This window comes from Scyliorhinus torazame, unplaced genomic scaffold, assembly GCF_047496885.1.
Source record: "Scyliorhinus torazame isolate Kashiwa2021f unplaced genomic scaffold, sScyTor2.1 scaffold_718, whole genome shotgun sequence".
In the NCBI taxonomy this organism is placed as follows: Eukaryota; Metazoa; Chordata; class Chondrichthyes; order Carcharhiniformes; family Scyliorhinidae; genus Scyliorhinus; species Scyliorhinus torazame.
The window spans coordinates 34,367-106,455 of NW_027308445.1; the positions used below are offsets into that span (position 1 = coordinate 34,367).

The window sequence follows — 72,089 nt, forward strand, 5'->3', positions numbered from 1 at the left end:
CCTGTAGATGTAGTGGATCCTGTAGATGCAGTATATATGTGGTCTTCTGGAAGGTGTTTGAAAAGGTGCCACACAGAACGTTAATACACGAGGTTAGATCTCACTGGGTTAGAAGTAATTAGCTTGGATAGAAGTCTGGCTGACGGACAGAAGACAGAGTCGGGATAAATGGATCTTCTCTATATTAATGACTTATATTCCAAGTGTGGCCTAACTAAGGTTCTATGCAGTTGCAGTATGATTTGCCAATTTTTATACTCTATGCACCAGCTGATGAAGGAAAGCATGCCGTATGCCACCTTGACTACCTTCTCCAGCTGCATTGCCACTTCCATGACCTATGGGCCTGTACACCCAGAACCCTCTGCCTGTTAATACTCTTAAGGGTTCTGCATTTCCTATACATTTCCCATCTGTATTAGACCTTCAAAAATGCATTACCTCACATTTATCAGATTAAACTCCATCTGCCATCTCTCCGCTCAAGTCTCCAACCAATCTATATCCTGCTGTATTTTCTGGTACCTTATTAAGTGCCTTTTAGAAATCCAAATACACCATATCTACAAGTTCTTCTTTATCCATCTTGCTTTTTACTTCCTCAAAGAACTCTAGTTAAACACTATTTCCATTTTTAGAAAACTATGTTGGCTCTGCCTCCTTGCATTATGATTTTCTAAGTGCCCTGTTAGAACCTCCTTAATAATAGATACTAGCATTTTCCCTATGACAGATTAGAATGATCTGATTTATTTCTTTTTACCCCCTTCCCCTTCCTCAACACATAAACATACATACAGTTTATATGACCTAGTACAGATAAAGGTAGAATTTTAATACTCATTGCTATAGTTCTCAGCAACATAATACTAAATATGATAGGCAGAGTAACTTAGTTTTTTTGCCATGCAGGTGGTGGATTGTTTTAAGCTAATTGAATTGAACTTGATTCAATTATTTGGAGAATTTGCTGATGAGGTTGGTTTGACTTCAGAGCTCAATTTGGCATTTCTACCATAACGGGCAGTGTTTCATTCTATTCTCCTTGCCGATGAAATTGTGCAGCTTCTGACGTCTATGTCCAAGTTGAATGATCAAGTCACAGCACTTGTGTTGTTAGATCAGTCATGGCCACATTCATTCATAGTCTGATCCAGGTGATCACATTCGCATGCTGGGCTGTCCTTGAAATTCCATTTGTGGCAAAGGTGTGATGTTCATGCATGGAGAGTGCAAATCAAGTGTAGGCCATTGTTTTCAAGAGCGGTCGAACCCTGGAGGCTCCTCTTGTTGGAAGACTCGCCAGATCTTTGGTGGTATTGATGTCAACCCAAAGGTTACACCATTTGTAATTTTTGACTAAACCTGCATCGCTCAAAGCATTCACAGAACTCTCAATGTTTGAATGATTTGAGTCTATTTATTCTATTGGACTGTTTTAATAAATACAATTGTGAAAGATGACGTACTCGGGGAGTCCTTTACAATTATAGCTTTTGTCCTTGATGAGATATTAAGCAATCACATGGCAATGGCAAGGAAAGAAGAATTTTATGTTTTATATGGTATCGTTCATGGCTTCAGGATGCCCCAAAACATGCCAGCTTTTGAAGTGTCACCATTGTTGTAGTATAAGTAAGTGTGTCATGGGAGTGTCCCTTTAAGAAATGTTTTTGTCTCATTACGTTGCTTCAGTGATGTCATTGTGTGGGTGGAGCTGGGCTGTGGCTCTGGGAGTTGGTTTTACTTTAGCTTTGGTTTGGGGCTGTTTTGATGGCTCCACATTGTTTTGCTTTCACTTTTCACACTTGGCTGCTGTACTCAGAAAGAGAAGTATCTTGGCCTGTCTTCCATCTTCATTTTAAAAGCTGTTTCCAGATTATTTGATAACTTAGAAGTGATAACTGTTTTCTGGACAGAATTCAAACCTGCTGTTTTGGAAAGGAAACAAGAGTATCCATACCAGGTTTTGAGTGCTGTGTGTTGGGCAACACCTTTAAAAAGGGGGTTCTGGTTTATGGGATCTTGTTATTAAATTGGAACAGTTATGAAGGGTTATACATAGATTACTGTAGCTGTGTGGGGTATTTATTTTGGTAGTTGATAAAAATGCTTACTGTGTGTGTCTATAAAAATGTTAAATAAATTTGTAGAATAAAGCTTGGTTTTGATTAAAAGTGCTTAAGGCCTCTGTTGAATAACACCTGAAAGGCAGGTCCTTGTACTCCTCGTAACCAAAATCGATTAAACTGTTGTAGGTCAGGTGAACTCCATGATATACTTTGGCATTTTCTAAACCCTGGCCCATAACAAATGCAACTAAATTTTGCACAGCAATGTTGCATAAACAGTGTTAAGAGATCACAGCATCTTTTTTCAGTGATGTTACTTGAAGGATGAAGATTGGTCAGAACGCCTTCTCTCATTCTCGTTGAGTAGTGCAAAGGGATCTTATACCTACACTTGAGAATGTAAAGGAAAGGTTCTATTTATCTTTTCACTCAAAAGACAGCAAGGTTTTTATTCTTTTGTGGGATGTGGTTGTCACTGATGAGGCTGGCATTTGTTGCCTATCCGTAATTGCCCTTGAACTGAATGACTTGATGGCCATTTCAGAGGGCAGTTAAGAGTCAACCACATACTGTGAATCTGGAGTCACATGTAGGCCAGGTAAGGATGGAGGACATTAGTGAAACGGGTAGGTTCTTGTGACTATCAATAGTTTCATGGTCACTATTACTGAGACTAACTTTCAATTCCAAATTTTTTTATTAATTGAATTTGAATCCCAACAGCTACCGTGGTAGGATTTGAACTCCTATCCCAGATTACTAGTCCAGTAACATTACCACTATGCCATAGTCTTCCCTGGTTGTGCCTACTCGGTGATTTTAATTTTGATGTTGTCCATTTCATAGAAAATGGTGTGCCTGTGCCTATGGTCAGTTAGTGGGAGCACAAGGAAATTTATACAAATCAACCATTAAAATCCACAACTTTGACATGTCGGTAGTTTCTGGGTCTGCTGTGCACTTTTGAGGCTCTCGCACACCATTTCTGATTCCATGTTAAGATCAGGGCCCATTCCCCATTCTGACCACAATGGAAATGGCTTTCCTCTCTATATCTTTGCCCTTGATTTGTAATTGTGAACACTGCAATCAGATTGAATCTTAAATTTCTGTAGGTCATTTTTTTAAAAAGCTCCAGTTTCTCTGGCCTCTCATTATACCCCTGTTTCTTGGCATCTTCTGTATCCACTCTGTGCTTTGACCTCCTTCCTAAAGGGCTACAATATTCGACATGATATTTCAGTCTAATTATCGATTTGTAACAGGTTAGCATTATCTCTTTGTTTTTGATACATGTTATGCCATCTATAAATATTTGCAAATCCAAATACCCTCCTGCACTAAGTGCTGATAACACAAATGGCTGTTATGGGAGATGGCCATTGTTACTTAAATACAATTTGAGGAGTTAGTGGATGGTGTTCCGCTGAGCCTAGTACTAGCACACTTTACTGAAGTTTTAGTCTGCATCTAATTTATTCTATACGCGGCTTGCTGACACTGAACATGAATGAGAAAATTCATATTCTGATCAGCCCCAATTCGCCTTCCAGCTATGAATTCCTCCCCTTCTCCTCCTGACCCCCCCAAAAAAAAAATTAGGCTTATTAACTGTTTAGTTAATACTTACACATGATAACAGGAAAGTACTTTTCCCCTCTTTGCAAGTGTCTCCCAGATTTTAATCATCCAAATCTATTTTCCCCGCCTTTTTAGATGGAAATATGAATGTGATCGCATTTATTGACTGAGAATTCCCTGTTGCCATGACAACTAGCCATTGCAATCACCTTCCGGAGGTCCTTCCAGACTGTACTAGCTTGATACCATTAGTAAAAACAGTGGAGGATTCTGCTGATGTCGTGAATGGGCAGCCACAATATGTCATGCAAGTTTCAGCTAAAGACGGGCACCTGCTATCAACAGCAGTGGTTAGGACACTGAACGCACACAGGTACGATAAATTTTCTATCTGATAATTGTCAGCAATGCAAAGGAAAAATATATTTTGAACCCTGATGTAAATTTTCTAGCATGAATTGTGTTATTTGGTCAGGTTACTTAATGACCTTGTACTTTGGAAACAAACATTGAATTTTTCCAGACAGCCAACCGACATTGTCCCTCCTGTGTAATAAGACTGTTTACCTTAGACCAGGGTGGGACCTATTCATGTGATACTCCACATTTCAACGCTTTTCCCACTTAAGGGGCCGATGAGCAAATTTCAGAAAAATAGGTTTGGTACAGCATTAAACATTAATTTAAGAGCAAATTTCAGAAAAATAGGTTTGGCACAGCATTAAACATGAATTTTTGAAAAAAACAATCAATATCAGAAATTGATCATTTTTTAAAAAGTAATAAATATTACTATTTTAAAAGTGCCAAGCAGCAGAGCTAATCAGTAAAACCGTTTTTGCTTAATAAGCAAAGCTAGAAAGACAGACTAAGCCCCAAGTCCTGGTCACCAGGGAAGGGGTGGGGGACACTGCTGAGCTAAGGATTTAGGTTTAACGAACACTATTCATGCATCCCCTCTGACACACACCTCGTGCTGGCCTTGATGTAAATCATAGGAAAGTGGGGGTCAGAAGTGAGTTGCTTTTCATCCTGGGTTTTCCTTCTCTCCTAGTCTGCTTTGTGGATAGCTTTTTGGAGAGGGAGGAGGGGTAGGGTTTGTGTCCGGCCTGCTTCCCAGTCTGCATGTCTTGACACTCTCTCATTAGCTGTCATGCTCGCTCACACACTGCCACATGGGAGGTTTGCAGATTTTACTGCTAAGAAGGAATTCAGGGTGGCTGTAGAAGAGCCAAGATGCGCTTCCTCAAACACTATGTCTGAAACTCCAGCTGCCTCAGGCAGGGGGCTGGGCAGGGCGCTGGTGCTGTGACTGCTGTTCCTCATGGCACTGCCATTTTGACCCCTGTGCACCTTTAGGGAGCCAGCATCTGTGCGGCGGGCGAGAGAAGGAGTAGGTGATTCTATCCTGGTGCAAAACTTAACATTGTAAACTGTGAAATGGGGACGAAGACAAGTTGGTGGAATGGGTGGGCAGGTGGCCGATGAAGTTTAAAGCAGAGAGAAATGTGAGGTGATTAAGTTTGGTCGGAAAAACAAGAGAGATGCAACTCTAAAGGAATGAAGGTGCAGAGGGACCTGGGTGAATATCATCTTTCTTCATTTTAAAATGGCAGGGCAGGTTGAAAATGCAGTTAGTCTTTGTTAATAGGAGCATAGTGTTAGAGCAAAGAGGTTATGTTTCTTTAAGCTACTAGTTTAACCTCAGCTGGCGTATTATGTCCAGTTCTGGGCACTGTACTTTCGGACGGGTGTGAAGGCATTGGTGAGAATGCAGAAAGGATTCACAAGAATGATTCCAGGGATGAAGAACTTCAGTTCAGATTGGAGAAGTCAGGACTGTTTTCCTTGTAGAAAAGAAGGCTAAAAGGTGATCTGATAGAGATATTGAAAATCATGAGTTCTGGACAGAGTAGATAGGGAGAAACTGTTCCCACTTGTGAAAGATTCAAGAACGAGAGGGCAGAGATTGAAAGTAATTTGCAAGATAAGCAAAACTGATGTGAGAACTTTCACACAGCGAGTAGTTAAGGTCTGGAATGCACTGCCTGAGAGTGTGGTGGAGGCAGATTTAATCCAGGCATTCAAAAGGGAATTAGAATGTTATTTGAAAACTAAATGTGCAAAGTGATTGGGCGAGGGTAGGAGAATGCCGCCAAACTCATTCAGAGGCGATGTATACATATGGATTTAATAGCCTCTTCCTGTACTGCAACAGTCACGTGATTGTGATATTAATATGATTAGTTTTTGCTGTCTCACATGGGGTTGAATTTGGAATTGATGAATCTCTTACTTTTGCAGCACTCTCCTTGACCGACCTATGTGCAGGATCTGCCATGAATGCAGCAACCAAGAAGACCTGCTATCCCCCTGTGAATGTACAGGAACCCTAGGAACTATTCATAGAAGTTGCCTAGAGCACTGGCTTTCTTCTTCAAACACCAGTTACTGTGAACTCTGCCATTTCAAGTTTTCAGTGGAGCGTAAACCTAGACCATTAATAGAGGTCAGTAAGTCATGCATGTTCACAAATAATGTGTTCCAAAAATAGTTCAGGATGTGCATCAATCAATTTACTTTTTTTTTAAACAGTGTAGGTATAGTTGTGCAAATTTGAGGCTGCAAAGAAGTGTTTGTTCAAAATCAACCAGCCATAGAGTTGCTTTCAAGGAGGAGCTGATCTGTTTGGTCCAAGGCATTTTTTAGCGTGCAACTGGGGAAGCTGAATTCCTTACTAAACTGGTGCTATATCTGATAATGAATTTGGGGACCTGAAATGGACAATATTTCCTGCTCCGTATCAACATTTAGTAATGATGGGCGGCACGGTAGAGCAGTGGTTCGATCCTGGCCCCGGATCACTGTCCGTGTGGCGTTTGCACATTCTCCCAGTGTCTGCGTGGGCCATAACCCAAAAAGACGTGCAGGGGAAGGTGGATTGACCATGCCAAATTGCCCCTTAATTGGGGGGGAAAAAATTGGATACCCTAATTTTATTTTTAAAAACCATTCATTAATGAGCACACATTTCGGAACTTTAAAAAATTTGTTTTCTGATTAATGTGGTTACTTAATAAGGAGAAATCCCTCTAATTGCTCTCGATTCCAAATTTCTTCGAGTACTCTGCCTTTTGGGTGACCTTAATTTCTGTTCCAATAATCACAAAGAAATAATACCACATTAAAGGTTCAACAGGTGTCAATATCCGTGAGATGTGAGCTTGAAGTTGCAAATTTCACACTTTCCTATATGAAGTTTCATTTACTTTGCTTCCTATGTAGCAATAAGTATTTATATTATTGTCTAGTTCTAACCTTTAAACCAACATATACATTTTAGTTCTCAAAATTCTCTGTCATCCTCAATTATCTGCCATCCTCAAAATTGTGCTCTTTTATCACATTGGGAATGTCCCACTGTCTCTCTGAAACAAAGATCTGTTGATTAAATAAAGAAAGCTGGTCTGACATTGTTCTTTCAATGCAAGTATTAAATAAAGTCCCAATCATCTATTACCAGGGGATTTCTGAGCTGAGATTGCCAATCAGAAAAGAGACTTGAAAATGTTTACTAATACAGACTACACATGGAGCACATCATGCACCATCCAGCCTTGCTTTCCTCTGCCAATACTGCTCACTGCCCCAGGATCAGCAAAAAAAACTGCTTGGTTTCTTTACTGTACTACAAATTATCTCCTTAAACCCTCTCTCTCCTCCAACAGTTATGAAGAGTTCATTTCTTTCCTTATCACTAGGATTTAGGTCATCTGTTCAGCTACCTCTGCTATGTACCTGCCCTTCCAGCCAATCGCCTATTATTTTTAACATCTTCCCTCCTACCTCCTACCATCCAAATTCTGTTGTCAGATATTTTCACCCACACCCTCATCACCGCTCCCTGCTCAAAAAAAAAACATTCTATACCCTTCTCCTCATCTTCTAAACTCATCTTCAACCTTTATTTCTTTTCAAATTCTTGAAAGTGTTGCCACCTCCAATTTACTTGCACAATCCTACCTGCCACAGCATTAAAAAGATCCTGATCAAACTTTGGTGAAATGTATTCTGTGATGATTCCACTTCCTTCATACCAACCTCTCTGCAGAATGACAGTCAAAAGCACCATCCTCTGTTGCCTATCTCCCTCACTTGACTCTACTTTTACTTACCCAGTCATAGCAAGAGAATCCCATAATTAACTTCCTCGTTACTTCAGGAGTTACAAATGATCATTTGTGGCCCTGTCCTTTTCTTTATCTACGTGATTCCCTTTGTCCATATCAATCAAAACCGTGGGATGAGGTTCCATGCTGACAGCATGCAGCTTCCCGTACCAGCCTCCCCGAACAGACGCCGGAATGTGGCGACTAGGGGCTTTTCACAGTAACTTCATTTGAAGCCTACTTGTGACAATAAACGATTTTAGTTTTTTTTAGTTGTACCTGTCCACAACCTTGTAATGATATGTATATAGTCAGGTTAGTGAAGGGTTAATAATTACATCTATGTGTAAATCAAACACCAGAGGATGTTACTAATTCTCTGTATTTAAGACAGCCTCTCAGGGAATTCTGGGAGAAGCTGAGAAGAACATGGAGAGAGCAGACGATGTTATTTAGAGATAGACAACACTTGGCCAAGTCGTAGTGTAGTTAGTAGTTAGATAGAATATTGAATACTGTAATACAGATTCAATATCATTTATTATCATCCATAGCTCAGTAGAGTGTTGAACTTCATTTAATTAGTAGTGTAATAATAAATTAGTTTTGTTTCAATCTGTTGATTGGTATATTCTTTGTCAACATGACATCGGGTCATTCTGGAAGAAAAGACAAAGAATACCACATATTACCACCAGTCGTGGTAATATAACACACCTCTTGACTTCTTCACTGCCTTTATGTTGTCAGGCTGCTTGTCCAATACCCATACCTGAATGAACTGCAAGTTCCTCCAGTTCAACACAAGTAAACCCTTGCCACTAATTCCGTTCCTCATCCCAGTCTCTGATTCGGATAGCCTATTTGAAGTCTGAATCTATAAACTTTGCTACCATAAATACCATAATCTTCAACCTTGTAACATTGCCTATTTCAGCCCACATTCATAGTAGACTGTTCACTATTCAGTGAAGTCCAAGATGTAAGTGACTTTGTTGTCTTCTATGAGACTGCTCATGTTCAATGTGAGGTCAGCATGGTCATGCACAGAACTGGTAATTCATGTTGAGGAAACTTCTGCAACTGTCATCTCTGACCTTCCTAGTATCTCTGCTGCTCCTAGTGTGTGCCAGGTGCTGGCTGAAACATAGCCTCCATTTTGGTAGCACTTGAACGTTTGTTCTCCATAACCCCTTTCATCTTGTAGGCAGCATAGACCAAGTTATCTGCATAGAGAAGCTTTCTGATTACGGATTCTATGACTTTGAAGGTACACAGTCTAGAGAGAAGCAAGATGTTCCTTGAATAGAACCTAATGTTGATACCTGGAGGCATGTCTCAGGTGGTTTCCTTAAGTACTGCAACAAAGAAGAGATTGAAGAGTTGGGGAGACAACACACCCTTGCTTTAAGCTGATGGTTAACACGGAGGTTATCTTTACAGGCAGAAACATTTCACCATACACAGGATTTTGACATTGTTTGGATATTCTAGCTTGAAGAGCAAATACCATGGGCGGGATTCTCCACTCGTGCGCCGAAGTGCCCACGTGAACGCCGTCGAGGTTCACGACGGCGCGAAACGGCCCCTACCCCGACCGATTCAGGCCCCGACAATGGGCTAGGATCGGGGCCGCGTCACCTACAGGCGCCAGGCCTTGTCGCCGCGTAAAGGCGGCGCCGCTGCATAGATGACGCGGCCGGCGCCGCATAACTGGCGTCACACGCGCATGTGTGGTGCCATCCTCTGAGTCCGCCTCGCAAGAAGATTGCGGACGGATCTTGCGGGGCCGCGGAAGGAAGGAGGTCCTCCTTCAGAGAGGAAGGCCCGACGATCGGTGGGCATCGATCGCGGGCCATGCCACATTTGAGGTACCCCCCGCAGGCCGCCCCCCCAGTGTTCGCACACTGTTCCCGACGGCAGCGACCAGGTGTGGGCGGCGCCGGGGGGAACCCGTTGTTTTGGCCTGGCCGCTCGGCCCATCCGGGCCTGAGAATAGTGGGGGTGCCGGAGAATCGCCATTTTGGGTGTCTCCGGCAATTCTCCAGCCTGCGGCCCGCGGAATTCGATGGGGCCATTCCTGCCGCTTGGGAGAATCGCGGGAGGCCGTCGGACCGGCGTCCCGGGAAATTTTGGCGGCCCAGACGATTCTCCCAACCGGCGCGGGAGTGGAGAATCTCGCCCCATCGGTCAACCCTTTCAAAAACTTTAGTTAGGTTTATGAATAATATATAGATCCTGATGTTGCTCCCTGTACTTTTGTTGTAGTTATTTTGCTGTCAACACCAGATTGGTTGCCCCACGGTTAGCTCTAAAGCCATCGTGATTCTGGGAGATCATCATCTATGAGACTGCCTAATAGATGGTTTTATAGGAGCCTTGTGATTGAGAGAAGACCTATTCCTTGATAGTTGCTGCATAGATCTTTAGATCCTTTCCATTCCCAGATGCTGATGCTGTTGAGATTTTTTGAGGTTCTGTGGAAAAATGTTCTTATCCCTAATGCTATTAAAGGCATTGTAAATTTGTTAATCTCTGTTCTATTGCCCTTCAAAATCTCTGCTGGAACTTCATCTGGACCAGTAATTTTGCTTTGTTGGTTGGTTTTGATGGTCTTTATCACCTCTTCAATGGAAGGAGGAAGAGACTGGTTTTCTTTCTCCAGCAACTGTTTAATTTGATGCAGCAAAACAGCTGAGATGTGAGAGTTGATGATCTCAGCAAAATATTTACCCCACCTTTCCAGCTGCCTTGTCAGTGTTTAGTTCCTTTCCATTACCTGTTCGGATAGGAGCAAAAGTCGTAGTGGGTCAAATAAAGTCTTCAACACATCGTAAAAACATGCATCATACCTCTAAGCTGGATGATATAGCTCAGCAGTTTTTGCATTCCAACAGTTATCCTGCATTTCTCTTGAAGCACACTCAAGCTTGTGTTTACCATTTTTATAAACGTGATGCTTAATGTTGATCCAACCCCTAGAAGAGTTCCATCTACGAGCTGGTTTGTTTGAAAAGATGGGAGGGGTTTTCATCATTCTTGTCAAAGCAGTCTTAGTGCTTGGGCTTGTAAATCCCAGGATGTGAACTGTCGTCTTGGAAAATCTGGTCACGGAGCTGTTTGCCTTCATCTTCTACATCACTTGGGGAAGAAAGATCAAATTGTAGAATGGTGTCAAGTTGTGCAGCAAGATGCAAGGCAATGGTGGGTTTTTTGTTTAACATCTACAGTTAGCTGTATCTGACAAGTGGCTTTACGATATTTTGGCTGGATATTTAGGCTCAGCTTGGCAGTTATCAGACTGTAGTTTGCTATATAATCTTTCCATAATCTCCATTAATGTCACAAGTAGGCTTACTTTAACACTGCAATGAATGGAAGAGATAGTGGAGGGCTTGAAGGCCATGTAGGCGGGTCCGGATGGGTACCCAGTGGAGTTTTTTAAAAACGTTCTCTGGGATATTGGGGCCGGTGTTGTTGAGGATGTTCAATGAGGCAAGGGAAATAGGGGTGTTGTCCCCGAAGATGTCACAGGCAACGATTTTGCTGATTCTTGAGCAGGACAAGAACTCTGAGCTGTGTGGGTCCTACAGGCCGATCTCCCTGTTGAATGTAGATGCCAAGTTGCTGGCCAAAATCGTGTCCTCCAGGATCTATGTTATTCTCTAAGTCTGAATAAAGATTGTAGACTTCCAGTTAACACACACACTTTATTCAGTAGGTTTGTTCTGTTTCCAGAGCTTAACTAGATATAATACAGTCAAGAGGTATGACCAGTGAAGCTAAGGTAAACTGCCTATGCTGAGCTGTCTCTGTGTGCTGCTGCTCACTAGCCCTGAGCTTCTGAAAGAGGCAGATCCTCCCTTGGGCTGGACCCTTTATACCCGTCTCTGATGCTGCCCTCTAGTGATGCTGTGGCTGTTACATCTGTCTGTAGTCCCTGGTGTATGTGCAGATGTATGTACAGATCACTACATCCCCCCCCCCCTTTTTATTTGACATGTTTTCTAGACTGGCCTCAAGAAAACTGTACATAACAAGTGGTGAGAATATGCAAATCTGCACACTGTGAAAATGATAAAAGTAATACATAAACAATTAACTGTGTTGTGAGTCCATCGTGAGAAATGTCCATATTCATCTTGTGTGTGTGTTGAAGTGTCTAAACAAATCTAGCTGGTCGGGTGCCTTACGGCTGCTGCTGGAGCGTCTTACCGGTGATAGTAGGGATGATGGTTTGATGTCATCAAGAGTACGGTCTGGCGTTGTGTGGCGAGGAACGTCCTGTGGACAAATGGACTCGGTCAAGTCCAGTGTGGAAAATACTGGCGTTGTAGGTCGAATCTCCAATAGATTCCAGCGGTTACGGCGTAAAAGTACTCCCGGAGGTGATTTGGCAATGTAGGACCGCGGTGCCTCCTGCCTGATCACCGTGGCTGACTCAGACCATCCGCCTTCTGGGTCCCTAATTTTGATGGTGTCACTATTGTCAGTGGTTTGAGTGGGATCGCATGTTGATCGTAGTATAGTTTTTGTTTGGAGCAGAGTGCACGCATGTTGTCGAGAACCAGTGCGTTGCCGGGGTCTCTGAATTGCTTTGCCGGTAGGGTTGTCCGGATGTCTCTGCCAAAGAGCATTTGCACTGGCTACAGTCCTGAGCTCAATGGGGTTGCTCGGTACGATAACAGAGTTAGGTTGATGTCGGAACGTGACTCGGCTGCTTTGCCCCTTTTTCCCCTGTTCCATTTGATTGCGGGTAGCGATTGTGTCGCACCGTTGTCTGACCTCGACTTTTCCCTGTGTTTGTGGTATTGATTTTGTATGTCATCGTTCGTGAAAGCTGTTTTGCTTGTTTGTTCTGGAGCAGATGTGAATTTGTGTGATTCTTTATCATGCCATGGCATGTTTGTTGTCTTGTCATTGTTTCGCAGTGTGCTGTGGCATTGTCCTTCACGTGCAGAGTTGTACCATGTTGTACAGGTCGTTGTTTCATTGTTGTTGTTTCTGTCGTTTCTGTCTTTGTTGTTTTCGTTGTCGTTTCTGTCTTGGTTGTTTTTGTTGGCATTCTTGTTGTTGTCGTACTTGTTGTTGTTTTTGTCGCGCTTGTTGATTCTGTTTTCGTTTTCGCTTTTCTTTTTCTTGTTGTGCTTGTTGTTTCTGGGATGCTTCTTGGTGCTTTTGTTGTTCTTGTTGCGCTGCATGTTGTTTTTATTGTTGCTGTTGTTCTTGTTTCTGCTGTGCTTCTTGCGGTTTTTGTTCTTGTTGTACTCTTGAGTGTGCCATGTGGATGATTTGAGTCATTGTCACAGTTATTGGTCTCCGTGTCCTTTTGTGGTACCTGCTACATTGAGCGTTTCTTTTTGAGAATTGTGAGAATGATCTGATGTTGCATTGATGTTGGTGACATCAGTCATTTGTGGTGGATTCGATTCCTCTTCTTTGCTTACTTGGTACTCCTCTTCTAGAGTCATTTCTGTTTCACTTGAATCATCATTGATTTCTAGGTGCTCCTCTTTTGGAGTCATTTCGGGTTCACTTGAATTATCATTGAGTTCTTGGTGCTCCTCTGTTGGAGTCATTTCAGGTTCATTTGAATCATCTGTGATCTCTTTGTGCTCCTTTTCTGGAGTCAAAATCTTCAGGATTTCTATTGACGTGGTCTCTCTGGACTCATGGGTGGCCGTCCTCTGATTATTGAGTGCTTCTGTGCAGACAAGCTGAGATATGTCAGTCTCGCTGTGATCCTGCACATCCTGTATGGGAATTGTGATTTCTTCGTCACTTGTTTCGCATACAGTGGGTAGGCATTCCGTGTCTTCTTCTGGTGGCTCAAATAAGCTTGGTAGATCATCATGGTCTTGTACATGCATGGCGTTCGCTATGGAGTGTTTGCTTGCTTCCATTTTTGAGTCTGTCACTGAGCTGTCTGTGGAGGCTTGCGGCACTCTCTCTGGAGGCTTGCGGCACTCTCTCTGTGGAGGCTTGCATCGCTTTCTCTGTGGAGGCTTGCGTCGCGCTCTCTGTGGAGGCTTGTGGCGCTCTGTGGAGTCCTTCATCGCTCTCTCTGTTGAAATTGTCATCGCTCTCTGTGGAGTCGTGCAGTGTTCTCGCTGTAGAGTCGATCTGTGCTCTCAACTGAGTTGTTCTGTGTTCTCTGTGGCGTCGTCTTCGTCTTGGGCATTGCTCTCATCCCATGTTTCGACGATCTGCCATGGCACCATGGTATTGGATTCATCTACCATGAGAAGAGGCGTATTGAGTTTTTCAACCGTGTTGCTGATGCTGTGATCAGGATCTCCGAATAACTCAGCCATGTCTGAGCAGTATTGTGTGTATTGTTCGATAGACAAATCATCGCTTTCTGTTCCGGAGTTGTGATCGTTCTCTTCATGTTCAATGAACAAATCATCTTGTGTGGAGGCTGGGACCCTTCGTGGTGCGTGGACCACTCTCTGTTTCTTGGCGTCAGGCTGCAGCATAATCCTGCACTCCTGAATCGGGATGTCTATATGCTGGGCTGAAGATTCCCCATTCCGAAGAATTCAGCTTCGGGATCTTCACGGTACAACACCTAGTTGCGGTTCGGATTTGGTACTGGGGTAGCCATCTCCCAAGATGAAATCTTTGTCTGAGATGTAGTCTACAAGGACAGTATCATCTTCTAGGGCGGTGCTAACTGCTTGTTCCAGGGTGTTGTGAAAGTTATTTTCAACTGCTGGTGTAATTCGAGCATTGTTCTGTCTTTTGAGGCAAGAAAATTGGGTTTTGCAGCATTACATTTCCTTTTGTTCATTTCCGTGCATTTCCCTTTTAAGTGGGCGTGGTCCGGGTCCTCTGACGTCATGACGTCATGCGTAGGACTCGCTTGCCCATGCGCACACCAGGTTTCCTGTACTGTGCACTCTTCGCAACTGAGCATGTGCAGCTCCTTTCCCAAGATGGCTGCCGCTCAGAACCTCCATCTTCCTCCGATTCAACCCTGCCTCCGCCTCGTGGTGAGTTTTCGCACCATTTTTACCGATTTTGTTTTCTAAATGATGATTCTGTGTTTGTAGAGACTCAAAGTACTGATTTTGTTTTTGTTCATAAGCAAGGCATTTTTGTATAGCGATTTCTAGAGTTAGATACTTATTTTCATAAAATCATAGAATTTACAGTGCAGAAGGAGGCCATTCAGCCCATCAAGTCTGCACCGGCTCTTGGAAAGAGCACCCTACCCAAGGACAACACCTCCACCCTATCCCCATAACCCAGTAACCCCACCCAACACGAAGGGTAATTTTGGACACGAAGGGCAATTTATCATGGCCAATCCACCTAACATGCACATCTTTGGACTGTGGGAGGAAACCGGAGCACCCAGAGGAAACCCACACACACTGGGAGGATGTGCAGACTCCGCACAGTGACCCAAGCTGGAATCGAACTTTGGACACTGGAGCTGTGAAGCAATTGTGCTATCCACAATGCTACCATGCGGCCCAAAATTTTGTGAAAGTTCTTCCCTCAAATCTTTATCAGATAGTCCAGAAATTAATTGATTCATTATCACAGTGTCTCTGAAATCAGCATAATCACGGCCTTGTGGTATTAACTTGAGATTTGTAATAAAATCCGAGATGGGCCCTCCGTTTCTCTGACGGGATTTAAATCTTTCTAGCATCTCACCAGACTGACTGACTTACAGCGTTTGGCAAATCTTTTTGAGTATAACGTCTACTTTGGTGTTGTCCTCACCTTCAAAGTAATTAAAGCAATTAGATTTCTCTAGCTTCATGCCCTCCTGTTGAGAATAGCAGAGCTATTTTTGTTGCGTTAGAGGCAGTGCTTAAATCATTAGCTGTGATAAATATTTGGAACAGCTGTTCAAACATTTTCCAGTTAGAACTTAAATTACTGGTTGTTTCCAGCTGCCATGGAGTTCCAACAAGTCCATCGAATCAGTTAGTCGTCGAGGATCCATTTGCTGCAAAGTCTTCCACATTCGAATATCCAGTTTAAGTTTTTCTTCTCTTGCTGGTGTCTAGCTAGCTTTCTGAAATCACTCCTGGTATCATGTGTTATTCTCCAAGTCTGAATAAATATTGTAGACTTCCAGTTAATACACATACTTTATTCAGTTTGTTCTGTTTTCAGAGCTTAACTAGATATAATACAGTCAAGAGGTATGACCAGTGAAGCTAAGGTAAACTGCCTATGCTGAGCTGTCTCTGTCTGCTGTTGCTCACTAGCCCTGTGCTTCCGAAAGAGGCGGATCCTCCCTTGGGCTGGACCCTTTATACCCGTCTCTGATGCTGCCCTCTCGTGATGCTGTGGCTGTTACACCAGGGACTACAGACAGATGTATGTGCAGATGTATGTAAAGATGTACAGATCACTACAGGATCAAGGATTGTGTTCCGGATGTTATTGGGGAGGCCCAGACGGGGTTTGTTAAGGGCAGGCAGTTGGTGGCCAATGTAAGAAGGCTGTTAAATGTGATCATGATGCCCCCGGAAGGTAGGGAGGTGGAGGTAGTGATCGCAATGGATGCAGAAAAGGCTTTTGATCGGATAGAATGGGACTATCTGTGGGAGATACTGGGACGATTTGGGCGGGGCTTTATTGACTGGGTCAGGTTACTATATCAGGCTCCTGTGGCAAGTGTACGGACGAATAGGACAACATCGGACTATTTTAGACTGCACCGGGGACGAGACAGGGATGCCCCCTCTCCCCACTGTTGTTTGCGCTGGCTATAGAGCCATTGGCAATTGCTCTGAGAGCCTCGAGGGGCTGGAGAGGACTGGTCCGGGGGGGGGGGGGGGGGTGAAGCACAGGGCTTTGCTCTACGGGGATGACCTGCTTCTGTACGTTTTGGACCCAATAGAGGTGATGGGAGAAATCATGGAGACTCTAGGGGAATTTGGCCGGTTTTCAGGGTACAAGCTTAATATGGGAAAGAGTGAGATGTTTGTGGTCCAGGCGAGGGGACAGGAGAGGCGACAGGGAAAACTGCCGTTTAGGTTAGTAGAGGGAAGCTTTAGGTACCAAGGCATCCAGATGGCGCGGGAATGGGACCGGCTGCATAAATTGAATCTGGCCCGTGTGGTGGACCAAATGAAGGACGATTTTCGGAGATGGGACACGCTTCCGTTGTCTCTGGCTGAGAGGGTGCAAACGGTGAAGATGACGGTCCTCCCGAGATTCCTATTTGTATTTCAGTGTCTACCCATCTTTATTCCACGGTCCTTTTTTAAGAGGGGCAACCGAGTGATCACTGGTTTCGCCTGGGCGGGCAAAACCCCGCGATTAAGGAAGGTAATGCTTGAGCGGAGTCGGGGAGAGGGTGGGCTGGCGCTGCCAAATTTTAGCAACTATTACTGGGCTAATATAGCCATGATCAGGAAGTGGGGGGTGAGGAAGGGGTCGGCATGGGTGCATATGGAGGTGGCTTCATGTAAGGGTACCAGTTTGGGGGCGTTGGTAACTGCTTCTGCTGTTCCCACCGGCACAGTACTCCACCAGTCCAGTGGTGGTGGTGGCCCTGAGAGTCTGGGGCCAGTGGAGGCGGCATGTGGGAGCAGTGGGAGCATCGGTCTGGGCCCCAATCTGTGATAATCATTGGTTTGCCCCGGGGTGTATGGACAGAGGTTTCCGGTTATGGCGGAGAGCGGGGATTGAGAGGATGGGGGATATGTTCATAGAGGGGAGCCTTCCGACTATGAGGGCATGGAGGAAAAGTTTGGGTTGGCAAGGGAAAACTAATTCGGGTATCTGCAGGTGCGGGACTTCCTTCGTAAACAGGTGTCAACCTTCCCGCTCCTATCGCTAAGGGGGATTCAGGACAGGGTAGTTTCCAGAGGGTGGTAGGAGAAGGGAGCGTCTCGGACATTTATAAGGAGCTTATCGGGTCGGAGGAGACGTAGACCGAGGAGCTGAAGAGCAAGTGGGAGGAGGAGCTGGGAGGTGAGATAGAGGATGGTCTATGGGCAGACAAGTTGAGTAGAGTCAACGCGTCCGCAACATGGCCAGGCTCAGCCTGATACAATTTAAGGTGTTCACCGGGCTCACATGACAGTGGCCCAGATGAGCAGATTCTTTGGGGTGGAGGACAGGTGCGCAAAATGTGCTGGAGGACCGGCGAACCATGTCCACATGTTTTGGACATGTCCAAAGCTTAGGGTATTTTGGCAGGAGTTTGCGGATGTCATCTCCACGGTGTTAAAAACAAGGGTGGCACTGAGTACAGAGGTGGTGATTTTCGGGGTGTTAGAAGACCCGGGAATCCAGGAGGAGAAAGAGGCAGACGTTCTGGCCTTTGCTTCCCTGGTAGCCCGGAGACGGATACTATTAGCATGGAGGGACTCAAAGCCCCTGAAGTCAGAGACCTGGCTATTGGATATGGCTAGCTTTCTCTGTTTGGAGAAAATAAAGTTCACCTTGAGAGGGTCACTGCTGGGGTTCACCCAGAGGTGGCAACCTTTTGTCGACTTCTTTGCAGGAAATTAATCTTCAGCGGGGGGGGGGGGGGGTTGTAGTAGTTTAGTTTGGAGTAGGGGGTCAATAAGGATGGGACCTGTACGAGAGGTAAATGGCTTTTGCACTATGTTTATGGTTTCATGTATATTGTTTATTTTGTTATTGTTACTATACCAAAAATACCTCTATGTTTATTATTTTTAAACTGCAATGAAGTTATTGTGAAAGTCCCCTAGTCGCCACATTCTGGTGCCTGTTCGGGTACACAGAATTCAGATTGTCCAATTCACCTAACAAGCACGTCTTTTGGGACTTGTGGGAGGAAACCGGAGCGCCCGCAAGAAACCCAGGCAGACACGGGGAGAACGTGTAGACTCTGCAGACTCCGCAGACAGTGACCCAAGCTGGGAATCAAACCCAGGTCTCTGGCGCTGTGAAGCAACAGTGCTAACCACTGTGCTACTGTGCCATTATCTTGATAACAGTTTTTTCTGTCTGACAAGCATACAGTCAAGGAGATGCCAGTGCTTATATTGTGGATGTTTCCAGGTTGTGTACTTTTTGTCAACATCCATACCTAAAGTCATCTCCAAACTGCTGTTCCAATGTCATCTTTGGCAGGCTTTTCTTCTCCACCCTCCATAAATATCATCTCCCCCAAAACTCTGTTGTCCATGTTCTGTCCTTCACCAATTCAATTCACTCATCACCTGATGATCACTGACTTACATTGATTCCTGGTCCTCCAACACCTGAAATATCCTCTTGAATAAGCTCTCCTTGTCTCAAGCCTCCCTCGTCACCAACCCAACAACCATCGAGAGCTTTGCATTGCTCTAACAGGCCTCATCCTCTGAACCTTTCTGCCTCTCCACCTCCCTCTTTTTCTTTAAGACCATCCTTAATGTACAACTATTTGGCCAAATATTTGGTCATCCCCTGCTAATAGAATTGGGCAGCACGGTAGCATTGTGGATAGCACAAGTGCTTCACAGCTCCAGGGTCCCAGGTTCGATTCCGGCTTGGGTGACAGTCTGTGCGGAGTCTGCACATCCTCCCCGTGTGTCCGTGGGTTTCCTCCGGGTGCTCCGGTTTCCTCCCACAGTCCAAAGATGTGCTGGTTAGGTGGATTGGCCATGATAAATTGCCCTTAGTATCCAAAATTACCCTTAGTGTTGGGTGGGGTTACTGGGTTATGGGGATAGGGTGGAGCTGTTAACCTTGGGTAGGGTGCTCTTTCCAAGAGCCAGTGCAGACTTGATGGGCCGAATTACCTCCTGCACTGTAAATTCTATGATAGCTGCTTCTTTTGGCTCATTGGTGGATTCTTGTTATTTGCACTGCATTCTCATGTCGAAACATAGGACAATGTTCTATGTTGAAGGTGTTTTGAACAGGTAACACACGGGGGTCGGCACACGGCACAGTGATTAGCACTGCTGCCTACGGCGCCGAGGACCCAAGTTAGAATCCCGGCCCTGGGTCTCTATCCGTATAGAGGTTGCACATTCTCCTGGTGTCTGCTTAGGTTTCACCCCCACAACCCAAAGATGTGCAGATTAGGTGGATTGGCCACACTAAATTGCCCCTGAATTTGAATAAATAAATAATTGGGTGCTCTAAAAAAAAATTTTTTTAAGTAACAGACCTATTTAAAAAAAAAAAAAAAAAAAAAATTTTAGTTCAATTTTGTAGTTGTGGGAAAAGCCTTGAGTAAACTTGTTAATGCTAAAGTAGGCCAAAATTGCATTTCCGCTTTCCTTTTCCACTTGGAAATTTGAAAGACATGTACATCAGTGCAGTGGTCTGAGGTATATGTGTTTCTTGGGTGTTGACGTAGTTTGAAAGGTCAATCAATGTGAGATGAAAGGTCAATCAATGTGAGATCTTCACAAACTACTTCAAACCCATAAATCACTTGTAAATAAATTTGAAAAGCAATAATCAAAATATATACCATTTTTAGCCAGGTCTTTCCCTGAACCACTCCGGTTGTTGCCGGAAATCTGCTAAACTGCTGTTTCAGAGCTAACTGGACAAGTACAAAAGCAAAATACTGACTGGACACTAGTTCAGTGATCCAACTAAATACCTAAATGGTCTATTTTAAATGGGAACACATCTTCAGTTTACTCCTTTTATGTTTTATTAGACCAGAACTGAAATTCAGTCAATATAGAACCATAGAATCCCTACAGTGCAGAAGGAGGCCATTCAGCCCATTGAGTCTGCACCAACCCTCTGAAAGAGCACCCTTTCCCAGATCCATTCTCCCTGTAACCCCGCAATCCCACCTCACCCGAACATCCTGAATACTAACGGCAATTTAGAGTGGCCAATCCACCTAACCCGCACATCTTTGGACTGTGGGAGGAAACCGGAGCACCCGAAGGAAACCCAGTAATGCTACCACTGTCACCCAAAATATGATCTGAATCATTTTGAGAATGGTTTTCTTGCCCTTGTCCATTGGATGTTCTGACTTTGGGTTCAGTTCTGTGCTCATCGCTTGTTGAAAATAAGTTGTCAAATCGCTGAAAAGCCAGACTAGCATTGTGTTGTATTTATGCAAGTTTCCTAATTGAGGTGTACAAAATTGGGCCTAGATGGGGTAGACAGGAAAGGCTTTTTTCCCCTAGCTGAGGGGGTCAGCTACCAGGGGTGTAGTTTTAAGGTGATTTGTGGAAGGATTAGAGGAGCTAAAATGCTCAACTTATTTAAAAGGTACCTGGATCTGCATCTAACGTGCTGTAACCTGCAAAGCTATATTCCAGGCATTGGAAAGTGGAATCAAAGCAACAAGTTTATTTTTTCTCTGGCCAGCGCAGCCACAATGGGCTGAATGGTCTCTTTCTGCACCATCTCTTTTCTATGGTTCGAAGTTGACATGTATAGTGCTGTATCTTTTATTTTGTCCCTATCTCCTGGTTATGTGGTCTCTTGCCATAAACTCTGTTCTTTGAATTTCCCATCGGCAGTGTGGATGTAAAAAAAGCCAACAGAAAAGAAATTGAAGTGCACAAACAATGAAAGGAAACAAAATATTCAATCTAAAGTAAGACTGTGTAATGAGTCGAGTGAACAATAGAAAGGGGGAAATACAAAGGAATAAAGATGGGGTAGATCATAATAAAAATTGTTTTGAAGTGAAAAGGATGATGAAAGACAGTCAACAAAAATAAAAAGTCAATTTGGTAGTCAGGATCTGAAATATATTTAAAAGTAGTTTTAAACTTTCCCTATTTTGTACTGGTACAATATTTGACACCCACAGTATTTATCCATTTTACTAAATTATCTTGGTTTTGAAAAAAAGGGCAAAATACTTTTAAAGTTTTTTAATGATCTGAGCAAAATATATTTCATAACCTGAGAAACCCATGTTAATTTAAACAACTTGGATTTAAGTGTAAATCAAAGTGTCAATATTTTAATAATTTATAATATAAACTTTTTTACCAAGCACCTAGAATATGATCACTTCGCTATTTGATGATGTTCATTATTCTACCCTTTTAGAAATGCATTCTAAACGCGCAACATTTCTGGTGGATAGATGGAATATCGGGAGTATGAGAATCACAATATAGGAATTTCTATCAGTTGCTTTTTAAATCTTAAGTTAAGGCTTTTATCTTAAAAACAGTGTAGAATTTCATGAGAAACAAGGATGTAATAGAGTGATGTATTGCAGTTGTGAACTTTTGATGGCAGGAATATTTCTGTCATTAGCTAAGAGTTCTAGTTTCAGAATTTTCTTTTGTAAGTTTGAATGAAAACTTCCAAGACTGGAACATCTCTTCTGCATCAGGAATAAATGAAATGCATCAATAGATTATGGGGAAAATTTGGCTCGGTATAAGCAGGCCTTTAATATCATGGACTAAATGATCATTCTTCATATGTGAGCCTAGGCAATAAATGTAGACATGCTGTTTAACTGAGGGACATCGTGACAAATTTGGCATCGGGAGAGGGGAGACCAATCTTTTGAATACTTGTCAAAAAATTATTTTCAAAATGCCGTGATGATTCCATGCCAAAATAATGCCTGGCCTGGGAGAGAGAATATTGAAAAACATAAATTCCATCTGAAATGAAGAGGAAAAAGCACTGGACTACTTTAAAAAAAATAAACCAATAATATTTTTTACAAATGTAATGCCGAGCAAAGTACCAAAAATTGCTTATCATTTTTCCTGGTCTTTGTTTCTAAATGAGGGAGCTACTGGCTTTGGCCATATAGTTAAAAAAAACTGTCTCAATATTTTCATTGCAACTACTTTTTTAAAAATAATTTAAGAGTACCCAATTCATTTTCTCCAATTAAGGAGCAATTTAGCCGATCCACCTACTCTGCTCATCTTTGTGTTGTGGGGGCAAAACCCATGCAAACACGAGGACAATGTGCAAACTCACACCGACAGTGACCCAGAACCGTGATCGAACCTGGGACCTCGGTACCGTGAGGCAGCAGTGCTAACCACTGCGCTGTGCTGCCCTTCATTGCAATTACTTATTGTTAATGTGAACTGGGCTATTGGCTATGGATATGCCAATACTGTATTCAGATCCCATAAATTTGTAGGCTGCATGTTCCAGGTGGTGTTGCTCATGTTGCCAGGTTAAACAGTGCCTCACATCAACCAATACAGTAGAGATGGGAGCAAGAGGAGTTGATGGTAATCAGCTTTTTGTACCTCAGTTTTAAAAGCATGATGGCTAGAATCTTATCAAATTAATGTGAAATATGAGTCGATACTTGGAAATGGACAATTTGGGGGTTTCCCATAGAATTAATTGTCAGTATATTTTAATAGAGATGTGGGTCCACTATGCACACTATTTTCTGCAGAGTAACTAATTGAACAATTCTACTCCTGAGAAAATGCTTTCAAGATTGAAATTTAAAGTAAGAACATCAAGAAATACAGTATAACTAACCACTAAATGACTGCAGACTACTTGATTATAAGTCTGTACAAACTGGACTTCACAAAATTACACGGCAACATCGAGTTCAAGGCACTCTTACCATGATTTATTTTGGGTTAATTCTGCTGTTTTGTGCTGAAGCAGTATGTTGTATACTTCAGCATTTTTGATTATGGGGAAGTGAAGCAACTAAACGGGATTGTTTAATGGCTAAATCCAGAACAGCACCATCCATGTAAGAACAGTGTAAAATGGGTATGAGTAGGCTCAAACTCAACTGATTTTAAGCCTATTGTCATATTTTATAGTCTGATCGCCCTATTCTTAAAACTATTAAGTTTAACTCGAGTTGGTCTAGCTTGGCTGCTTCTCTGTCAAGCAAAAAGTTAAATTTTAATTGCCTAATCTCCATGTCTTCATGAAATAAGCATGTTTGACCTAGCCGGTACTTTGGCCAAGTAAATCCAGTTTCATCAATTAACGATAATTCAGACTTTCAAAATTTCTAATTTGTGATGCATCAAGGAAAAGTTACTAATGGTATTTTTTTTAATGGAGGGATAAAGTCACATTATATTTCCAAGTTGTAAAACAATAGTTGCGATATTTTTGTTTTCAAGCATTGCAGCACCTTCAAAGTAAGATAGTTTTGAATTCTTAAAAAATAGTGGTTAATTAATATTTGTTTTGAAGATTATTAATTTTAAAGCTCCTATTTGGGTTAAGAAGAAATAGTTACATCACAATAGCCTTTATCTTCAAAGTACAGCCTCTTGTAATCCAAGTATTGCCAGATCATTCAGTTGAACTTATATTTTTGTGCTGAATTGTGTAACATGTGCAGCATGCAATTCTGTACCCGCTAGGATATTGCAAATCTATTGCATAAAGCCCACAATGTCAAATTAAGCTGGATTTACACCGCTGTAAAGGTTGCAAAATGGCATGTCAGAACTATGGAATAATCCCCCCCCCCCCCCCAAATATTATTGATGTTGGCTCAAAGGAATATGCAGGAGTGAATTGGGGTGGGGAGATTGATTATTTTTTTTTTTTACTTTTGTTTTGGACATTTGATTTTCCACTATTGACTGGCCCTATCTTATTCTGGAGATTTTTGGGGGGAATGATTGCAATCCCTTGATGAGAACACTGCTGTTCAATTTATTATTTGTAACCAGTTGGTTAGCTAAATAAGAGTGTTGCCTAAATTCAAATCCCACTTGGTGGCTACTGCCTATATCAATATTACTGAAGCCCTGGGCTTTATCTATTATTACGAATGCTGACTTCCATTCTAGATCAATTGTCACAAAGTTGCGTGGGAGCAAAACTGATGCCAAAACCTTTTGGAACCAAGTGCTAAAATATGGATTCCTGACCACGGTTCAAGTATGTTTCTAATCTTTGTCAGCATCAAGAGAGCATTGAGTAGAAGATTACACAGCAAAAATTATTGGGCAAATTTCTATCCCCGAGTGTGGTTTGTGATAGTCATGAGTATGTGTAAGAAACCAGGATGTATGTTGCTGCATGGAACTTTCTGTGGCACAACATGAAAGCATGCAAACATATTTCTGTGGCCAAGGCGGCATTGGACTTGTTCTGAGACCAGCATCACTTTTGAGAAGAAATTTATTCAGCAAGTTATGATCACAAATACGGCCTGAAAGGATGTTGGAGGCAGGTTCAACTGTAACTTTCATTAGACAATTTAGAAAACTGGTCCAGAAAGAATTTTCTAAAATTCTGCGAACTCTTCATTTCGATAAAAAGAAAAATAAGTGATTTGGAGACAGAATGGGGAAAGTTATTTTAAACAGAATGGCACAATTTTAAAGGGTTTACAAGAAAAGAGATAGGGGATTTTGCATGCTGGAATCTTTGAAGGTGTGAGGGCAAATTGACGGGAGTAATGTTAAGAAGGGGTAGAATGCTTCCCCTCTTTTCCCACTCCTCATTTCCCTGCAACAGATTTTTGAATAAAGATGTGCTTGCCAATTCAATAAATACTTAACTGTTTATGTGCTGTGACTATAAAAGATGCACACGGACAGATTTGCTTGTACGTTTTTCAAAAATAGAATAGAATCATAGAATGCCTGCAGTGCAGATGGAGGCCATTTGGCCCATCGAGTCTGCACCGGCTCTTGGAATGAGCACCCTACTTAAGCCCACGCCTCCATCCTATCCCTGTAACCCCACTTAACCTTTTGAATACTAAGGGGAAATGTAGCATAGCTAATCCACCTAACCTGCACATCTTTGAACTGGGGGAAGAAACTGGAGCACCCGGAGGAAACCCACGCCGACACGGTGGGAAAATACAAACTCCACACAGTCACCCGAGGCCAGAATTGAACCTGGATCCCTGGAATTTGAGGCAGCAGTGCTAACCACGGTACCAATAAAAACAAATTGATTGTACTTAGCTAGTCTATAGAAAATTAATAATGCTCTAACTTCCAGGCGCGCGCACACTCAAATATTCTTGCACATACACATGTACGTTAGAGTGGAAAAGTAAATTAAGTAGTTTTTTTTTTTTTAAAAGAGTCCAGTAAAAGAGTAAGTGTCTAATAGAGTGGCGACTTGGATGGTTTCAGGTGAAGCCCAGTAGCCCTTCTGGATTCTGTATCGATACAATTTAAGGACGATTCCTGTACGTTATTATGGAGTCACCAGCTGGTGGTTCATTGTTAGAATGTTGACGGCATGTGAATGGTCAAACAGCAGACAGGACTCCAGCTCGTAGACTGGATAGAGTTTGTGTCTCTTTGGCATCTGTTCTGTGGCCTGGAGAAAAGCCATTTCTTAAATGCAAAAGATGGTTAGTTGGCTTGTTACATGTTGCTTGCTCATCCTCTTGCACCCTCTCCCTCGCTCGCTTAAAACTGACCAATTGCAGAAACATGGTCATGATTAGTGAATTCCAAGTCTATAGTTTCATCTTAATTAAATTATGGCAGCAAGGCTTCCTTGCAGCCAGAGTCTAATGGCTTGTTCCTCATCCAGTTGTCTGAAGTTCTGTGAATCGATCCAATGTGACTCAATCACATTCCTCTAGGGTGAGAGTTCTTGCAGACCTTTCAAAGGCTTTGAAATTTGCAAGGTACAGTGATGTAAATGTTAAGCCATCTTAGAAACTACTGTTTTAAGTCACTGGAATGCTGTTTCAGTCATTTAAAACTAATTTGGTGGCTTTCAGCATGTAAGTTTATTTTTGATTCAATGAATTCCTTTATAACAGTTCTGAAAAAGATATTTGGGACTTCTGGCTTAAACTGGGAATATCAAAATCAAGAACGGTCTCTGGTGAAGTATTGTGCTGATTCCAGCCATTGCCCTTTAGGAAGGATTTCCAGGCTTGGAGGAGGTAGATAGGGAATGTTAGTTATATGGAAAGATTGAGAATGTAGGGATTCAACATCTTGGAGTAAAGAAGGAGGCTTAATAGATGAATTAAAATTTATATGGGATTTTGACAGAGTAGATTCAGAGAAATAGTTTCTACAGGCAGGAGACTAGATGCCTGTTACCAAATTTATTGCATTACTGATGATATGACAAACCAAGCAGGATTCTGTTGCTAAAATGTTATCTTGTAGAATTGAATTTGCCCTGGGAGAGTTGATATTAAAAGGCTGAGAGAGAGGGAGAGTAATGAAGGATGGGGGACGTCTGTTATCTGCAGAAATAACACGCACTGAGACACTTCTCCCTACAGAGGAGGTTGAGGAGAGATTTAATAGAGGTGTGCAAAATTAAGGGAATTGACGAGGGTAAATAGGAAAAATTGTTTCCACTGGCAGGACAATTAGTAATCGGAGGACAGATTTAAGACGATTGGCAAAAGAACCCGAAGGCAATGTGAGTAAATTATTTTATGCAGTAAATTGTTATCATCTGGAATGCACCGCCTGAAAGGATGTTAGAAACCGATTCAATACAACTTTCAAAAGGAAATTGGATATAAATTCAAAAAGGGAAGTTTTTCAAGTCTATGGGGAAATTTTACTTGCCCTGTCATCTCTGCACTCCAATTTTCACTTCCTTTGGTTTTCTGCCTCTGCTATTTAACTTCAATTTTACAATAATTTAACATTTCTGTCAATATTGTACATCTTTTATGACCCTTTCAAAAAATGTTTCTTACACTTCCTGTCATTTTGGAAATGACTTTCAGACAACCTGGTGTTAAAGATCTAAACAGGCCCAATCAAAAGCCCACAAATAATTTTTTTTTAAAATATATTTTATTAAAGTTTTCAAACACCATTTTCTCCCTTACAAATCATCAAAAATGGTAGCATGATACCTGCTATATAACATTGTTTAAATAATATAGTAAACTAACCAAATAACACGAAGTAATGCTCCCCCCACCCCCTCTCCCCATCTAGAACACAAACAATTTACCACCCCCCCTGGGCTGCTGCTGCTGGCTATCTATCTTCCCCCTAACGTACCGCTAGATAGTCGAGGAACGGTTGCCACCGCCTGGTGAACCCTTGAGCCGATCCTCTCAGCGCAAACTTCATCCGCTCCAATTTTATGAACCCCGCCATATTGTTTATCCAGGTCTCCAGGCCGGGGGGTTACGCTTCCTTCCACGTGAGTAAAATCCTACGCCGGGCTACTAGGGACGCAAAGGCCACAACATCGGCCTCTTTCGCCTCCTGCACTCCCGGCTCATCCACTACTCCAAATATAGCTAACCCCCAGCCTGGCTTGACCCGGACCTTCACCACCTTTGAGATCACTCCCGTCACTTCCCTCCAATACCCCTCCAGTGCCGGACACGACCAAAACATGTGTGTGGTTCGCCGGGCTTCCCCCGCACCTCCCACACTTGTCCTCCACTCCGAAGAACCTGCTCAACCTTGCTCCCGTTATGTGTGCCCTATGCAGCGCCTTAAATTGGATCAGGCTAAGCCTGGCACACGAGGAAGAGGAATTTACTCTGCTTAGGGCATCAGCCCACAAACCCTCCTCAATCTTCTCCCCGAGCTCCTATTCCCATTTTCCCTTCAGTTCGTCCACCAGCTCCTCCCCCTCTTCTCTCATCTCCCGGTATATCTCGGACACTTTGCCCTCCCCGACCCACACCCCCGAAAGCACCCTGTCCTGGATCCCTTGTGTCGGGAGCAGCGGAAATTCCCTCACCACTTGTCTCGTGAAGGCTCTCACCTGCATATACCTAAAGGTATTTCCCAGGGGCAGCTCATACTTTTCCTCAAGCGCTCCCAAACTCTCAAACGCCCCATCTATAAATAAGTCTCCCACTCTCCTGATTCCTGCCCGGTGCCAGCTCTGTAATCCTCTGTCCAGCCTCCCTGGGGCAAACCTACGGTTGTTCCTGATCGGGGACCACACAGAGGCTCCCAGCACACCCCTCTGTCGCCTCCATTGCCACCAGATACTTAATGCTGCCGCCACCACTGGGTTCGTGGTAAACTTTTTTGGGGAGAGCGGTAATGGCGCCGTCACCAGCGCCTTCAAGCTCGTCCCTTTGCAGGACTTCATCTCCAACCTTTTCCACGCCACTCCCTCTCCCTCTATCATCCATTTACGAATCATCGCCACGTTGGCGGCACAATAGTAGTCGCCCAAATTCGGCAACGCCAGTCCCACTCTGTCTCTGCTACGTTGTAGGAACCCCCTCCTTACCCTCGGGGCCTTCCCTGCCCACACGAAGCTCGTGATGCTCCTATCTATTTTTTTAAAGAAGGCCTTAGTGATCAGTATAGGGAGACATTGGAACACAAATAGGAACCTCGGGAGGACCATCATCTTAATTGCCTGCACTCTGCCCGCCAGTGACAGCGGCTGCATGTCCCACCTTTTGAAATCCTCTTCCATTTGTTCCACCAGCCGTGTCAGATTGAGTCTGTGTAAGGTTCCCCAGCTCCTGGCTATCTGAATCCCCAGGTATCGGAAGTTTCTTTCCACTCTCCTTAGCGGCAGGCCATCTATCCCTCTACTCTGGTCCCCAGGGTGTATCACAAAAAGCTCACTCTTTCCCATGTTAAGCCTATATCCCGAAAAATCTCCAAACTCCCTCAATATCTGCATGACCTCTGTCATCCCCCCCCACTGGATCCGTCACATACAGCAGTAGGTCATCCGCATAGAGTGACACTCTGTGTTCCTCTCCCCCTCTAACCACCCCTCTCCACTTTCTGGAGTCTCTCAGCACTATGGCCAGTGGTTCAATTGCCAGCACGAACAGTAATGGGGACAGCGGGCATCCCTGTCTTGTTCCCCTGTGTAGTCGAAAATACTCCGACCTTTGCCGATTTGTGACCACACTTGCCGTTGGGGCCCCATAGAGGAGTTTAACCCAGCTGACAAACCCCTCCCCGAACCTGAACCTCCTCAGCACCTCCCATAGATACTCCCACTCCACCCTATCAAATGCCTTCATTGTCACCACTATCTCTGCCTCCCCCTCTGCTGGGGGCATCATTATCACCCCTAATAGCCGTCGCACATTGACATTCAATTGTCTCCCCTTTACGAACCCTGTCTGGTCTTCGTGCACCACCCCCGGGACACAATCCTCCATCCTCGTTGCCAGCACCTTTGCCAGCAACTTGGCGTCCACATTTAGCAATGAGATAGGCCTATAGGACCCGCACTGCAGCGGATCTTTATCTCGCTTCAAGATTAGTGATATCGTCGCCTCCGACATTGTCGGGGGTAGGGTCCCTCCTTCTCTGGCCTCGTTAAACGTTCTTACCAGCAGCGGGGCCAACAAGTCCACATATTTTCTATAGAATTCCACTGGGAACCCATCTGGTCCCGGGGCCTTCCCTGCCTGCATGTTCCCCAGCCCTTTGGTCACCTCGTCCACCCCAATTGGCGCCCCCAGGCCTGCCACCTCCTGCTCCTCCACCTTCGGGAACCTTAGTTCGTCCAGAAACTGCTGCATCCCCTCTTTTCCCTCCGGGGGTTGGGACCTATATAGCCTCTCGTAAAAGGTCTTAAACACCTCGTTTATCTTCCCTGCTCTCCGCACCGTGGCTCCCATTTCATCCCTAACTCCCCCTATCTCCTTCGCCGCTGTCCTCTTTCGCAGCTGGTGGGCCAACAGGCGACTCGCCTTTTCCCCATATTCATATCTCATCCCCTGTGCCTTCCTCCACTGTGCCTCTGCCCTCCCTGTGGTGAGCAGATCGAACTCCGTCTGGAGTCGTCGCCTCCCCCTGTATAGTCCTTCATTCGGGGACTTCCGCATCTTTTTTATCTACTCTCAAAATCTCCCCCAGTAGTCTTTCCCTTTCTTTGGCCTCCGTTTTCCCCTTGTGAGCCCTGATGGAGATCAACTCTCCCCTGACCACCGCTTTTAGTGCTTCCCATACTACTCCTACTCGGACCTCCCCGTCGTCGTTGGCCTCCAGGTATCTTTCGATACATCCCCGCACCCTTCCGCAGACTCCTTCATCCGCCAATAATCCCACATCCAGTCGCCAGAGTGAACGCTGCTCCCTCTCCTCTCCTAGTTTCAGGTCCACCCAGTGTGGGGCATGATCTGAAACAGCCCTCCAGGTCCGGGATATGTCCCAGCATCCGCTTCATAAATCCCGCATCATCCCAATTCAGGGCATATACATTAACCAACACGACCTCCATTCCCTGCAGTCTGCCGCTCACCATCACATATCTGCCACCGCTGTCCGCTACAATGTTCCTAGCCTCGAATGACACCCGTTTCCCCACCAATATGGCCACCCCCCTATTGTTTGCGTCCAGCCCCGAGTGGAACACCTGTCCCACCCATCCTTTCCTTAACCTAACCTGGTCCGCCACCTTCAGGTGCGTCACCTGAAGCATGGCCACGTCTGCCTTCAGTCCTTTTAAGTGCGCGAACACTCTGGCCCTCTTAATTGGCCGATTTAGGCGTCTCACGTTCCACGTGATCAGCCAGACTGGGGGGCTGCCTGCCCCCCTCCCCTGTTGACTAGTCATCACCCTCACTGGGCCAGTCCCACGTCCCGGTTCCGCGCACCCACCCGTCACCCAGGCGGCGCATTCCCGCCCCGACCACCTTTTCTTTTACCAGTTCCTTCTCGATCTCCGCAGCAGCAACCCAGTTATACCCCCCCCCCCCCCCGCCCCTCCTCTCCCCCGCCCGCTAGGCCCCCAGCTAGCTTGGTTACTCCTCCCATATTGCTTCCGAAAGTCAACTGACTTCAACTGACCCCGGCTTCTCCCGCTCTCTCCTTGACCCCCCCCCCCCCCCCCCCCCCGTGTGAGGAACTCCCATCCACCTTGCGCCTATCTTCCCGCCATCATCTTTCTGACGCGGGAACAAGAAAAAGAAACCTTGTGTTCTCTAGAGCCGTCCCGCCCCTCGTGGCGCAGCTCCCTCTGCCGCCCCACTCCCATTCCCCATCCCCCGCCTGAGTCTCTTCTCCTCCCCCCCCCCCCCCCCCACCGGCGCCCACATTTCTCAATGTTCCCCCCCCCCCAATTTACATTTCTATATACATCAGCATTGTTGTTTCCCCTCCAACATCAGTCCCTCAGTTCTGATCCAGTTTCTCGTTTTTTAAAAAATATTTTATTGAAAATTTTTGGTCAACCAACACAGTACATTGTGCATCCTTGACACAATATTATAACAACACAAATAACAATGACCTATTTTATAAACAGAAAATGACTAAATAATAAATAACAAAAATGAAAACTAACCCTAATTGGCAACTGCCTTATCACAAGTAACACTCTCCAAAAATATAATTTAACAGTCCAATATATAATTATCTGTAGCAACGACCTATACATACTATACAGTATATATTAACAACTCTGAGAGTCCTTCTGGTTCCTCCTTCCCCCCCCCCCCCCCCCCCCACCCGATCCTGGCTGCTGCTGCTGCCTTTTTTCCATTCCATCTATCTTTCTGCGAGGTATTCGACGAACGGTTGCCACCGCCTGGTGAACCCTTGAGCCGACCCCCTTAGGACGAACTTAATCCGCTCTAGCTTTATAAACCCTGCCATGTCATTTATCCAGGTCTCCACCGCCGGGGGCTTGGCTTCTTTCCACATTAGCAATATCCTACGCCGGGCTACTAGGGACGCAAAGGCCAAAACATCGGCCTCTCTCACCTCCTGCACTCCCGGCTCTTGTGCAACCCCGAATATAGCCAACCCCCAGCTTGGTTCGACCCGGACCCCTACTACTTTTGAAAGCACCTTTGTCACCCCCATCCAAAACCCCTGTAGTGCCGGGCATGACCAAAACATATGGGTATGATTCGCTGGGCTTCTCGAGCACCTCGCACACCTATCCTCCACCCAAAAAAACTTACTGAGCCGTGCTCCAGTCATATGCGCCCTGTGTAATACCTTAAACTGAATCAGGCTTAGCCTGGCACACGAGGACGACGAGTTTACCCTGCTTAGGGCATCTGCCCACAGCCCCCCCTCGATCTCCTCCCCCAGCTCTTCTTCCCATTTCCCTTTTAGTTCATCTACCATAGTCTCCCCTTCGTCCCTCATTTCCCTATATATATCTGACGCCTTACCATCCCCCACCCATGTCTTTGAGATCACTCTGTCCTGCACCTCTTGTGTCGGGCGCTGCGGGAATTCCCTCACCTGTTGCCTCGCAAAAGCCCTCAGTTGCATATACCTGAATGCATTCCCTTGGGGCAACCCATATTTCTCGGTCAGCGCTCCCAGACTCGCGAACTTCCCATCTACAAACAGATCTTTCAATTGTGTTATTCCTGCTCTTTGCCACATTCCATATCCCCCATCCATTCCCCCCCGGGGCAAACCTATGGTTGTTTCTTATCGGGGACCCCCCCCCAAGGCTCCAGTCTTTCCCCTATGCCGTCTCCACTGTCCCCAAATCTTCAGTGTAGCCACCACCACCGGGCTTGTGGTGTAGTTCCTCGGTGAGAACGGCAATGGGGCTGTCACCATAGCCTGTAGGCTAGTCCCCCTACAGGACGCCCTCTCTAATCTCTTCCACGCCGCTCCCTCCTCCTCTCCCATCCACTTACTCACCATTGAAATATTAGCGACCCAATAATACTCACTTAGGCTCGGTAGTGCCAGCCCCCCCCTATCCCTGCTACGCTGTAAGAATCCCTTCCTCACTCTCGGGGTCTTCCCGGCCCACACAAAACCCATGATGCTCTTTTCGATCCTTTTTTAAAAAGCCTTCGTGATCACCACCGGGAGGCACTGAAACACAAAGAGGAATCTCGGGAGGACCACCATCTTAACCGCCTGCACCCTCCCTGCCAGTGACAGGGATACCATATCCCATCTCTTGAAATCCTCCTCCATTTGTTCCACCAACCGCGTTAAATTTAACCTATGCAATGTGCCCCAATTCTTGGCTATCTGGATCCCCAGGTAACGAAAGTCGCTTGTTACCTTCCTCAACAGTAGGTCCTCTATTTCTCTACTCTGCTCCCCTGGATGCACCACAAACAACTCACTTTACCCCATGTTCAATTTATACCCTGAAAAATCCCCAAACTCCCCAAGTATCCGCATTATTTCTGGCATCCCCTCCGCCGGGTCTGCCACATATAGTAACAAATCGTCTGCATACAAAGATACCCGGTGTTGTTCTCCTCCTCTAAGTACTCCCCTCCACTTCTTGGAACCCCTCAACGCTATCGCCAGGGGCTCAATTGCCAGTGCAAACAATAATGGGGACAGACGGCATCCCTGCCTTGTCCCTCTATGGAGCCGAAAATATGCAGATCCCCGTCCATTCGTGACCACGCTCGCCACCGGGGCCCTATACAACAGCTGCACCCATCTAACATGCCCCTCTCCAAAACCAAATCTCCTCAACACCTCCCACAAATAATCCCACTCCACTCTATCAAATGCTTTCTCGGCATCCATCGCCACTACTATCTCCATTTCCCCCTCTGGTGGGGGCATCATCATTACCCCTAACAGCCTCCGTATATTCGTGTTCAGCTGTCTCCCCTTCACAAACCCAGTTTGGTCCTCGTGGACCACCCCCGGGACACATTCCTCTATTCTCATTGCCATTACCTTGGCCAGGATCTTGGCATCTACATTTAGGAGGGAAATAGGTCTATAGGACCTGCATTGTAGCGGGTCCTTTTCCTTCTTTAAGAGAAGCGATATCGTTGCTTCAGACATAGTCGGGGGCTGTTGTCCCCTTTCCTTTGCCTCATTAAAGGTCCTCGTCAATACCGGGGCGAGCAAGTCCACATACTTTCTGTAGAATTCGACTGGGAATCCATCCGGTCCCGGGGCCTTTCCCGCCTGCATGCTCCTAATTCCTTTCACCACTTCTTCTACCTCAATCTGTGCTCCCAGTCCCACCCTTTCCTGCTCTTCCATCTTGGGAAATTCCAGCCGATCCAAAAAGCCCATCATTCTCTCCCTCCCATCCGGGGGTTGAGCTTCATATAATTTTTTATAAAATGTCTTGAACACTCCATTCACTCTCTCCGCTCCCCGCTCCATCTCTCCTTCCTCATCCCTCACTCCCCCTATTTCCCTTGCTGCTCCCCTTTTCCTCAATTGGTGTGCCAGCAACCTGCTCGCCTTCTCCCCATATTCGTATTGTACACCCTGTGCCTTCCTCCATTGTGCCTCTGCAGTGCCCGTAGTCAGCAAGTCAAATTCTACATGTAGCCTTTGCCTTTCCCTGTACAGTCCCTCCTCCGGTGCTTCCGTATATTGTCTGTCCACCCTCAAAAGTTCTTGCAGCAACCGCTCCCGTTCCTTACTCTCCTGCTTCCCTTTATGTACCCTTATTGATATCAGCTCCCCTCTAACCACCGCCTTCAGCGCCTCCCAGACCACTCCCACCTGGACCTCCCCATTATCATTGAGTTCCAAGTACTTTTCAATGCACCCCCTCACCCTTAGACACACCCCCTCATTTGCCATTAGTCCCATGTCCATTCTCCAGGGTGGGCGCCCTCCTGTTTCCTCCCCTATCTCCAAGTCTACCCAGTGTGGAGCGTGATCCGAAATGGCTATAGCCGTATACTCCGTTCCCCTCACCTTCGGGATCAACGCCCTTCCCAGCACAAAAAAGTCTATTCGCGAGTAGACTTTATGGACATAGGAGAAAAACGAGAACTCCTTACTCCTAGGTCTGCTAAATCTCCGGGTCTACACCTCCCATCTGCTCCATAAAATCTTTAAGTACCTTGGCTGCTGCCGGCCTCCTTCCAGTCCTGGACTTCGACCTATCCAGCCCTGGTTCCAACACCGTATTAAAATCTCCCCCCATTATCAGCTTTCCCATCTCTAGGTCCGGAATGCGTCCTAGCATCCGCCTCACAAAATTGGCATCATCCCAGTTCGGGGCATATACGTTTACCAAAACCACCGTCTCCCCCTGTAGTTTGCCACTCACCATCACGTATCTGCCCTCGTTATCCGCCACTGTAGTCTTTGCCTCGAACATTACCCGCTTCCCCACTAATATAGCCACCCCCCTGTTTTTCGCATCTAGCCCCGAATGGAACACCTGCCCCACCCATCCTTTGCGTAGCCTAACCTGGTCTATCAGTTTCAGGTGCGTTTCCTGTAACATAACCACATCTGCCTTAAGTTTCTTAAGGTGTGCGAGTACCCGTGCCCTCTTTATCGGCCCATTCAGCCCTCTTACGTTCCACGTGATCAGCCGGGTTGGGGGGCTTCCTACCCCCCCCTTGTCGATTAGCCATCCCCTTTTTCCAGCTCCTCACCCGGTTCCCACGCAGCTGTATCTCCCCCAGGCGATGCCCCCCCCCGCCCACCCCCTCCCATACCAGCTCCCCCCTCTCCTCAGCAGCAGCAACCCAGTAATTCCCCCCTCCCACCCCCCCCTGCTAGATCCCCCGCTAGCGTAATTACTCCCCCCATGTTGCTCCCAGAAGTCAGCAAACTCTGGCCGACCTCGGCTTCCCCCCGTGACCTCGGCTCGCACCGTGTGACGCCCCCTCCTTCCTGCTTCTCTATTCCCGCCATGATTATCATAGCGCGGGAACCAAGCCCGCGCTTCTCCCTTGGCCCCGCCCCCAATGGCCAACGCCCCATCTCCTCCACCTCCCCTCCTGCCCCCATCACCACCTGTGGAAGAGAGAAAAGTTACCACATCGCAGGATTAGTACATAAAACTCCTCTTTTCCCCCCTTTTTAACCCCCCTCTTCGCCCCCCACATTCGCCCCACCACTTTGTTCAAACGTTCTTTTTAATAACCCGCTCATTCCAGTTTTTCTTCCACAAGAAAAGTCCACGCTTCATCCGCCGTCTCAAAGTAGTGGTGCCTTCCTCGATATGTGACCCACAGTCTTGCCGGATGCAGCATTCCAAATTTTATCATCTTTTTATGAAGCACCGCCTTGGCCCGATTAAAGCTCGCCCTCCTTTTCGCCACCTCCGCACTCCAGTCTTGATAAACGCGGATCACCGTGTTCTCCCATTTACTGCTCCGAGTTTTCTTTGCCCATCTAAGGACCATTTCTCTATCCTTAAAACGGAGGAATCTCACCACTATGGCTCTGGGAATTTCTCCTGCTCTCGGTCCTCGCGCCATCACTCGGTATGCTCCCTCCACCTCCAATGGACCCGCCGGGGCCTCCGCTCCCATTAACGAGTGCAGCATCGTGCTCACATATGCCCCGACGTCCGCTCCCTCCACACCTTCAGGAAGACCAAGAATCCTCAGGTTGTTCCTCCTTGCATTGTTCTCCAGTGCCTCCAACCTTTCCACACATCGTTTCTGATGTGCCTCATGCATCTCCGTCTTCACCACCAGGCCCTGTATGTCGTCCTCATTCTCGGCTGCCTTTGCCTTCATGACCCGAAGCTCCCGCTCCTGGGTCTTTTGTTCCTCCTTTAGCCCTTCGATCGCCTGTAGTATCGGGGCCAACAGCTCTTTCTTCATTTCCTTTTTGAGCTCTTCCACACAGCATTTCAAGAACTCTTGTTGTTCACGGCCCCATGTTAAACTGCCACCTTCCGACGCCACCTTGGTTTTTGCTTGCCTTCCTTGCCGCTGTTCTAAAGGATCCACTGCAATCCGGCCACTTTCTCCTCCTTTTTTCATCCGTATCCAGGGGGGATTCCCTTCTGGTTTACCGCACAGTGTTTTTAGCCGTCAAAATTGCTCCCATCAAGAGCCCAAAAGTCCGTTTCACCGGGAGCTGCCGAAACGTGCGACTCAGCTGGTCATCGCCGCACCCGGAAGTCCAGTTTCTCGTTTTTAATGAATGTCCATGCTTCTTCCGCCGTTTCGAAGTAGTAATGCCTCTCCTGGTGCGTGACCCACAGTCGCGCCGGCTGCAACATCCCGAACTTATCTTTCTTCTTATGCAGCACCTCCTTGGCTCGATTGAAGCTCGCCCTCCTTCTCGCCACCTCCGCACTCCAATCCTGATACACTCGTACCACCGCATTCTCCCATCTACTACTCCATACCTTCTTGGCCCATCTCAGAACCGCCTCTCTATCATTGAAGCGGTGAAATCGCACGATCATCGCCCTAGGTGGTTCTCCTGCCTTTGGTTTCCTCGCAGGGACCCGATGGGCCCCTTCCACTTCCAAGGGGCCCGAGGGGGCCTCAGCTCCCATTAACGAGCGTAGCATCGTACTCGCGTAAGCCCCGCCGTCAGCTCCTTCCACTCCCTCGGGGAGACCCAGGATCTGGAGGTTCTTTCTCCGTGATCTGTTTTCTAGGACTTCAATCCTTTCGATGCACTTCTTATGGAGCGCCTCGTGCGTCTGCATTTTGACCGCCAGGCCCAGGATCTCGTCCTCGTTGTCAGTCACCTTCTGCTCCACCACACGGAGCTCTATCTCCTGGGTCTTTTGTGTCTCCTTAAGCCCCTCAATTGCTTGTAGCATCGGGGCCAGCACCTCCTTTTTTTTAGCAGCTCCACACACTGTCTTAAAAATTCATCCTGGTCCGGTCCCCATGTCGCCTGGGCTCCCTCCGCCGCCATCTTGCTCCTTTCTTCCTTCTGCCACTGCCCTCAAGGATTCTTCGAGAACTGGCTGCCGCCGCCGATATTTTTCTTTTTCGCTGTGGGGGACTCCTTGTTGTCTCACCCCACACTGGGTTTTGTCCCGAAAAAATTCCCTGTTGGGGCTCTTAAAAGAGCCCGAAGGTCCGTTCGAGCTGGAGCCGCCGAAACGTGCAGCTTAGCTGGTCATCGCCGCAACCGGAAGTCAAAAGCCCACAAATAATAATTGCCCATGTCATATAACAGATATGACCAGTTCGGTTTTAGCCAAATGAGGAAGAGGGGTCAGTGGTGTTTCTGAAACCACAATGCCTAGGTACATAAACTTCTTCAGTTTAAGTTCAGAAGTAGCATTCTCGCTTCTAAACATGTGACCTTCTGACTCCTTGTTTTAGACTTGAGTACATAACCTAGGCTGACATTTCAGTGAGGTTCTGAGGGAGTGCTGCACCTTGAAGTAATGGTTGTTGGATGTGATAAGATGAGATTATGTTTGGCCCTTCAGGTGAATGGAAAAGATCCTTTGGCACTTTTTGAAGAAGAGCTCAGGAGTCTGCCTGATCTTTCTTTAGTTATGAAGCACTTTGAGAAAGATTAAATAAATAGATGCATGTTATTCCTCTTTATGGCATTCCCAATGATTAAAAAATTTTGCCAGAGGTGTTTTGCTTAGAAACTTGGTAGCTGTGACCATCGGTATGACATTGCAGTATTCTGGAGGTTTTTTTAGTGCCTACTCAGGAAAACATTCTCGTTTACCTAGCATTCTTGCTGCTTAGACTATATTTGTATCCTGAAATAACTACTGTAAAATCCTATGCAAATTCAATGCATCATATTCAAACGGTTAAAAGCAAGTGTGAAATTGAGTTCAAAACTTGGATGTCTTTATGTAGAATGGGATTGAGATTAGGAACCCACAAATAAAAATTGAGGGATTCTGAAAAGGAAACTTGACTTTGAATGACTTTGAACATATCTTTTTTTAAGAGAACGCAAACAACTGTTTAACTGGAATAAATCAAAAATGTTTTGAACCTTTGTTTCCCTTTCTCACCCCACCCAGTGGTTAAGAAATCCAGGCCCACGACACGAGAAACGGACTTTGTTTGGAGATATTGTGTGCTTCCTGTTTATAACCCCTCTGGCCACAGTCTCTGGCTGGTTGTGTTTGCGAGGTGCAGTGGACCATCTACATTTCAGCAGCCGACTTGAAGCAGTTGGACTCATTGCATTAACTGTTGCACTCTTCACTATTTATCTATTTTGGACTCTAGTAAGTGTGCATTATAATTTTCTTGTAAAAGCCATTTGCCACAAATCTTTGTATTATAGTTGGAACATAATGATAGATCTAACAATTTTATATTCATCAGTAAGTATGCTGAAATAAACAGCAATGAAGCAACTGTGTTCTGCTTTGTTGAAAGATTTTCCATGAGTCAGTATATGTGCCCATCTCCTTCAGCACTTAATTGTTGCAGTGACAAGAGTTTCCAATGAACCCTTTTATGGGCAGTAACAACTTTTAAAAATCATTGCTCTAACAAAGCTGTCCTCTACTTAACAACTATAATCCTCATGTGTCTCTATGAAGACTACTCATAAAATGAGAAGCATTGCACCCCTTTCTGTGCTACGTTCTATTCACTGAAAAGGAGAATTTTGAGACAATTGGGGCACGACTCTCTGGAAAAATTTCTAAGTTCATTTGTGACGGGTTTGTCAGGGAGTTTCGCCAGCGAGTTCCCCACTGCTATTCAATGACACTTAGTCATTTTTTGGGGCCCTGGGGAGATTCTCACTGGCTTAACCCACACATCGAATTTTCTTTTAGCTCTGGGGAGCTGATTGGGCTGCCATTTTGAAAGGCTGCCCCGATCTCTAAGTGAGCTTGTGGGTCCCCCACCCATGGGCAATGTCACCCCCCACAAACATGGGCACTACCCACACCCTCTAAGTGAGGACATCCCCACTATGGGTCCCGCAAAGACCCTTACAGCACCCGCTCCCTTCCAGGACCCCCACCCGTCACCACCTCAACCTCATAGAGGCCCCTAACCTGTCCTGCACATTCTACTCTTCAAACCTCCCCTCCACCTTCCTTTCATGGACATCGCCCCCATCGGGCCCTGACCCTCGGCTATGCCACCCTGGCACATGGACACCCTTGCACTGGCACCCAAAGAGTGCTCCTGCTGATTTGACAATGCCATTTGGGCACCTTGGTAGTGCCAGGGTGGCAGTACTAAGGTACCCACATTCCAGGGGGAGCGCTAGAGGGCAATCCTGCACTGACCCTGACTACCGAGGGGTCTCCGATGGCTGGGTAGACCCTCTGGGTGTCATCCACCTGATCCACGTATGTGTGCACCAGTACTGAACCGCGCCCAGCTGAGGCCTCGCTGGTGAGGCCAGTGGATTCCGCGATGCCGGTGGATAACGGGTCAGTTCACCGAAGCTGGTTTTCAAGCCGACTTCGGCGTGCAACATTTGGTCCCGCCACTTGTGAGCGGGATTCTGACTTGAGTGGATCCCATGAGGCGCGTAAACGTCCAGGAAGTCCATGAGGGGGCTCTCCTGGGATTCACCGGCTGCACCGCGCTCGAGTCAGAGCGCAACGCGGCCAGTGGATCGAGCCCTTCAATATCTGTTCAAAATCAAGCTCAATCAGCAAACAAAACCTTGATTCAAAAGATGGAAGAAATTGATGGCAGGAGATACTTTGAAGTGCATTGTCCACCATTTCTGATTTGTCACTATTTGGTTTTAAAATTCTCATGTTCAAACCCTTTCATGGCTTGAGCACACCCAACTGCTCACCCTTTTGCTCTGTAACCTCCTCCAGCCCTGCAACCCGCCAAGAACGTTCAATTTCTTCGACTCTGACCTTTTATACATCCCCTTTACCCTACCACTGAAAACTGTGTTTACCTCCTTTTGGGAAGAATTTCTACCCTGAACTTGTCAGTTTCCTCCTTAAAATGTAACTTTTAAAATCTACCTCTTTAAACAAGCTTTTAGGAAACTATCACAATATTCCATCCAAAGTTGTTTCCAATTTTTGTCAGATTATGGGTCATTGAAGCACCTTGGAATGTTTCCCTACTTAAAAGGCACTGAATAGATGCAAGTCTTTTGCTGTATCTGTATTTCTAGGTCCTTCAAGCCTTCTGCAACCTTCACTTCCTCTTTTATAATTCACTACCCCTGCATAGGAAATTCTGTTTCCAACCCACTTAACTGGAAACTGTTGGGATGTGTAGAGTTTTTGTCCTCTCACTTGTGATATGAACACTGATAAAATTGAAAACCACTGAGACTTTCCCCAGAGTATTCGGGTATAGCAATTCCAGCCATTTTTCCTGCCATTTTTCTCTCTCCTGAACCACTCCACACGCCCCTAATAGCAGCTATATTGAAGCTATCATTTGATTTGAAATACCAATAGCAGCATTCTAGGTGTAAATTGTGACAGTGATGTAATATTCTCATCTTTACTGGATTAAGCGATGCATTTGATAATTTCTCCAGTGCACTCGCATGTGGTATTCGATGTGTGAAATGCAATGAATTAGCAAAATGCAAGTCTATGGAGATGTGAAGGGGGACAGATTTCTGTTTTCAAGCACCAGATATTGGTGCAAAAAAGCAATATGCTGACAGAAACAAAATTTCAAGACCGAAAATGTTGGAAACACACAGTAGCTCAGGCAGCATCTGAGAATAGAGAATGATAGAGTTCATGTTTCAAATTTATGACCTATTGTCAGGGCTAATCGGGATTGATTGCTGTCATGTGAGAGTACCTTTAAGAAATGGATGTTTAAGCAATGTACCTTTAAGAAATGGTGCTGATCATATTACTGAAGTGATGTCAGAGGGTGGGGGGGAGCTGAGCTCACTTCTGCTTTTTGAGTTTCAGTTTGAGAACACAGCTGGGAGTGTCTGTTTGTTTTGCTGTGAGCTGCAGGATGAAACCGAGTTGGTCTGTTGATTTCTGCAATCCAAAGACTATTAATATATTGAATGTAACCTAATGTGCTCCTATTTTTTGAAGGTTTGAAGTCTTTTGGATGTTTAAAGGAACAGTTTGAAGGATTATTTAATGTTGTAGTCTTTTGGGGTTATCTTTGAAGTAATGAGTGTTAAGATATTCAATGTTTGTTTTAAAAGGGTTAACTTGAGTTCATAGAATAAACATTGTTTTGTTTTAAAAACCACTTGTCCATTGCTGCTGTATCACACCTGAAGAGTACGCCATGTGCTTCCCACACCATAATCTATTAAAAGTTGTGGGTTGAACTCCATGAAACACTTTGGGGTTCTGTAAACCCGGACCCATAACAATTACCATTAAAAAATATAGCTGTTTCACCTGGCGAGGTGAAAAGTCAGACATTGCAGTGATAAGGTCCCTCATGGCAGGCTGGTGCAAAAGATTAAATCACATAGGGTCAGGGGTGAACTAGCTGGATGGGTCCAGAACTGGCTTGGCCATAGAAGACAGTAGCAGTGGAAGGGTGTTTTTCCGAATGGAGGCCTGTAACTCGTGGTGTTCCGCAGGGATCAGTATTGGGACCTCAGCTCTTTCCAATATATATATATATATATATATATATATATTATATATATATATAAATATAAATGACTTGGAAGAAAACGTAGGGTGTCTAATCAGCAAGTTTGCAAATGACACTAAGATTGCAGGAGTTGTGGATAGTGATGAAGATTGTCAGAGAATACAACAGGATATAGATATGCTGCAAAATTGGGCAGCGATTATGGCAGATGGAATTTAACCCGGACAAATGCAAAGTGATACATTTTGGTAGATCAGGTGGGATCTATAAAATAAATGGTAGAACCATCAGGAGCAGAGACACAGAGATCTGCGCGTGGAGGTCCACCGATCCTTAAGAGTGGCAGGTTAGGTGGAAATGGTGGCAAAGAAAGCATATGGCATTCTTGCCTTCATAGGATGGGGTATCGAGTATAAAAGCTCAAACTTATGTTACAGTTATATAGAACATTGGTTAGGCCACATTTGGAATATTGTGTCCAAATCTGGTCACCGCACTATCAGAAGGACGTGGAGGCTTTGGACAGAGTACAGAAAAGGTTTACCAGGATGTTGCCTGGTATGGAGGGTATTAGCTATCAGGGGAGATTGAATAAACTGGGATTGTTCTCCCGAGAGATACAGACGCTGAGGGACAACCTGATAGAAGTTTATAAAATTATTAGGGGTACAGATAGGATGAACAGTTTGGAGGCTTTTTCCCAGGGTGGAAATGATAATTACAAGGGGGCACAAGTTCAAGGTGAGGGGGGATAGGTTCAGTGCTGATGTGTGGGACAAGTTTTCTTACACAGAGGGTGGTGGTGGCCTGGAATGCATTGCCAAGTGTGGTAGTTGAGGCAGATACGTTAGTGACCTTTAAGACTTATCTGGATAGGCACATGAACAGACAGGGTATAGAAGGATACAGACTGTTGGTCTAGATTGGACACGTGATCTGCTCAGACTTGGAGGGCTGAAAGGCCTGTTCCTGTGCTGTATTGTTCTTTGTTCTTAGTTCTTGTCCCCAAATTCTGAACACGCTGGCAGTGTTGTCAGAGTTTACTTGGGCTTGTCTCAGAAACTTGCCTCGAGGTGCCAGAGTTTTTGGGGCATTAAAAATATCCCATAGCCATGACCAGAGATAGAATCATAGAATTTACAGTGCAGAAGGAGGCCATTCGGCCCATCAGGTCTGAGTCTGCACCGGCCCTTGGAAAGAGCACCCTACCTAAACCCATACCTCCACCATATCCCTGTAACCCAGTAATCCCACCTAAGCTTTTTGGACAGTAAGGGCAATTTAGCATAACCTGCACATCTTTGGACTGTGGGAGGAAACTGGAGCACTGGGAGGAAACCCACGCACACAAGGGGAGAACATGCAGACTCTGCACAGACAATGACCCAAGCCAGGAATCGAACCTGGGACCCTGGGGCTGTGAAACAACTGTGCTAACCACTGTGCTACCATGTCACCCCAAGATAAAATGCACCCTAAAGTGGGAAGAAAATGCAAGCAGTGATTTTTTTTTTTTTTAAATGAGGGAAGCACTCTCAAAATGTGATCATTTTAATTCAATATCCTTCCTCCTGTTTTAGTTTTCAATCATAATTTAGTTGAAGTATCTCCTCAGTTTCAGTCTAGTCATAAACTGATGAACATTTTTTGCTATTTCTTGAAAATGCTGTATTGTATGTTAAGTAAGCTGATGGCATTTAGTGGCAATAAGTTGGTTCATAGTAACCATTTCCTTAACAAGACTAGGAATGAATATTTTAATTTTGTCTAACACTTTCTGGGCTAGGAGATTGCGGTTTAGCTTTTTTGCTATTTGTGTCATGGGGATACGAGGGAAATTTATTCATGCTGAATTTATTTTAAACCCACCAGGTTTCATTCCGTTATCACTGTCGATTATACAATGAGTGGCGTCGAACCAATCAAAGAGTAATAGTGCTTATCCCAAAGCCACCGGGTGCATCATCTTCTCAACAATCACTTCTTGGTCTGCATCCAATGAAAAGGAACTCAAAAGAGACAATTGTATGACTTCTGTCACTCTCATAGGATTCTGAGTTGGAAATTCTATGAGCTCTAGCCAAAGCCAAATAATTTAGTATGTCATCTTTCTTCACAAGTTATCCTGCTTTCCTCACAAATTAGCCTAGTTTCGCAATGCAACGACGTAATGGGCCTTGGATGGTTTGATTATTTTGTCAGTTTTTCATAAAGTTATGTAACTTTTATTACTACAATTGGGGTTACAATATAGCCCTTTATAAACATTGCTGATAATGTTACTTTGTATTTAGTTTCATTTTAACGTCAGATAATTTCTTTATGCATTTGTGTTTTTTCCCCTAATTGGCTAATGTACGTGATGGTAATGATATATATTTTGTGTAATATTCTCGAAAATGGGGATGATGGATCACTTTTCATTTTCTGCTCCTGTTTCATCAGATTCAGAGAATTGTCGAGTTTCCAGAGCTTAGAATGTTTCTAACTGTAATTGGTTATCACCTAATTTGTCATGGGGAGGGATGCAATTTTAATATCAACTTCTGTGAAAATACTTGTTGACTTATTATCCTAAAGTTTAACTTTTTCACAACATTATGCAAGTGGAATGATTTTATGGCGTGTTGATCATGATACCACTATGCAGTAGATAGTCACTTTGAAATACTTATAACCATTCCATCGGAAAGAAATATGGGACAGGTTTCCCAATTTTTAAGACTCCTTAATATTTTAATTACACTGATAATTCTAAGCAGTTATGACTGAGTTATGCATCATTAGGCCTGACTACAGTGTTGCTTTGGATGTAATATGCTTGTATTTTTTTTAAAAAGGCAGTATGAATTTATTTTGTATTGGAAATATTTCTTTAAATCAATAGCATGGTGCCGTAGTCCCAAATATGCCTTGGTGCATAATTGCAGCATGGTAGCACAGTGGTTAGCAATGTCGCTTCACAACGCCAGGGTCCCAGGTTCGATTTCCGGCTTGGGTCACTGTCTGTGCGGAGTCTGCACATTCTCCCCGTGTCTGTGTGGGTTTCCTCTAGGTGCTCCGGTTTCCTCCCAGAAGTCCCGAAAGACGTGCTGTTAGGTAATTTGGACATTCTGAATTCTCCCATTGTGTACCTGAACAGGTGCCGGAATGTGGCGACTAGGGGCTTTTCACAGTAACTTCATTGCCGTGTTAATGTAAGCCTACTTGTGACAATAAAGATTATTATTATATTGTTTGCAAAATTGCTGATTAGCATATCTGAAAAGAGTTAATTCATCATAATAATGATGTTGAAATATTAAAACCTAATGGAACATTCTACCAGCAGTAATTAAACCTGAATGTATTGTGATTCGCACGCAGTACTACAGACTTTGTTTATGTTATTAAGTCAAATGTATAATGCATATCCAAATCAAATATATAATGCCATATCCAAGTCAAATGTATAATGCCTTATCAATGTATTGCTAACATAGTAATCAAAAGATATTCACTTATTTTTGTTTTACCAGATCTATATCGTTTCAGAATGGTAACTAAGTTAGCTCCAATTCAGTGCCATGAATTTTCTCAACTGCAGACAAAATTTCCAATTTTTTTTTCTTCTTTCACATTCTTTGACATTTTTTCAGGTTGTTTTAATTTCCAGAATTGTGTGACTTCCAATACTCGGATGTTTCTCTACTCTAAAATAACATAGGGTGAAACAAATATTCCTGTTCAAACATTCAGGGCAGGCAATTTTTTGAAGAATGCATTGATTTTTTTAAAATTAGAAATTCCATTTAGAAATGTCTGAATATGACACAATCGTAACTGACCTGAAAATTTGGCATGTTGACTACATGTAAGTATGCAAAACATTAGGGATAATGGCAATAGAGGGAACAAGATATTGTGCCCTTCTAAAGTTAAGTGTTGATTCACCTTAACACTCTAAATTTCTACCTCTTGGAAAGTATGTATAAAGAGAGATGCCATCCACATTGTGTGCCATTTTATTAACTCCTATATAAATTACATGTATCTTGTGTAAGTAATGTGATTTTGTTTTTTTACCTTCAATGTGTATATTAAACAAATTGCTTTTCTTTTAAAATACTAAGATGGAGGATTCGAGGGAAGGGTAATAATTGGATTTGCCAATGTATTCCACAAATGTGGATCAAGTCGGTGGTCATGGCTTTATTAGTCATGCATTGCCATAACTTCTCATGTGAATGAATTTGCTTATCAGTAAAATTTAGTTTTATGTATTTTCTTCTCCGTGTTGTTCACTTTTGCAACTGTAATAATTTATTTACAATTTTTGTATTAACCAGGAACAATAGTAATGGAAATAAAATTTGAAATACATAAATGATATCCTGCATTAATTATATATTATTGATCCTTATTTTAGTTAGTGAAAGACGTTAGTTCCCCTTTTCAGTAATCTTGTGCAAATATTAAAAACATGGGCTTATCATGCAATTGCTAGAATCATAGAATGAAACAATAAAAAAGAAGATCGTTCAGCCCATTTTCTGTGGTAGTTCTTTGGAACTATTAGTCCCACATTCCTGCTGTTTCCCCGTAACCTTTAATTTGTTTTATTCCTTCAAGTATTTATCAGATCCCTTCTGAAAGTAAGTATTGAATTTGCTTCCAACACCCTTTTAGGCAAATCAACTCCTTACATATTTATTTTTCCTTATCACCATTGGTATCTTTGGTTCCTCTCCCTTCTGCCACTGGGAACCTTTTTCCTTTCAAGCTCCCATTAAACTTTTTGAACTAAATTTTAAACACATCTAACAGATCTTCTCTTCTCCATCTTCTCTGCTCTTAAGGAACACAACTCCAGCATCTCCACAAAACTGAAGTCTTTCAAGCTGGTATTATTCTAGTTGTGCATGAACTCTTCCATCCATTCTAACGTATGGTATCTAGAATTTAACACCGTGCTTCAAGCAGAGGCCTAATGAGTGTTTTTAGAAAGCTATCGCATAACTTCCTTGTTATTGTGCTCTTTTTTAAATAAATCCAAGGTTAACATCGTCCTCAACTTGTCATGTTGCCATTAAATATCTGTGTTAACATGCCCACAGGTCTTTCTGTTCCTGCAACCCCTTTTAAATTGTACAATTGATTTGCATTGCCTCTTATTCTTCCTACCTAAACATATCACTTCTTACTTCGGTGTTATATTTCATCTGCTATGTGTATAACCATTTCACTAGTCTGTCTATATCCTCCCAATGTCAGTTACTGTCTTTCTCACTATTCATTACTTTTGAGTTTCAAGAATTTCAAACTTTGCCCAATCTCAAGTAAACAGAGCATAATTCAAAGTACATTTAAAAATTCAATGACTTAAGACCATAGGGCCCTTCAAATTATCTCCGTTAAAGTTAAGACCCAGCTAAAGTTGCCATTCAGCAGCTGGGACAAATTGTTAAAACGAACAGATGGGAAATTAGACATTGTTCCTGCATTGCAAACGCTCCTTTAGGGAGATTGGACTGAGTGACCAGGAATATTCCCTTATAATGACATTGGTTTGATTGATCACATGGAGTTAAGTTCTCGGCATTCTACTGGAGGATCAGAATATTGAAAATAATTATGCGGAAGATTCACAAACTACAAGAATGAAAGTTATAATTATGGAAGTCCTGAAAAGGTGGAACTTTTTCTTTTTGACGTAGAGAAAACTAAAGGGGGGGATTGTTGGGATTTTTAAGTTGTAATGGATAGTTTTAATGATTGGTAATTTGATAAACAGGTGGTATCATTACCACTTTAAAATCTGCTGTTGGATCAAGATGAAGGGTGCGATTCTCCGACCTCGTTACATTCTCGCTCGGGCGAAATGAGGTCGGTGAGGTCTGTACATAGTGGGAGAGGCCGAACACGGGAACCATGCCAGGTGCCAAACAGTTTGCGATGCAACCGGCCCGCTCCATTGGTGAAATCATCACCACTTAAGCCTTATTTCCATACAATTAACAGGAAAGTGACAAGAGGCAGCATGCTGGTTGTGCACAAGGGTGGGTGTTTAATGTGTGATACAATTCCCCACTCTCCCGATGGTGCCACCCTCCGTCTCCCTCCCCCGGTGCTGTCGGTGATCCTCAATGTGTTTGGCCTTCTTACCTCTACCGCTACATCTGGGTGTATCCCCAGGATGCACATCTGTGGTGGAAGCAGCCAGCTGCTCACTACATCCTATGGACTTCAATGCCCCTGGCGGGTGTCCTCGTTGGCACATGCACAGCCGTGCTGCCCTGTTCTGGTTGTTGACTGTGAGACACTGCTTCATCAGAGGGGTTGGAACATATGGGAGCTGGTAGCCACCGTCATCACTCCATTGGACGGGTCTGGGTTGCCACCCAGCATCCCTTCTTCCCGTCGGTGCCCTATAGAGCATAGAACATAGTGCAGAAGGAGGCCATTCGGCCCATTGAGTCTGCACCGAGCCACTTAAGCCCTCACTTCCACCCTTTACCCATAACCCAATAACCTAACTATTTTGGATACTAAGGGCAATTTAGCATAGCCAATCCACCTAACCTGCACGTCTTTGGACTGTGGGAGGAAACCGGAACACTCAGGAAACCCACGCAGACACGGGGAGAACATGCAGACTCTGCACAGACAGTAACCCAGCGGGGAATCGAACCTGTGACACCACAGTGCTAGCCACTGTACTACCATGCTGCCCTGGGGTTCACGTTGGGATGGGGGAGGGGGGCAGCTAGTTCGAGTGTTGGCTGCCCTGCACCATTTCGCTCTGCCTGCCTTGATGGCTCCCCGATGCCTGCACAATCTTGGCGATGCCCTGCAACGCCTCACAATGCCCACCTGCGACTGAGATAAGCTGAGAATGGGACATGACCCAAAGAACCTCAAAGATCAACCTGGTACTGAGTAACATTACCCAATGAGTCACATGTTCTGTCGAGACCTTCAGCCATGGCAGCCACCGACTCCATGATACAGGGATCAGGGGTTATGGGGAGAAGGCAGGAGAATGGAGATTAGAAAAGTATCAACCATGATTGAATGGCGGAGCAAACTCGATGGGCCGAGTGGCCCAGTTCTGCTTCTGTGTCTTATGGTCTTATGGTCTTGGACACCTCCACTAATAGTGCAGACATCGTGCATCAGACTGTCCACTTTGGCCGCTACCTTAGCAATGTTGGCCTCGTTGCCACGCATTGGCGGCGACCATCTCCAGTGTCCGTAGCCCCTCGGACTCCAATTGGATATGGACCCGCTGGAGTGTTGCTGACACCTCCCTCTGAATGTCCTGACCGCATCTAATGTGTCCATCAGCTCTAGGTAACCCTGTACAGCCCTCCGACTGCTGTATCGCCAGGGGTTCATGCCGCCACCTGACGTGCATTAGCAGCTGTGTGGTGCTCACCAGATTGTGACCCAGAAGCCTGGCAAACATAGATAGATACATAGGAACAGGAGGAGGCCTTTTGGCCCTTCGAGCCTGCTCCGCCATTTATCACGATCATGGCTGATCATCCAACTCAATAGCTTATTCCTGCTTTCTCCCCATAACCTTTGATCCCATTCTCCCCAAGTGCTATATCCAGCCGCCTCTTGAATATATTCAAAGTTTTAGCATCAACAACTTTCTGTGGTAATGAATTCCACAGGCTCACCCCTCTTTGTGTGAAGAAATGTCTCCTTATCTCTGTCCGAAATGGTTTACCCTGAATCTTCAGGCTGTGACCCCTGGTTCTGGGGACACCTATCATTGGTAACATTTTTCCTGCATCTACCCTGTCTAGTCCTGTTAGAATTTTATTATTCTCTATGAAATCCCCTCTCATTCTTCTGAACTCCAGCGAGAACAATCCCAACCTAGTCAATCGCTCCTCATATGACGGTCCCGTCATCCCTGGAATCAGTCTGGTAAACCTTCACTGCACTCACTCAAGAGCAAGAACATTCTTCCTCTGAGAAGAAGACCAAAACTGCACACAATACTCCAAGTGTGGCCTCACCAAGCCCTGTACAATTGCAGCAACACACCCTTGCTTCTATACTCAAAACCGCTTGCAATGAAGGCCAACATAGCTTTAACCTTCTTTACCGCCTGCTGCACCTACATGCTTACCTTGAGCGAATGGTGCACAAGGACACCCAGGTCCCGCTGCACACTCCCCTCTCCCAATTTACAACCATTCAGGTAGTAATCTGCCTTCCTGTTTTTGCTTCCAAAATGAATAACCTCACACTTACCCAAATTATATTGCATCTGCCACTGGTTTGCCCACTCGCCCAACCTGTCCAGATCTTGCTGTAGGACCCCTGCATCCTCGTCACAATTCACCCTCCCACCTAATTTGGTATCATCTGCAAACTTTGAGATGTTACAATTAGTTCCCTCATCCAAATCATTAATATATATTGTGAATAGCTGGGGTCCCCAGCACCGATCCCTATGGTACCCTACTGGTTACTGCCTGCCAATATTAAAGGACCCATTAATCCCGACTCTTTGTTTCCTCGCTGCCAACCAGTTTTCTATCCAGCTCAATACATTTCCCCCAATCCCATGCGCTTTAATTTTGCACAATAATCTCTTATGCGGGACTTTGGCAACCGCCTTCTGAAAGTCCAAATATAGCAGATCGACCGGCTCCCCCTTGTCGACTGTACTGGTTACCTCTTCACAGAATTTCAACAGATTTGTCTAGCATGATTTTCCCTTCATAAATCCATGCTGACTCTGAATGATCATGCCACTGCTTTCTAAATGTTCCGCTATAAATTCCTTGATACTGGATTCAAGCGTTTTCCCCACTACCGATGTTAGGCTTACTGGTCTATAATTCCCTGCTTTCTCTCTACCACCCTTTTTGAATATCGGAGTGACGTGAGCTACTCTCTAATTTGCAGAGGCAGTTCCAGAGTCTATAGAATCCCAGAAGATAACCACCAATGCGTCTACTATTTCCAGAGCTGCCACCTTAAGCACTCTGGGATGCAGATTCTCAGGCCCTGGGGATTTATCCGCCTTCAATCCCATCAGTTTTCCCAGCACCATTTCTCTACTAATGTTGATCTTCCACTGTTCTTCCCTCTCGCTAAACCTTTCATTCTCCAACATTTCTGGGATCTGATTTGTGTCCTCATTTGGAAAAACAGAACATTTCCCACCGAGGTGCGTGTCTCTGCACTGGTGGAGGGTGCATATGACAGCTGTGCCGCCTCGATCGTGGCTTCCTTGGAGCTCTCTTCTGAGGTGGTCTCATGGAAGGCTGGAAAGAGGGCCACCGCCATCAGCTGGAGGACCTGCGGGAGAATGGACATGTGATCAGTGGGAGGGAAACTAAGCAATATTTACAAGAGTTAAGTCGATGGATTCAGTCACAAAAATTGACAAATGTTAAGTCTACAGATTCCGTCTTTGCGGCGGGCGACGAATTCTTGTTGATTGCCGCAGAGGTGGATCAGGAGCTGCCTGCACGTGGAGAGTGGGATCGCTGCCATTGTGGTGGTCGCGTGGGTCGGCAGGATCGCTGGCAGATCGGTGGAGCGGATCTGCAGAGGGCTGCGTCGTGGCCAAGCTTGCCACACTGGAGACATCTGCGTCCTCTTGCCGGACATTGCTGCTTTAAGTGGGTGGAGCCACAATTCGGACACGTCATGACGCTGACGTCAGCGCGATTCGTGCGATATCGCGCATGCGCAGTGCGTTCGGCTGACGTACGCACCTGTGCAGTCAGATTTTCGGTCTCGTCGTCCACTCGGTCGTGACGCGCATGCGCAGGGATCCAAGAAAAGCACCCAAAACAGCCACTCTCCTCGATGCTCAGGCCCTGCATCTGTGCAATGACCTGCACCCTTTCTGCCTCGTGGGAGGCCAGCTTTGCAGTTTCTGCCGCCCTGATGTGGGAGTAACGATTCTTGGCATGCTCATGGACAACGCACGTCTCGATAGCGACGGAGAGGGTAAACTGTTTGATTTTAAGGAGCTGCTACCACAGGGAGTCGGAGTGGACCCCGAAAACGATCTGATCCCGGATCATGGAATCAGCCGTCGAGTCATAGTTACATGACTGCACTCGGATGCGGAGATGGGTCAAGAAGGACTGAAAAGGTTCATCCTTACCCTGAAGCTTCTGCTGGAAGATGTACCGTTCAAAGCTCTCATACACCTCAATATCACAGTGGCTGTCGAACTTCAGCAGGACTGTTTTGAATTTCGTTTTGTCTTCACCGTCAGCGAACGTAAGCGAATTGTAGATTTGGATGGCGTGGTCCCCCGCAGTGGAGAGAAATAGCGCGATCTTCCTGGCATCCGATGCTGCCTCGAGGTCGGAGGCCTCAATGTACAAGAGGAACGTTTGCTTAAAGATGTTCCAATTGGCGCCGAGGTTGCCGGAGATGCGGAGTTGCAGAGGAGGGTGGATGTTTTCCATTTCGCTGGATGGCTGCTTGCTGGTCGATGCTGATTCACTCGAGGTAAGTCCGTCAAGATAAATATCACTCTGGTACCATGATGTGTTAGGCAGGTTGGTTCGATGCAGGGAAGTTAGAAACAGACGTCTAACACAGGAGAAGATTCAACACTGTTTTATTCAACTAGATGAACTGCTGTACATATTCAGCTGTGGGTCGACACTGTACTGATCTGACTAGTGACCTTGTAGTAGCCTGACCAGACTTACTAGCTACCGCATGGTGTTTGTGCTTGCTAGCTCATGGACTCTGACTGTCTCAGTAGCTGGGTCCCGAGAGAGCGGGAAACCTAGTGCCCTCTGGCTTTATAGTGGTAGTGTCTTGTCTGGTGATCGGCTGTGCTGTGTTGTCTGCTTACTGGTCATCCTATGTGTCAATCACTGCCTGTCTGCACCTCATTATATACATTAGTGGATATTATGACACCGCTCGCTACCACACTTAGAACCAAAGTGTTCACTGTAATATGTCTTCCCAAAATTCCCAGTCACACTCAAACAAAGCTCTTCCTATCCACAGCCTCTCAACTCTATATTCAAGTAAGAATGTTTCCAAACCTTACCTTGTTCCTCGTCTAGCATCAAACTGGGTAGGACTGCTATTGTCAGATTCCGTTCTTGTCTATCCAGATATCTGATTCCACGCATGCACTCAACTCTACCTCATTACCATTCTGTTTGACATTTCCATGGTCTCATTTGTCGTTTTGATTTGTCATATTCTTTGTATGACATCTGGTCCTGGATGCACAGAAATTTTCTGCAACTCATTATTGAGAAGACTGAAGCTATTGTCTTTGGTCCCTGCTGCCAGATCCCGTCTCTAGCCACAGGCTCCGTCTGGAAACTGTCAGACGTCAGACCAGACTGTTCGCAAGCTTGGTGTCATATCTGACCATAAGATGACAACATATCCACTCCACCACACACACCACTTACTTCCAATTAAAGTACATCTCATTACTCTGCCCGGCTGCAGCTTATCTGCTCCTGAAACTTCATTCATACTTTCACATTAGTCCATGCTAGAGATAGCAATATTCCCTCAGACAGCCTCCCATCTACAACACTAAAAAAAACTTTGAAATCATCCTAAACTGTAATCTGCACCAATTTTCATCCCACATTCACCCCTGCACTCGCTAACCAGCCTGGAAACCCTTCAATTTTAAAGATCTCATCCTTGTTTTCAAATCTCCACGGCTTCTTCTAACCTTAGCACTGGTGCCTCCTCCAGTTGTACAATCCTCCCGAGATCTCCAAGCACCTCCAGTGCTGACCTCTTGAGCATCACTGATTTTCATTGCTCCCCTATTGACGGCTGGGCCCTGAACACCCTCCTTAAACCTCTCCCCATCCCTATCATCCTTTAAGATGCACCTTAATACCTATTTCTTTGGCCTAATTTTAGCATTGCGTAGCTCGGTTTCTAATTTTATGCTCATACGCAGTGTCGTGGAATGTTCTAATGAGCAGAAATCTATATAAATGCAAGCTTTTATTAGGTCTATGCCGTTTTTCTGATGATTCTGTGGGTCTACTCTCGAAGTTACAGTGGACAACTGGAGAATGCACATGAAGTTCAATCTTTTAATATTGTGGTAACTAGAATTGAGAGAAAAACATTCTAAATTCAAACAAGAAATGTGCTGTATCCAAGCTGGCCACCTTTCTAATAGGTGCTACAGTGACATCTAGTGACTGAGGAAATAAACATTTTGAGATGTTTATCACCTGTCCCTAATTGATCTCAAGATGGTGGTGGTGAGCTGACATCTTGAATTGTTGTAGTCCATGTGGTGTGGGTACACCTAAAGTGCTGTTAGCAAGGGAATTCCATGGTTTTGACTAAGTGACAATGAAGGAACATCAATATAGTTCCAAGTCAGGATGCTGTGTGGTATGGAAGGGAATTGTAGGTCATGATGGTCCCATGCTCCTGGCTGTCCTTGTCCTTCTAGGCGGTAGAGGTCACAGGTTTGTAAGGTGCTGGCACAGGTGGCATAGCGCGTTGCTGCAGTACATTTTGTGAATAGCATGCACTGCTGCTGCCACTGTGCTGGTGGTGGAGACGGTGAATGTTGAAGATGGTAAATGGGGATCGAGTAGATTGCCTTGTCCTGGATGATGTCAAGCTTCTTGGATATTGTTGGAATGCATATCAGGAGGCGGCACAGTGGTTAGTACTCCTGCCTTACGGCGCTGCGGAACCAGGGTCACTGTCCGTGTGGAGTTGGCACATTCTCCCTGTGTCTGCGTGGGTCTCACCCCACCCAACCCAAAAATGTGCAGGGTAGGTGGATTGGCCACACAAAATTGCTCCTTAATTGGAAAAATGTTTAAAATAATGATGGAAACAAAGAAACATAGAAAATAGAAGCAGGAAGAGTCCATTCGGCTCTTCAAGCATGCTCCACCATTCATTACGACCATGGTTGATCATCCAACTCGGTAACCTGTGCCTGCTTTCTCCCCATCTCGTTTGATTCCTTTTAGCCCCATGTGGTATATTTAACTCCTTCTTGAAAACATACAATGTTGTGGCCTCAACTGCTTTCTGTGGCAGTGAATTCCATAGGCTCACCACTCTCTGGGTGAAGAAATTTCCCCTCATCTCAATCCGAAATGGTCTACCCCATATCTTTAGATTGTGACCCCTGGTTCTGGACTCCCCCAACACCGGGACCATCCTTCCTGCATCTACCCTATCTCGTCCTGTTGGAACCTTTTACGTTTCTATGGGACCTCTCTCATTATTAAACTCCAGCAAATCTAATCCTAACTGACTCAAACTCTCCTCAAGCATCAGTCCCATCTTCCCAGGATCATTATGGTAAACCTTCAGTGCATTCCATCCATCGCAAGAACATCCTTCTTTAGATAAGGAGACCTAAACTGCACAGAATTTTTGAGGTGCCGTCTCACCAAGGCCTTGTATAACTGCAGCAAGACAGACTCAAATCCTCTCGCAATGGCCAGCATACCATTTGGCTTCTTCACTGCCTGCTGCACCTGCCTTCTTACTTTAGCAACTGGTGTACCAGGACACCCAGGTCTTATTGCACATTCTGCTCTCTCAACCTGTAGCCATTCCGGTAATCTTCCTTCCTGTTTTTGCTACCAAAGTGGATAAACTCATATTTATCCACGTTGCATCCACCATGCATTTGCCCACTCACTCAACTTGTCCAAACCACACTGAAGCATCTCTGCATCCTCTCATAGCTTGCTCTCCTACCCAGCTTTATGTCATCTGAAAATGTTGAGATATTTAATTCCCTCATCTAAATCATTGATATACATTGTGAATAGCTGGAGTTCTAGTACTGATCCCAGCAGTACCCCACTAGTGACTGCCTGGCACTTGGAAAAATACCTGTTTATTCTTACTCTGATTCTACACCCAACTGGCTCCCTCTCAGGAGGTGAATTACTCCCCATTGGATTCCTAGCCTTTGACCTTCTCTGGTAGCCATGTATTAATAGGCTAGTCCAGTTCAGTTTCTGATCAATGGTAACCCCCAAGATGTTGATTGTGGGGGATTCAGCGATGGTAATACTATTGAATGCCATGGGGCGATGGTTAGATCCTTGCTTGCAGGAGATAGCCATTGCCTGGCACTTGTGTAACTTGACACTTGACTGTCCATGTCTTGCTGCATTTGTCATGGACTGCTTCATTATCTGAGGAGTCGCGAATGGTGCTGAACATTGTGCAGTCATCTGCAAACATCCCCACTTCTGGCCTTATGATGGAAGGGAGTTCATCGATGAAGCAGCTCTTGCTAGTTGCCCCGAGGACACTACCCACTGACATCTGTGATGCCGGGGACCTCCGGAGGAGACCGAGTTGGATCACCACTCAGCACATACAGTTGTGTAATTTTAAGAAGGATGTAGATATATCTCTTGAGGTTAATGGGATATGGGGGGGGGGGAAGGCGTGATCAGGGTATTGAACCTGATGATCAGCCATGATCGTAATGAATGGCAGAGCAGGCTCGAAGAGCCAAATGGCCTCCTCCTGCTTCTATTTTCTATATTTCTATGTTACTCTGCAGAACTCCTGCAGTGATGTCCTCCAGTTGAGATGATTTGACCTCCAACCACCACAACCATTTTCCTTTGTAACAGGTATTACTCCAACCAGCAGAGAGTTTCCCCCTGATTTCCGTCGACTCCAATCTAGCTAGGGCTCCTTGATGCCATACTTGGTCAAATGCTGCCTTCATGTCAAAGGCAGTCACCCTCCCCTCACCTCACCTCTGGCATTGTGCTTTTGTTCATGTTTGAACCAAGGCTGTATGAGGTCAGGAGATGAGTGACCCTGGCAGAACCCAAATTGAGCACCTGTGAGCTGGCTTTTGCTGAGCAAGTGCTGCTTGATAGCATTGTTGGTGACTCCTTCCATCACTTTGCTGATGGTGGAGAGTAGACTGATGGGGCGGTAATTGGCTGGGTTGGATTTGTCCTGTTTCTGGTGTACAGGACAAACCTGTGCACTTTACAACACTGGCATCTGCCCAGCAATGTGGAAGTGTACTGGAGCTGCTTGGCTAGAGGTGCGGCAAGTTTCGGAGCACAAGTCTTCAGTACTACTGCTGGAATATTATCAGGGCACATAACCTTTGCAGTATCCAGCAATTTCTTGATATAATGTGGAGTGAATTGTATTGGCTGAAGACTCACATCTGTGATACTGGGGACCTCCGGAGGAGACCGAGATGGATCATCCACTCTGCCCTTCCGGTTGAAGATTGTTGTGAATGCTTCAGCCTGATCTTTTGCACAGATGTGCTGCTGGGCTCCTCTGTCATTGAGTGAGGATGGGGGTAATTGTGGCACCTCCTCCAGTGAGTTGTTTAGTTGTCCATCACCATTCACGGCTGGATGTCAAGAATCATCCTCTAAGAATTCCAGTAGATTTGTCAGGCATGATTTCCCTTTTTTAAATCTATGCTGACTCTTTAGTTCTCCCACTTTTATTCTTTTATCCTGCCAGTTTTATTCAAAGTGCTTTGCTATTAAATCTTTTTTTATGGACTCTAGAATTTTCCTCACTACCAACTTCAGGTCAACTGGTCTATAATTCCCTGTTTTCTCTCTACCTCCCTCTTTTTTTTTAAATAGTGGGGTTACATTAGCTACCCTCCAATCTGTCGGAACTGTGAAGTGTTCCAGAGTCTATAGAATCTTGGTAGATGCCCAGCAACGCATCCACTATTTCTGGGGTCAAAAACTCAAGCACAGTGGGATGTAGATTATCAGGCCCTGGGGATTTATCGGCCCTCAATCACATCAATTTCCCCAGCTCCGTTTCTCTACTAATATTGATCTCCTTCAGTTCCTCCCTCTCATTAAATCCTGTGTTCCCCAACCTTTCTGGTATGTTATTTGCTTCCTGCTTTGTGAAGACCAAACCAAAATGTGTTTAGTTGGTCAGCCATTTTTTTGTTCCCCATTATAAATTCCCCAGTTTCTGATGGCAAGTGAACTACATTTGTCCTCCCCAATCTTTTTTTCTTCACATCCTATAGAAGGTTTTACAGTCAGAGTTTACATTCCTGGTACTCTATCTTCCCCTTCTTAATCCATTTGTCCTCCTTTGCTGAATCCTAAACTGCGCCCAGTCCTCCGGTCTGCTGTTTTTTCTGGACAATTTGTGTGGGATTCCCATGGACTCCCAATGTATGCAGTCCCCGAGTTTTGTGACGGGAGCTGTAACTAAGCACTCACCTTTTGAAGGCCCAACCCAGGCCTCAAAACATGTCACCGATGCCACTGCCCTTGGTTGCCACGGTCCCAGAGGTTGTCGAACCTGTCAACCACAAACTTCTTCCAGGCTGCGGCAGGTGACATTGGTAAAATCTCCCAGTTCTGTAACCACTTCAGCACAAGGGAGTTTTTATTCCCTCGTGGCTGGGTGAAGTAACTTGTTTGATGTAGATTGCAGGGTGCAAGGGCGGATCAACTGATTACCTATTACTATGTGCTCCTTATGAGAAGCCAGGTATATTTCTGCACAGACCATCAAAGCTACTTGGTAACAATTGGTTTATACCCCTCATTACTGGTCTTGGTGTTAAAAGACAAACCACTGATGCAGAGCTGACTTGCAATCGCGCTGTTACTGCAAGAAACCCTTTTGGGTTGCGTACATTGCTGGTGAGGCCAGCATTCATGGCCCATCACTAATTGTCTTTGAGAAAGTGGTGATGATCTTCCTTCTTGAACTGCTACAGTCCATGTGGTTTAAGTACACCCACAGTGCTGTAAGGGAGGGAATTCCACGATTTTGACCTCCGAATAAATCTTCAGCCCATTTAAACAACAATTCTCCTGCCCGGACCTTCCTGCACATCTGAAATACATACATAACCTGTCTCTAAAGGTTAGTACACTCAACCTGGGCAGGAACGACAGGAATAGCAAACTCCACCAGCAGTACCATCAACATCACAGTCCTTACAGCCACCATCTTAATGTTCTTACATTGTCCAACTTCAAAATATTGCCTTCATATAATACTGGGGAGTGACAGCCTGAGCATGGACAGCAGGTGCCAAACTCATGGAGCCAGGTCTTTAACCTATTAGGTGGCACTACCATCTATAAAGTCATGCTTAACATAGAACATTCAGTGCAGAAGGAGGCCATTCGGCCCCTCGAGTCTGCACCGACCCACTTAAGCCCTCACTTCCACCCTATCCCCATAACCCAATAACCCCTCCTAACCTTTTTGGTCACCAAGGACAATTTATCATCACCAATCCACCTAACATTCAAGTCTTTGGACTGTGGGAGGAAACCGGAGCACCCGGAGGAATCCCACGCCGACACGGGGAGAACGTGCAGATTCCGCACAGACAGTGACACAGCGGGGAATCAAACCTGGGACCCTGGTGCGGTGAAGCCACAGTGCTATTCACTTGTGCTACCCAATTTCAACATTTGTACAAGTGACTGTTAATTTTGTCCTAAAGAAGTATTTTGGACTGTGGAGCAGTGGACCATTCAGCCCTTTGTGCCTGCTCAACTATTCAATAAGATCCGGCTGGATCTGATTGTGGCCTCAGATCATCTAGCGGCTCCTGCCCCCCAGCGCCTGAACCCTCTCTTACCGGCTCCTGCCCCCCACCCCCCGAACCCTCTCTTACCGGCTCCTGCCCCCCACCCCCCGAACCCTCTCTTACCGGCTCCTCCGCCCCCACCCCTCTTTTACCGGCTACTCTCCACCCACACCCCCCCACCCCCGAATCCTCTCTTACAGACCCCCCCCCCCCCCCGCCGAACCCTCTCCTTCCGGCTCCTCCCCCACTCCCGAACCCTCCCCCCCAACCCCACCCCCCAAACCCTCTCTTACTGGCTCCTCCTCCCTCACCCCCCAAACTCTCTCTTACCGGCTCCTCCCCAACCCCCAACCCTCTCTTACCGGATCCTCCCCCACCCCCCCCCCCCCCCCCCGAACCCTCTCTTACCGGCTCCTCCCCCCACCCCCACCACCCCTCAAACCCTCTCTTACCGGGTCCTCCCACCCCCCAAACCCTCTCTTACCGGCTCCTCCCCCCCCACCCCACCCCCCAAACCCTCTCTTACCGGCTCCTCCCCCTCCCCCCCCCAAAACCCTCTCTAACCACTCCTCTCCCCACCCCCCCAACCCGAAACCTCTCTTACCGGCTCCTCCGCGCCCCCCCCCCAACCCCGAACCCTCTTTTACCGGCTACTCACCCCCCCCCCCCCGAAACCTCTCTTACCGGCTCCTCCACCCGCCCCCCCCTCCGAACCCTCTCTTACAGACTCCTCCCCGCCCCCTCCCCCCCAGACCCCCGAACCCTCTCTTACCAGCTCCTCCCCCCCTCCCTCACCACCCGATCCCTCTCTTACCGGCTCCTCTTTCCCCCCAACCACCCCCCGAACCCTCTTACCGGCTCTCCCCACACCCCACCCCCACCCCCCAAACCCTCTCTTACCAGCCCCCCCCCCCCCCCCAAACTCTCTCTTACCGACTCCTCCCCCCCCCACCCCCGAACCCTCCCGGCTCCTCCCCCCCCCCCCCCCCAAACCCTCTCTTACCAGCTCCACCCCTCCCCACCCCCCGAACCCTCTCTTACCGGCTCCTCCCCCCCCCCACCGAACCCTCGCTTACCGGCTCCTCCCCCCGCCCCCACCACCCCCCAAACCCTCTCTTACCGGATCCTCCCCCGCCCCCCCCCCACTCCACTCCACCCCCCAAACCCTCTCTTACCAGCTCATATCCCCCCCCGCCCCGCGAACCCTCTCTTACCAGCTCCTATCCCCCCCCCCACCCCGCGAACCCTCTCTTACCAGCTCCTCCCCCCACCACCCCCTGAACCCTCTCTTACCAGCTCCACCCCCCCCCCCCCACCATCCGAACCCTCGCTTACTGGCTCCCCCTCCCCAAACCCCCTCTTAACGGCTCCTCCCCCCGAATCCCTGACCCCCCCCTTAACGGCTTCTCCCCCCAACCCCCTCTTAACGGCTCCTCCCCCCAACCCCCCGAACCCCCTCTTAACGGCTCCACCAACCCACCCCCCGAACCCCCTCTTACCGGCTCTCCCCCCCCCCCCCCCCAAACCCCCTCTTACCGCCTCCTCCCCCCCCCCCGAACCCTCTCCTACCAGCTCCTCCCCCCCCCCCCCCCCGAAACCTCTCTTACCGGCTCCTCCTCCCCCACCCATCGAACCCACACTTACCGGCACCTCTCCCCCACCCCAAACCCTCTCTTGCCGGCTGCTCCCCCCCCCTACCCCCCCAAACCCTCTGTTACCGGCTCCTCCCGCCACCCCCCAAACCCTCTCTTACCGACTCCTCTCCCCGCCCCCCCACACCCCACCCCACACCCCAAACCCTCTCTTCCCGGCTCCTCCCACCCCCCTACCCCGAACCCTCTCTTACCGGCTCCTCCCCCCACCCCCGAACCCTCTCTTACCGGCTCCTCCCCGCCCCACCCCCCGAACCCCCTCTTAACGGCTCCTCTGCCCACCCCCACCACCCCACAAACCCTCTCTTACCGGCTCCTCCCACCCCACCCCCCCCAAACCTTCTCTTACCGGCTCCTCCCCCCTCCCGCCCCCCAAACCCTCTTACCGGCTCCTCCCCCCCACCCCACCCCAGCCCCCAAACCCTCTCTTACCGGCTCCTCCCCACCCCCCCACCGAACCCCCTCTTAACGGCTCCTCCCCCCCCCCACCACCACCCGAACCCTCTCTTCCCGGCTCATCTCCCCACCCCAACCACCCCCCAAACCCTCTCTTACCAGCTCCTCCCACCCCACCCCCCCCAAACCCTCTCTTCCCGGCTCCTCCTCCCTCCCTCCCCCCCCCACCCCCCGAACCCTCTCTTCCCGGCTCATCCTCCCTCCCCCCCCCCCACCCCACCCCACCATCCAAACCCTCTCTTCCCGGCTCCTCCTCCCTCTTCCCCCCCCCCCCCCGAACCCTCTCTTCCCGGCTCATCCTCCCTCCCCCCCCCACCCCACCCACCCTCCAAACCCACTCTTCCCGGCTCCTCCTCCATCCCCCCCCCCCACCACACCCCAACCCACCCCCCAAACCCTCTCTTCCTGGCTCCTCCTCCCTCCCCCCCCCTCCCCCAAACCCTCTCTTCCTGGCTCCTCCTCCATCCCTCCCCACCCCACCCCCCAAACCCTCTCTTCCCGGCTCCTCCTCCCTCCCCCCCCCCACCCCACCCCACCCCACCCCCCAAACCCTCTCTTACCAGCTCCTCCCCACCCTCCCCACCGAACCCCCTCTTAACAGCTCCTCCCCCCACATCCCGAACCCTCTCTTAAAGGCTCCTCCCCCCCACCCCCGAACCCCCTCTTAAAGGCTCTTCTCCCACTCCCCATCTTACCAGCTCCTCTCTCCCCCCACCCCCGAACCATTTCTTACTGGCTCCTCCCCCCCCCGAACCCTCTTTTACTGGCTCCTCCCCCCCCGACCCCACGAACCCCCTCTTAACGTCTCCTCCCCACCACCCCCCGAACCCTCTTAACGGCTCCTCCCCCCCCCCCCGAACTCTCTCTTACCGGCTCCACTTCCCCCACCCACCCCCCAAACCCTCTTACCGGCTCCGCCCCCCCCCACCGTCTCCGCCACCCCCCCACCGTCTCCGCCCCCCCCCCCCCACCGTCTCCTCCCCCCCCCCCGAACCCTCTCTTACCGGCTCCGCCCCCCCCCCACCGTCTCCCCCCCCCCCCCACCGTCTCCGCCCCCCCCCACCGTCTCCTCCTCCCCCCCCCCACCCCGAACCCTCTCTTACAGGCTCTCCCCGCCCCAACCCCCGAACCCTCTCTTAGCGGCTCCTCCCCGCCCCATCCCCCAAATCCTCTCTTCCCGGCTCCTCCTCCCTCCCCCACCCCCACCCCACCCCCCACACCCCCTCTTACCAGCTCCTCCCCTCCTCCCCCCCGAACCCTTTCTTACCGGCTCCTCTCCCCCCCCACCCCCCTTACCGGCTCCTCCCGCCCCCCCCGAACCCTTTCCTCCCCCCCCCACCCCACCCCCCAAACCCTCTCTTCCCGGCTCCTCCACCCTCCCCCCCACCCCACCCCCCAAACCCTCTCTTACTGGCTCCTCCTCCCTCCCCCCCCCACCCCCCCAAACCCTCTCTTACTGGCTCCTCCCCCCCCCCCCCCAGCACTCCACCCCCTAAACCCTCTCTTACCGGCTGCTCCCCACCCTCCCCACCGAACCCCCTCTTAACGGCACCTCCCCCCACACCCCAAACCCCCTCTTAAAGGCTCCTCCCCCCACCCCCGAACACCCTCTTAAAGGCTCCTCCCCCACACCCCCTCTTACCAGCTCCTCTCTTCCCCCCCCCCCCCCTGAACCCTTTCTTACTGGCTCCTCCCCACCCCACCCCCCGAACCTTCTTACCGGCTCCTCTTCCCCCCCCCCCCCCCCAAACCCTCTCTTACCGGCTCCTCCCCCCACCCCCCGAACCCTCTCTTACCGGCTCCTCCCCCCACCCCCCGAACCCTCTCTTACCGGCTCCTCCCCCCCCCCACCCCCCAAACCCTCTTACCGGCTCCTCCCCCCCTCCCCCCCCCGAACCCTCTTACCAGCTCTCCCCCCCCCCCCCGAAACCTCTTACCGGCTCCTCCACCCCCCTTCCTCCGAACCCTCTCTTGCAGACTCCTCCCCCGCCCCCCCCCCCCCAACGAACCCTCTTTTACTGGCTCCTCCCCCACCCCCCCGAACACCCTCTTACCGGCTCTCTTCTCCTCCCCCCCCCCCCCCCCCCGAACCCTCTCACCGGCTACTCCCCCCGCCACCACCTCCCAAACCCTCTCTTACCGGCTCTTCTCCCCCCCCCCCCACCCCCTGAACCCTCTCGTACCGGCTCCTTTCCCCCCCTACCCCCCGAACCCCCTCTTACCGGTTCCTCCCCCCCCCCCCCCAACCCCCACCCTCTCTTTCCAGCTCCTCCACCACCCCCCTCCGAACCCTCTCTTACAGGCTCCTCCACCTCCCACCCCCCGAACCCTCTCTTACCGGCTCCTCCCCGCCCCGCCACCCCCCCCCCAACCATCTCTTACCAGCTCTTCCCCCCCCCCCCCGGAACCCCCTCTTAACAGCTCTCCCCCCCCCCCCCGGAACCCCCTCTTACCAGCTCTCTCCCCGCCCCCCCCCCCGGAACCCCCTCTTACCGGCTCTCCCCCCCCCCCCCCCCCGGAACCCCCTCTTAACGGCTCCTCCCCCCCCACCCCCCGAACCCCCTCTTACCGGCTCCTCTCCCCACCACCCCCCAAACGCTCTCTTACCGGCTCCTCACCACCCCCCCCCCCCCAACCCTCTTACCGGCTCCTCTCTTTCCCCCCCCCCCAACCCCCACCCTCTTTCCAGCTCCTCCACCACCACCCTCCGAACCCTCTCTTACAGACTCCTCCCCCTCCCACCCCCCGAACCCTCTCTTACCAGTCCTCCCCCCCCCCCCCAACCCCCCGAACCCTCTCTTACCCGCTCCTCCCCGCCCCACCCCCCGAACCCTCTCTTACCGGCTCCTCTCCCCACCCCCACCACCCCCCGAACCCTCTCTTACCGGCTCCTCCCACCCCCCCCCCCCAAACCCTCTTACCGGCTCCTCTCCCCACCCCACCCCCACCCCCCCCGAACCCTCTCTTACCGGCTCCTCCCCCCCGAACCCTCTCTTACCGGCTCCTCCCCCCCCCAAACCCTCTTACCGCTCCTCCCCCCCCCAAACCCTCTCTTACAGACTACCCCCCCCCCCCACACGAACCCTCTCTTACAGACGCCTCCCCCCCCCCCCCACCCCCCGAACCCTCTTTTACTGGCCCCTCCTCCCCCACCCCCGAACCCTCTCTTACCGGCTCCTCCCCCCCCCCCACCCCCCGAACCCTCTTACCGGCTCACCCGCCCCCCCCCCCCCCCCATAACCGCCCGAACCCTCTTACCGGCTCACCCGCCCCCCCCATAACCGCCCGAACCATCCCGAACCCTCTTACCGTTCCTGCCCCCCCCCCACACGAACCCTCTCTTACAGACGCCTCCCCCCCCCCCAACCCCCCGAACCCTCTTTTACTGGCCCCTCCTCCCCCCACCCTCCAAACCCCCTCTTACCGGCTCCTCCCCCCCCCCCCCCCCGAGCCCTCTTACCGGCTCTCTCCCCCTCCCCGAACCCTCTTACCTGCTCTCACCCCCCCCCCCCCCCGAAACCTCTCTTACCGGCTCATCCACCCCCCCCCCTCCGAACTCTCTCTTACATACTCCTCCTCCCCCCCCCCCCCACCCACCCTCCGAACCGTCTCTTACTGGCTCTCCCCCACCCCACCCCGAACCCCCTCTTACCGGCTCCTCCCCCCCCCCCCCTGAACCCTCTCTTACCGGCTCCTCTCCCCACCACCCCTCAAACCCTCTCTTACCGGCTCCTCCCCGCCACCCCCCCCAAACCCTCTGTTACCAGCTCTTTCCCCCCCCCCCCCCCGGAACCCTCTTTTACTGGCTCCTCCTCCCCCACCCCCCGAACCCTCTCTTACCGGCTCCTCCCCCCCCCCCCACCCCCCGAACCCTCTCTTACCGGCTCTTTCTCCCCCCCCCCTCCCCGAACCCTCTCTTACCGGCTCTTCCCCCCCCCCCCCCACCACCCCCCGAACCCTCTCTTACCGGCTCTTCTCCCCCCCCCCCCCCATAACCGCCCGAACCATCCCTTACCGGCTCTTCCCCCACCCCCCCGAACCATACCTTACCAGCTCCTCCCCCCACCCTCCATACCCCCTCTTACCGGCTCCTCCCCCCCCCCCACCCCCTGAACCTCCTCTTACCGGCTCCTCCCCCCTCCCCCCCCAAACCCTCTCTTACCGGCTCCTCTCCCCACCACCCCTCTCTTACCGGCTCCTCCCCGACCCCCCCCCCAAACCCTCTGTTACCAGCTCTCCTCCCCCCCCCCCCCGAACCCCCTCTTACCGGCTCCTCTCCCCACCACCCCCCAAACCCTCTCTTACCGGCTCCTCACCACCCCCACCCCCCCCCCAACCCTCTCTTACCGGCTCCTCTTCCCCCGTTCCCCCCTCCCAACCCCCACCCTCTTTCCAGCTCCTCCACCACCCCCTCCGAACCCTCTCTTACAGACTCCTTCCCCCTCCCACCCCCCGAACCCTCTCTTACAGACTCCTTCCCCCTCCCACCCCCCGAACCCTCTCTTACCGGCTCTTCTCCCCCCCCCCCCCTTACCGGCTCCTCCACTCCCCGGCTCCTCCACCCCCCCGCCCTCCGAACCCTCTCCTACAGACTCCTCTCTCTCTTTCTCCCCCCCCCCCCACCGAACCCTCTCACCGGCTCCTCCCCCCCCCCCCCCACCGAACCCTCTCACCGGCTCCTCTCCTCCCCCCCCCCCCCCCCCACCGAACCCTCTCACCGGCTCCTTCCCCCCCCCCCCCCCACCCCCACCCACCGAACCCTCTCACCGGCTCCTCCCCCCCCCCCCCCCGAACCCTCTCACCGGCTCCTCCCCCCCCCCCCCCCACCTAACCCTCTCACCGGCTCCTCCCCCCCCCCCCCCCCCCCCCCCCCGCCCCACCGAAGCCTCTCACCGGCTCCTCCCCCCCCGCCCCCCCCCTACCGAACCGTCTAGGTTGTTTGCACTGAGTGCTGAATTTGGTGCTTTTTGAGTGCGATAGTGAGAGTTTGGTGACCGAGGGAGTAAAGGCTTCATTTTTATCTAAAGTTTAGTCTTTCTTTTATTTAGTTAATTAACTTAAAAGTTGCTGTTTGGTTTAGAAGAAGGTGAATTTTCAATCAGCTTTAAACAGGCTTCTACTTCTAGGCACTTGCAGCTGGAGCTTGTTAATTAGTTAATTGGATTAGGCCAGTTTTTCAGAGGCTAGATTCACAGTATAAAAGTGATCCCCTACAGTGCAGACTTTGTTTGCACTGAGTGCTGAATTTGGTGCTTTTTGAGTGCGATAGTGAGAGTTTGGTGACCGAGGGAGTGCTGAATTTGGTGCTTTTTGAGTGCGATAGTGAGAGTTTGGTGACCGAGGGAGTGCTGAATTTGGTGCTTTTTGAGTGCGATAGTGAGAGTTTGGTGACCGAGGGAGTTAGGTGAGGAGGGAGTAAGGTGCTCCTTTCATTTTGTTTCTGACATTTCCGCAAAGAGTGAGAAGAGAGCCAGGAGTTTACAGGAAGTGTAGCTGACTTGGAGCAGAGTCGGAGGGCGGAGATCGAGTTAGTCCACACAGCAGCTATATTCTGTCAGGTGAGAGGGGATGGAGGCTAGGCCAGTTACATGCTCCTCCTGTAGGATGTGGGTGGTGAGGGCTACCACCGGTGTCCCCACTGACTATACCTGCGGGAAGTGCACCCAACTTCAGCTCCTCAAAGACCGTGTTAGGGAACTGGAGCTGAAGCTGGATGAACTTCGGATCATCCGGGAGGCAGAGGGGGTGATTGAGAAGAGTTACAGGGAGGTAACCACACCCAAGGTACAGGACAAGAATAGCTGGGTTACAGTCAGGGGGAAAAAAACAAACAGGCAGACAGTGCAGGGATCCCTCGTGGCCGTTCCCCTTCAAAACAAGTATACCGTTTTGGATGCTGTTGGGGGGGATGACCTACCGGGGGAAGGCCCTAGCGGCCAGGTCTCTGGCACTGAGTCTGGCTCTGGGGCTCAGAAGGGAAGGGGGGAGAATAGAAAAGCAATAGTTGTAGGAGATTCAATGGTTAGGGGAATAGATAGGAGATTCTGTGGTCGCGAGCGAGACTCCCGGAAGGTATGTTGCCTCCCGAGTGCCAGGGCCAGGGATGTCTCGGATCGTGTCTTCAGGATCCTTAAGGGGGAGGGTGAGCAGCCAGAAGTCGTGGTGCACATTGGTACCAACGACATAGGTAGGAAAAGGGGTGTGGAGGTAATAAACAAGTTTAGGGAGTTAGGCTGGAAGTTGAAAGCCAGGACAGACAGAGTTGTCATCTCTGGTTTGTTGCCGGTGCCACGTGATAGCGAGGCTAGGAATAGGGAGAGAGTGCAGTTGAACACGTGGCTGCAGGAATGGTGTAGGAGGGAAGGCTTCAGGTATTTGGATAATTGGAGCGCATTCTGGGGAAGGTGGGACCTGTACAAGCAGGACGGGTTGCATCTGAACCAGAGGGGCACCAATATCCTGGGAGGGAGGTTTGCTAGTACTCTTCGGGAGGGTTTAAACTAATTTGGCAGGGGAATGGGAACCGGATTTGTAGTCCAGCAACTAAGGTAGCCGATATTCAGGACGCCAAAGCATGTAACGAGGCAGTGGGGAAGGGAACACTGACAAAGGAGAGTATTTGCAGGCACGGAGATGGGTTGAAGTGTGTATACTTCAACGCAAGAAGCATCAGGAATAAGGTGGGTGAACTTAAGGCATGGATCGGTACTTGGGACTACGATGTGGTGGCCATCACGGAAACTTGGATAGAAGAGGGGCAGAAATGGTTGTTGGAGGTCCCTGGTTAAGATGTTTCAATAAGATTAGGGAGGGTGGTAAAAGAGGTGGGGGGGGTGGCATTATTAATTAGAGATAGTATAACAGCTGCAGAAAGGCAGTTCGAGGAGTATCACCCTATTGAGGTAGTATGGGTTGAAGTCAGAAATAGGAAAGGAGCAGTCACCTTGTTAGGAGTTTTCTATAGGCCCCCCAATAGTAGCAGAGATGTGGAGGAACAGATTGGGAAACAGATTTTGGAAAGGTGCAGAAGTCATAGGGTAGTAGTCATGGGCGACTTTAACTTCCCAAATATTGAGTGGAAACTCTTTAGATCAAATAGTTTGGATGGGGTGGTGTTTGTGCAGTGTGTCCAGGAAGCTTTTCTAACACAGTATGTAGATTGTCCGACCAGAGGAGGGGCAATATTGGATTTAGTACTGGGTAATGAGCCAGGGCAAGTGATAGATTTGTTAGTGGGGGAGCATTTTGGAGATAGTGACCACAATTCTGTGACTTTCACTTTAGTAATGGAGAGGGATAGGTACGTGCAACAGGGCAAGGTTTACAATTGGGGGAAGGGTAAATACGATGTTGTCAGACAAGAATTGAAGTGCATAAGTTGGGAACATAGGCTGGCAGGGAAGGACACAAGTGAAATGTGGAACTTGTTCAAGGAACAGGTGCTACGTGTCCTTGATATGTATGTCCCTGTCAGGCAGGGAAGAGATGGTCGAGTGAGGGAACCATGGTTGACAAGAGAGGTTGAATGTCTTGTTAAGAGAAAAAAGGTGACTTATGTAAGGCTGAAGAAACTAGGTTCAGACAGGGCATTGGAGGGATACAAGATAGCCAGGAGGGAACTGAAGAAAGGGATTAGGAGAGCTAAGAGAGGGCATGAACAATCTTTGGCGGGTAGGATCAAGGAAAACCCCAAGGCCTTTTACACATATGTGAGAAATATGAGAATGACTAGAGCGAGGGTAGGTCCGATCAAGGATAGTAGCGGGAGATTGTGTATTGAGTCTGAAGAGATAGGAGAGGTCTTGAATGAGTACTTTTCTTCTGTATTTACAAATGAGAGGGGCGATATTGTTGGAGAGGACAGTGTGAAACAGATTGGTAAGCTCGAGGAAATACTTGTTAGGAAGGAAGATGTGTTGGGCATTTTGAAAAACTTGAGGATAGACAAGTCCCCCGGGCCTGACGGGATATATCCAAGGATTCTATGGGAAGCAAGAGATGAAATTGCAGAGCCGTTGGCAATGATCTTTTCGTCCTCACTGTCAACAGGGGTGGTACCAGGGGATTGGAGAGTGGCGAATGTCGTGCCCCTGTTCAAAAAAGGAACTAGGGATAACCCTGGGAATTACAGGCCAGTTAGTCTTACTTCGGTGGTAGGCAAAGTAATGGAAAGGGTACTGAAGGATAGGATTTCTGAGCATCTGGAAAGACACTGCTTGATTCGGGATAGTCAGCACGGATTTGTGAGGGGTAGGTCTTGCCTTACAAATCTTATTGAATTCTTTGAGGAGGTGACCAAGCATGTGGATGAAGGTAAAGCAGTGGATGTAGTGTACATGGATTTTAGTAAGGCATTTGATAAAGTTCCCCATGGTAGGCTTCTGCACAAAGTAAGGAGGCATGGGATAGTGGGAAATTTGGCCAGTTGGATAACGAACTGGCTAACCGATAGAAGTCAGAGAGTGGTGGATGGCAAATATTCAGCCTGGATCCTCGTTACCAGTGGTGTACCGCAGGGATCAGTTCTGGGTCCTCTGCTGTTTGTGATTTTCATTAATGACTTGGATGAGGGAGTTGAAGGGTGGGTCAGTAAATTTGCAGACGATACGAAGATTGGTGGAGTTGTGGATAGTAAGGAGGGCTGTTGTCGGCTGCAAAGAGACATAGATAGGATGCAGAGCTGGGCTGAGAAGTGGCAGATGGAGTTTAACCCTGAAAAGTGTGAGGTTGTCCATTTTGGAAGGACAAACATGAATGCGGAATACAGGGTTAACGGTAGAGTTCTTGGCATTGTGGAGGAGCAGAGAGACCTTGGGGTCTATGTTCATACATCTTTGAAAGTTGCCACTCAAGTGGATAGAGCTGTGAAGAAGGCCTATGGTGTGCTCGCGTTCATTAACAGAGGGATTGAATTTAAGAGCCGTGAGGTGATGATGCAGCTGTACAAAACTTTGGTAAGGCCACATTTGGAGTACTGTGTACAGTTCTGGTCGCCTCATTTTAGGAAGGATGTGGAAGCTCTGGAAAAGGTGCAAAGAAGATTTACCAGGATGTTGCCTGGAATGGAGAGTAGGTCTTACGAGGAAATGTTGAGGGTGCTAGGCCTTTTCTCATTAGAGCGGAGAAGGATGAGGGGCGACTTGATAGAGGTTTATAAGATGATCAGGGGAATAGATAGAGTAGACAGTCAGAGACTTTTTCCCCGGGTGGAACAAACCATTACAAGGGGACATAAATTTAAGGTGAAAGGTGGAAGATATAGGAGGGATATCAGAGGTAGGTTCTTTACCCAGAGAGTAGTGGGGGCATGGAATGCACTGCCTGTGGAAGTAGTTGAGTCGGAAACATTCGGGACCTTCAAGCAGCTGTTGGATAGGTACATGGATTACGGGAAAATGATATAGTGTAGATTTATTTGTTCTTAAGGGCAGCACGGTAGCATTGTGGATAGCACAATTGCTTCACAGATTCATGGTCCCAGGTTCGATTCCGGCTTGGGTCATTGTCTGTGCGGAGTCTGCACGTCCTCCCAGTGTCTGCGTGGGTTTCCTCCGGGTGCTCCGGTTTCCTCCCACAGTCCAAAGATGTGCGGGTTAGGTGAATTGGCCAATGATAAATTGCCCTTAATGTCCAAATTGCCCTTGGTGTTGGGTGGAG

At 47.6% G+C, this 72,089-nt stretch overlaps 1 protein-coding gene across 1 annotated transcript; it reads left to right on the forward strand.

The window, feature by feature from the left end:
- Positions 1-3,792: 3,792 nt before the first annotated feature.
- On the forward strand, positions 3,793-47,145 carry LOC140406618 (E3 ubiquitin-protein ligase MARCHF3-like). Its single transcript, XM_072494620.1, has 4 exons — positions 3,793-4,026; positions 5,958-6,162; positions 39,263-39,472; positions 44,652-47,145. The coding sequence occupies exons 1-4, from the start codon at positions 3,839-3,841 to the stop codon at positions 44,808-44,810; spliced, it is 762 nt and encodes a 253-aa protein (XP_072350721.1). The 5' UTR covers positions 3,793-3,838; the 3' UTR covers positions 44,811-47,145.
- Positions 47,146-72,089: the final 24,944 nt, after the last annotated feature.

Excerpts from the sequence above, each read along its gene's own strand:
- LOC140406618 (XM_072494620.1), top strand. The coding sequence starts at position 3,839 with ATGACAACTAGCCATTGCAATCACCTTCCGGAGGTCCTTCCAGACTGT. Across the intron at positions 4,027-5,957 it reads AGGACACTGAACGCACACAG|CACTCTCCTTGACCGACCTA; the intron begins GTACGATAAATT and ends TTACTTTTGCAG. Across the intron at positions 6,163-39,262 it reads AACCTAGACCATTAATAGAG|TGGTTAAGAAATCCAGGCCC; the intron begins GTCAGTAAGTCA and ends CACCCCACCCAG.